The sequence below is a fragment of the Carya illinoinensis genome, chromosome 3 (assembly GCF_018687715.1).
Source record: "Carya illinoinensis cultivar Pawnee chromosome 3, C.illinoinensisPawnee_v1, whole genome shotgun sequence".
Lineage (NCBI taxonomy): Eukaryota > Viridiplantae > Streptophyta > Magnoliopsida > Fagales > Juglandaceae > Carya > Carya illinoinensis.
The window spans coordinates 40,182,392-40,254,480 of NC_056754.1; the positions used below are offsets into that span (position 1 = coordinate 40,182,392).

Genomic DNA, 72,089 nt, shown 5'->3' on the forward strand with positions numbered 1-72,089 from the left:
TTTTTTTGCACCTTATAGACAAAACAATGCTGTTTGATTTAATAACAACGGCTTCATTTAATTTGTGTGTAAATTACAAATGTAGTAGTAAAACAACGTGGAATGACGTTGTTTCATATTGATATAATTTAAAAAAAAAATAGTAGTATTACATCGGCTAGTTCAACTGTTTGAGCCGATCAAACTGCGACCGAACCTACCATAGTCAGTTTCGTTAAAAATTTGCTACCTGACGACTAGTTTCTTGGCAGTTTCAGCCGATTCCGGCCTCTGGCAGCCGGTTTGAGTCGGTCACAGCCGGTTCTACGGTTTCTTGTACACCCCTAGAAAATAGAATCATCGTGACTCTAGTTGCTAGAGCTTAATCCAGGTGTACAAAACACGACATTAGATATTTTAAATATATAATTTTAAAGTAATACTAGATAAAGTTGTGGTGTGCATAAGCACCATATATATATATGATTATTTTAAAAAGGGTGTGGTATAGTATTAAAAATTAGTTTTCTTTTTCTTCATGTGGATCCCCGTATTTGTTCATTTTTTTTAAAGTGATTGTGCGACACTTATACATTCTACGATTGCAAATATCATTTCTCATAATTTTAAAAGTGGAGAATTTCAAGATTTATTTCAATGCGATTGAAAGTATAATGGAATATTCATTTTGTGATGATACGTAAAATATTTATGTAAAATATTTATGAGAAATACTATAATTATAAAAAGATTTTTTAGATTTAATTTAAAATAAAAATAATTTTACATTTTAATAACGTTTGTTTGTAAATTTATTTTTGTATAATTTTTTTATTAAAATAATATTTAATATTTAATGTACAACAAAGCCATGTGAATTTTGTGGGCAGACGACTTATTGATGTGTTTTTATCATGCATATCGATTGTCCATTTTAGAGACAACATAAATAAATATTTGTAGCCTTTGGGCAAGGAGCCATAAAGTGTCCGAGAAAGCAGTTTAGGTGGGTGGACGAACAGAAGAAGATTTTCTCACACAGCTCGACGAAAGTTGGAAGGCGCTGCTGATGAGTTGATTATAAGGAAACAAGATCCAACGGCGCAATCTTTGCTTGTATTTATTCAACTCTCCCATGAGGATACGAGTAGAATCCGGTGGGATTTGTACGGCTTGCCGTTCAAGCCAAGTTTTCTTGCCAATCAAGCACACGGGATCAGGATGAGATACCTGAGATTTTAGCACTTAATATAATATCCATATATATAGTATATGGATATCCATATCATACTCAAAATGGGTCCATAATTAAGAGCAGAACCTTGCAATCTCTTGTCCGGATTGTGATTTAGGAAAGGGAGATTGTGGCTCTCACAGCTCCCCTCTCCTACACTCCTGTTTGGGTAAGCAATCCAGGCAGTAAATTGCAGGGATTCAAGTTTCATTAATCTAGAAAAATACAACTTTTTATATTTAATGAAAATATTAAAGTTAAATTCAATTTCTACAATTTTAATCATTTATATAAAGAAAAAGTCTTTAAAATTTCGGTTTACCATTTTAATCTTGAGTTTGAAACTTTTTTCAATCAGCTCATTCCATCTATTTTTGCTAAATGCATGCTAATTTAAAAATAACACACTAAAAAAAAATTCTGCTACGTACAGTTACTTTTACGTATTTATTATGTAATATAATAATATGATTGATCAAAATAATTATTTTATATTAAAAAAGTAATGTTAGATATAGCCATGGGTCGTACAAGGACCGCACATTCTTTTTGAAAAAGAGTCGGGTTCACGAGTCATATTAGTGGAATGCATAATGTATACGTAAAACTGACTGTAAATAAAATTTTTAAAAAAGAATATAAAAACAAATTTAAAAATGTTTTTAATTATGAAAATTTTATAAATATTTTTTTAGAAAAATTATATAAATATCATGAAAAAAAAATTGAAACAAAATAATTCGATAAAAATTGAAGTTGAATATTCTTTAAAAATAGAAGAAACAAGATTTTACAGGAGGAACATCCTACAACCAGCAACCAGCTTACTCTTGGATGACTTGAAGCCTTGGAACAACAGTACCAGGTGTGGCCGATCGCATTAAACGATGCAATTAGTGTAAATTGTGTAATTGAGTTGTAGACGAGCATTTCTATATTAATGCGCTATAATTTATTTGTTCGAGGTACCTCTTTTTTGTAAATAACCTTCAACTTGGAAAGGTTTAAGAAGGAAAGATGCATTGAGTCAAACACAACAGGGGCCATTAGAAAACCGGGTGCACCTTAACAAAACTCATAATCAATGTGTTTCCATTGTCGGCGTACAAAAACATTATACCATGAATACATATATAACATTATAAAAAGAGAAGAACAAAGAGAGGAGACGGACCATCCGGTGGATGAGGAGATGCTTATTATTTTTTTTTTATTTTTTATTTTTAAAATTAAAGTTGGGATGTAGGAAAAGCGGTTTTGTGAAAGGAACAATGAAACCACAGGAAGGTGTGGCGGTAATAATGGCTTTTTCACGGAAACATAGGTCACCATTTCAAATCTAAGCAACTGGCTTGTTTACCGTATTGATATTATGGAGGAGATCAACTCTCTCTCTCTCTCTCTCTCTCTGCTTTTTAGTATATAAGGGTGTCTAGGCTTCCCCTCCTCTTCATCCAAACCTCATCTGTTTCCTATCCTTCGTTGCTTGCCTGCGTTTATTACGTTCTGTACATCTGCGTTCATTTTCTTCCTTCATTTTTTTCCCTTCCCGGCAACTTCTTCCAAGGTAAATAGATCAGAATACTGCTAGCTGTTTCAAATCTCTGTTTCAAATCTGTGTTATTTCATGTTTGCTAGAGGATCCCTAGAGAGAAAAAAAAGGGCTCTTAATCAGGAGCACATTGGCATCTCCTCATCATCTTGTTTATTTCTCTCTTTGTTTATCAATGCTGAACAAAAAACTCGATAATTGCTAGGAGCGAAAGCTTAGGCACACATTATACATTGTCATACGTAACGAGGGTCAGCTTTTTACAGTCGCTAATGCAGAGATCCATAGGTAAGACCTAAAGTCAAGCTTGTGATCATCGCCACCCCCGCGGCCGGGTCCCATCTTTTTCTTCGTTCTGCAGCTTCTGGGTCCCTTCTTCCACCCACAGACAAATGACGTGTTTCCAACGTTCTGTCAAAATGTCAAATTTTTTGACCCTCTCTCACGTACCTTACTTCCTTCATTATCGAATGAATTGGCCTAATACTTTCCGTTTTGCCTTTAAATATTTTGATATCTTTTTTTAATGGTAGAAACATTTTCTATTCAATGTTGTTACGAAACTACCCTGCGGTTAAATCTGGATCTTGCGTGAATATCTTCCACTTTTTATATATGTAAAGATTTTACAGTGATTTTCCTGCCCTTGTCGTTTCTTCTTTCTCCTGTTTCGCGCTACTTCACTGCCTATAAAACCCCGTCCCCCATATACACTCCTCTCTCTTCCCATTCATTCTCTTTTGTTTCCCTGTTTTGCGTATTTCTCTAGGTACCGTCCTTGTTTTTTCTTTTTCTTTCTTTTCTCTCTGTGCCACTCATGTGATTATGCTGCTCTAGACACTAGTTTCTATGCCGGCTTTCATCACTTTCAAAACCATTTCTTTCTCTGTTTTTTTTCTTCAACCGGGTTTTCTCGCCGTCCTCACGGGAGAAGATTTTGACCCTCAAAATGGTTTCTTTTTTCCTGGATCATGACTCTCCTTCAACGCGGGATTTTCTGGTTCTGTTACCCCATGTCCAGAAGTTTTTTCCTGCTTTAATCGGTGTTATTGTCCCCATAAAGCCGTCATTATAATTGATCTGTGATTTATTATCACTAAACAACTCAAGGTTGAACACTTTGTGATTTAAGGATGCATAAATAAATTATTTAATGGAGTGGATTTATAGGCTCCCTCTAACCACTGGATCAGACGTACAGTCAATCATTCTCTGCACTAGCTAGGACAGCAATTTTCGTTGACAATAAATTTCTGTTAAATATTCTTCTATGTGGTTGATGTGGTTGGTGGTAGGTTTAGAAATCCTGGCCTTTCTTCTAGAATGGTATTTCATGACCCATGTTTGGATCCTTTGACTTTCTTGTGCTTATGCTCCTTTATATTGTCCTTTTTTTTTTTTTGGATAACTAAGTTTGATCTGTTAGAAACGGCTGTTTCTTGTTTGTTCCAGTTGAAGGTTCTGTGAGAAGCTTGCAATGGCGGAAGGTGTTTTGACTCGCGTGCACAGCCTCCGTGAGCGTTTGGATGAAACTCTGGTTGCTAACCGCAATGAAATTGTGGCACTCCTGTCCAGGTAATTAATTCAAGTATTTTGCATTTGATTTCTTTTTTCCGTTTTTAATAAAATCATGCTTCGATTTGTGGAGGCTGCGAGAGAGATTTTGTTCAAGTTTTGGTTATGATCACTTATGGTATCTTAAAAAAAGGTCCACAATTTTAGAGATCGCAATAGGAGAATATTGATCATATTGTCAAGGAACAGGGGGGTTTTAATGCGGCTGTAATTGAGAATGAATTCCCTGCTTGCATGTTGACTTATGAGGTGTGATGGTATTGTAGGATCGAAGCCGAGGGACAAGGTATTCTGCAACACCATCAACTTATTGCTCATGTTGAAGCAATTTCTGAGGCCAACAGACACAAACTTCAGGACGGGGCCTTTGGTGAAGTTTTGAGATCCACTCAGGTCATAGATCGCTTTCTTTGTTTTTTGTGCTCCATGCATAGGGGTTTTATACTCATTTATTGTGGACTATTTTGTTTGTCAAGTTGTCATTTTTGCTGATCTTTTTGGGTAACATTATAGGAAGCCATTGTTCTACCTCCATGGGTTGCCCTGGCTGTTCGTCCAAGGCCTGGTGTTTGGGAATACATAAGAGTGAATGTCCATGCTCTTGTGGTTGAAGAGCTGCGTGTGGCTGAGTACTTGCACTTCAAAGAGGAACTTGTGGATGGAAGGTGATTTACTACTGCTTGGATTATAGTTTCTGTATTTTTTTTACATTCCTATGCTTACATACTTGGGATCTTAATGAGATAACTCATCCAAATGTAGTACTAATGGGAACTTCGTGCTTGAGTTGGATTTTGAGCCATTTTCTGCATCGTTTCCCCGTCCCACTCTTTCGAAGTCAATTGGTAATGGTGTGGAGTTTCTGAATCGCCACCTTTCTGCAAAGCTTTTCCATGACAAGGAAAGCATGCACCCGCTGCTTGAGTTTCTCAGAGTTCACTGCTACAAGGGAAAGGTCTGTCTGCGAACATATTCTGTTTCTCTCTTTAGAAAGTGTCCCTCACCTGTTCTAGTTGGAATCTCTCTCTCCCTCTCTCTCTCTGTCTCTGTTCTTATGTTTCAGTACCTTACCATTTGATTTGCCGTTTGTCTGCAGACTATGATGCTGAATGACAGAATTCAGAACGTTAACTCCCTCCAATATGTGCTTAGGAAGGCAGAGGAGTTTCTGTCTGCACTTGCCCCTGAAACACCCTATGCTAAGTTTGAGCACAAGTTCCAGGAGATTGGTTTGGAAAGAGGGTGGGGTGACACTGCTGAGCGTGTACTAGAGATGATTCAACTTCTTTTGGATCTTCTTGAGGCTCCTGACCCGTGCACCCTTGAGAAATTTCTTGGGAAAATCCCTATGGTATTTAACGTTGTAATTATGTCTCCCCATGGCTATTTTGCCCAAGATGATGTCTTGGGATATCCTGACACTGGTGGTCAGGTTAGTTATCAATCCTAATCCATTATGCTTTGGTAGATCTGTTGAAATTTTGATTTACCGACACTGTTCACTTGATTCCTCATCCAGGTTGTTTATATCTTGGATCAAGTTCGGGCATTGGAGAGTGAGATGCTTAATCGCATCAAGCAACAAGGCTTGGATATCACTCCTCGTATCCTCATCGTAAGCTCTGTTTATGTTTTGGTGCTACTGTTTTAGCTCATACTCTTAAGTTATTTTTGTGACTTTTGTTCCTCAATTTGATGCTTAATGTTTATGTCCATAAACAGGTCACTCGACTCCTCCCTGATGCAGTTGGAACCACATGTGGTCAGCGCCTCGAGAAGGTATTTGGGACAGAGCATACCCATATTCTTCGAGTTCCCTTTAGAGACGAGAAGGGAATGGTCCGAAAATGGATCTCGAGATTTGAAGTTTGGCCCTATCTTGAGACTTACACTGAGGTAACCATATTATTGTTGCTTTTTAGCTTGTAAATCTGTTAAATTTTAGTTTTGTGGCATTTGAGTCTTTCTGGCCTTTGTTGTTGTATGTGACTGTGACATCAAACAATCTGTCTTTTATTAGGATGTTGCACATGAACTTACTAAAGAGTTACAAGGGAAGCCAGATCTGATCATTGGAAACTACAGTGATGGGAACATTGTTGCCTCATTGTTGGCACATAAATTTGGTGTTACAGAGGTTTGTCATAAGCTCTTCCTTTCTAGTTTGATTATAGCTACATTTGGTCTGCAATTTTACAATCTAAAAAACTGAATGAATTCTCATATTTTCCTGCCCATTGCAGTGCACCATAGCCCATGCGCTTGAGAAGACTAAGTATCCTGAATCTGACATCTACTGGAAAAAATTCGAGGAGAAGTATCACTTCTCTTGCCAGTTCACTGCTGATCTTATAGCCATGAATCACACCGATTTCATTATCACTTCTACTTTCCAAGAAATTGCTGGAAGGTGAATACTCTCCACTTGCCCTGTTTTATTCTTTCATATTGTTCATTGCTTTCTCCGGAGTTGCTTACATTGATTACCTTCCATGTTTTCAGCAAAGATACCGTTGGTCAATACGAGAGTCACACTGCTTTCACTCTTCCTGGGCTCTATCGCGTTGTTCACGGGATTGATGTTTTTGATCCTAAGTTCAACATCGTGTCCCCTGGAGCAGATATGAGCATCTACTTCCCCTACTTTGAGAAGGAAAAGAGGTTGACATCCTTCCACCCTGAAATCGAAGAGCTCCTATACTCCGACGTGGAGAATAAGGAACACTTGTGAGTCTCCATCTCTTTTCCCACACATTGATATTTCCCTTTCCTATGTCTATTTGAGCAAATTGATATTTATATGTTCCTTTCTGACAGGTGTGTATTGAAAGACCGAAACAAGCCCATCATATTCACAATGGCTAGGTTGGATCGTGTGAAGAACATCACAGGTCTTGTAGAGTGGTATGGAAAGAACAAACGTCTTCGGGAGTTGGTCAACCTTGTTGTCGTTGCTGGAGATCGGAGAAAGGAGTCCAAGGACTTGGAGGAGCAAGCTGAGATGAAGAAAATGTACGGTCTCATTGAAACCTACAATTTGAATGGCCAGTTTAGATGGATTTCATCCCAGATGAACCGAGTCAGGAATGGGGAGCTCTATCGTTACATTGCAGACACAAAGGGAGCCTTTGTGCAGCCTGCCGTCTATGAAGCTTTTGGCCTCACAGTTGTTGAGTCAATGACTTGTGGATTGCCAACATTTGCTACTTGTAATGGTGGCCCAGCTGAGATTATTGTGCATGGGAAATCTGGCTACCACATTGATCCCTACCATGGTGAACAAGCAGCCGAGCTTCTTGTTGATTTCTTTGAGAAGTCCAAGGCAGACCCTTCTCACTGGGACAAAATCTCCCAGGGAGGCTTGAAGCGTATCCTCGAGAAGTAAGTTAACTGCATTTTCTCCTTACACCAGGACTGATATATCTTTGTTTGGTACTTGTTTATGTTCACTTTAATCTGATTTTCTTCTTCCTTCCTTTCATAGGTACACATGGCAGATCTATTCCGAGAGGTTGTTGACCCTCACTGGGGTTTACGGGTTTTGGAAGCACGTATCCAACCTTGATCGCCGCGAGAGCCGCCGTTACATTGAGATGTTCTACGCACTCAAGTACCGTAAGTTGGTAAGTTTCTTTCTGGATTTGGTGAAGGGTTTCTTGGTTTGGTTCTTTCTGTGACATACATGCTAGGTTTGCATATCTATATTTATAAAGCAATGCAACTCGCCATTTTGTATTTTATCATTCCATTCACTCACAGCAGTTGATGTGTCACAGTTTTGAGTAGTTTCACAGCCAAGGAAAGTTACTTAAAAACTGACATGTCAGCTGTTGTTGGGGATGAAAAAATAAAAATAAAAATACAAGAATACAAAGAACAACAGCACATCTGAAATTCATATGTACGACATTGGTTCTGGTTATGATCCAATTTATTTCTCGTGTAAAATTTCAGGCTGACTCTGTTCCACTCGCTGTCGACAATTGAGATTTGAAGAGTGGATAAGAGGCGGAAGGAAAAGCATCTGAAGAGGGGATTGCTGGCTGGCTGGCTACGAGTGGAGTTTTTTTTTTTTTTTTTTTTTGGCTGAGTTTGGAGGAATAATGGCCATTGCTTTTGAGATTTGTGATTAGGCTTTAGATCAAAAGCTTTTTTTTTTTTTTTTTTTGTCCTTCGTGATTGTCGCAAATGTTTGGAACTCGGGTTTTCAGCCCCATCCATTATCAATTCAATGTCGTGCCTTTATTTTACTCACCTTCTATATTTTGCCTCTTATTTTAGCAAATCATTCTCTCTCTCTGTTATAATATGTACTATTTATTTTCTGTCTCTTTACTATTTATTTATGGGTTTTATATTTTAAAGTTAATATTTCTTTGAAACTATTTATCGTATTACATTTACATATATGATAAGTGAGATATAGTAGGTACCATATAGCATATATTTAATGTCTCTAGCATAGTCTTGATTTTGACATATTCATGATTATTGCAAGGCATGAATACCATATTTAATAATTAATACATACAATATATATATATAGTACATATTCATATATCTTCTATATGTATATATAGCATGATGTCTATACTCTTTTAGGACAATAGACAATTTAATATAGAAATCGATTATATTCTAATAATATTTTTATTTAATTTTCTTTTTTATTTGTCAAAATTCAATAAAACATCTTAACTCAAATTATTTCATTACTATTCATATATTTTTCGTCTCATCTCATTTCCTAAATAACAACAAACTTTCTATACGATTCTATTATTCACCTATCTTACTTGAATTTGTCTTGGTTAATTATTTTTGCCCCGCATCTTGGTTGTAACTTCGGCTTTGCTTGTTTTTTTGTCAATCTGTTACTTTTGCAATGGCTCTTTTTTATGTGATTGATATCTAGTGTCTGCTTAAAGAAAATGTTTTTACCTTTTTCGTGGTAGTGCCTCATTGATGGGCCCGATATCTCATTCTTTCTCCTCTGATCTTCAGCATCCTTCAGAGCAAAAAATATTCTCTAGATCTTATGTTCGTTGCGTTAACTCCTCCATCATATTTGCTGCTACTTTAAGATATGTCGTGACTTCCTTTATCCTCTTTACATCACATCTTCATGCCTGTTTCTCCCTCGTGTCATTAATAAATTCTTCGTCCTATCATTTAAAATATATTATCAAAATCTTTTTTATTCTATTTTATATATTAACTTTTACAATATACCATATATACCATCATTTAAATATTATACTTTTTAATATATTTTATTCATTTCAAATAAAGTAAAAAGTAGAAAGTAGTGAAAAAAATAAATAAAGAATAAAGAGTAAAAAGTAGAAAGAGAAATGAATTGAATATTTATACAAGTGTAAACAGTATTCTATAAATGTGGAGAAGATATTGTAGCATACTGTATATTAGAAATAAAATACATAATCTATTATGTCATTCGTCTCACGATGTTACGTCTTTTGACGAGTACTTTCTTTGCATCTCTTCTTCTAGTTTCTAAATTCATGATTTGAATTTTCTTTAACCTAATCTCTGTTTTGTTAATCTTGATTATGTGAATGAGGGCTATTTGTATTTGTTTTCAGTTTGAGTATTCGCATGTTTCAGTAATATCTAAGGATAATTAAGAAATTAAATCCCAGTGTTTTTACAGTTGTTTGATTACTTGCTGATGTAAGATGATTAGGATGCTATATCTTGGTAGCCTTAAGCTTTATTTGGTTAGATAGATGAAATGAGATAAAAATTGAATAAAATATTAATTAGATAGTAGATTAATGCATTTATTCTTTTACTCCCTAATTTTACCTTTAACAATACCTCTTACAAAGGTTTTGATTATTCCCCCACTTTTTTAATGGGAAAAAAATCAATACCAAGATATAAAGTGTTTGCAAATCAACATGACAGTTTTTTATTCTTGCAAATTTATAGTGAGTTGGGATGGGATGAGTTGAGATGAAAGTTGAATAAAAATTATTGGAATATTATTTTTTAATATTATTATTATTTTAGAATTTGTAAGAGTAAAAAACTATCATTTTGATTTGTAAACACTTTATATATAGGTATTATTATAAGGCCCGGTTTGGATACTGAGTACAAATGAGATGTTGTACCGTACTCTAGTTTTTCCTATCCAAACATACTATATTTCATATCTAAATTTTAAAAATATCAACTTAAATAAACAATAATGAACAGTACTGAGTAGTAAAATTTGAAGTTAACAGTGCCTGAATAGTAAAATCTGATAGTGAACAGTTTGTGAAGTGTGAACAGTATGAACAGTGCACAATTCGGCTGAAAATTTAAATAGAAGAACCCACACATTTTTCAAATTTCAAAAATTAAAAACTGTCTTGTCTCAACTCAACTCACTATCCAAACACATATATTTTTATAAATTATATATGGCAACTATATGTCACATCCCCCAATGAAACAATGACACTGTGGCATTAGTATCCCATTTTTAGAATTGTTACAAACTTCTACTTTTGAGCCAAAAATGTAAAGATTCCCTAAAACTAAAACGAGACATACTTTATTAAAAATTAAAATGGAGTCAAAGTTAGTAATTATTAACAATTGTTGAAGTCCCGTACTAATAAAATCAGTTATTTATGATTAAAAATATAAATTTAAAATCACCACATGGTTTAGTCCTTTGCCTCTTCTTCCTGAACCAAGTTTTGTCTTGCATTTAGGAGTGCTATTCTCTGCATTGGACGGATTGCCACCCATTTCTCCTTACACTGAGAATTTTATAAAAAAATTTTAAACATAAGTCCACACATTTATACACCACTTACACATGATTTTCCTTTTTAATCCTCATAGTTAAATACACATTTTATTCTCCCCTTATGTTGGTGCAGTTTGAGAGCACCATGCTTAACGTTACACAAAAAAATAAAAAAATTCAGGGCGACAATTCTTTACTTGTTCGAAATATAATATGGTTTAGAAAATGGAGGATAAAATCTTGAAGAGAGAACTAGAAGTTCAAAAAAATGAGGATGAACTCATAAGGATGAGGAATGATATACAAAATAAGAGTACGATGAGATTTAAAGACAACGGGTGGAAAATAGAGTGCACGGCTATGCTTGTGTACTCAATGGGGATTGGTCATTACAATCTACTTCCTCGTTTTCGTCCACTTTGGATCAAGTGGTGGCCTTATTCAAAAGGACCTTCCTCCATGATGCTTGCAAAGCAGACAATGAAAACTGCTGCTATTGTACATTTTCGGAATTTTGAGCAATTACTTAACTTTGAGATTGTAATAAAATGCTATTGTTGTACATTTCCAGAGTTTTGAGTAATTACTCAACTTTTGACATTGTAATGAAATGCTACTATTGTGAATTTCAAGTAAATTACAAAATTCTGATGTATGTCTTGCTGTGCAAAATATATACAGGTGTACTCAAATTAGCAAACCATGTGCACTTGATAATTTACGACGTCCTTCCATTCAAAACCATGGGCACACCTCTATAAATTCAATTAGTGTAATATAGAGAAGATATTGAGTATTACAGTTGACAATGTATTGTCCAACTATACTGCGATTTAATTTTATTTATTTTTTAATGAAAAGTTAAAAAGATGAGGGGAAGTTTGTGTTGGGCTTTGAGTTTTTACAATCGGTCACTAAGGGGCAGAATTTAATGAGATATATGAAATAAGTTAAAAATTACGTTTGAGAAAATATTATTTTTTCAAACGGGATTTTTGATAATGCGGAATATAATTTAAATTTTAAAAAAATTATTAATGAACAAAAATACTTATATAATTTTTAAATAATTACAACTTTTAAACTTTCAGGATATTGTCATAATATTTAAAAATTCAAATAATCGTAATTTCTACATCAAAAAATATTTTTTTAATTTGTTTAAAACCAAAAGTAACATGTTTAAAAATGTTTTAAACATATGATTATCAAATAGTAGATAACTTTTTAATAGTAAAACTTATTATTTAAGTTATATTAGTCATAAAGCTATAAGCTATATTTTCTATTGCAATCAAAATTGGAACAAGTAAGCCTTTAATTTGCGCTCAAAATTGGATAAGAAGTAAGCATATCAACCTTTAGGATTCAATTGGATTTGTGGAGAGCTAGCAAAAGAAACTAATGGAACTTGGCACCCATGGTTGCAACAACATCTTTTCAGGAGTTAGTGGTGTTGATTTTGCAGTCGTTACATTTTTCCTGCTGTGTGTGTAGCTTGATTAGCTCCACTTTAATTTAGAAACTTCCAGTCTTAATCCTATTGTCATCATTTGAAGGTATGGCAGGTCAGATTTATGATGTAACGGGTACAAGTTCAAGTTCAAGTTCAACACAAGCCTATTATATGGTATATTTATTACCATAAATAAATAAGAATACTTCATTTGGGCATAAAGGATCATATCGTTCAGATGAACATCAGTAAATAAAGAAACTAGCCTAACACGACATATGAAATCTTTTAACATTTCAAACTTTGAAAACATAAAACAAGATATGATTATCAGTATTCATATACATACATACATACATACATACATACATATATATGTAGGGAAAAACAAGAAAAAGAAAGAAAGACCAACATGGTTTATATCTATATCTTTTGAAAGAAAAGGCATACACACACATCAAATTTTCTAAATCATAAAAACTTAAAAAATACATATCTTAAGATTTCCCAAATCATCAAATTTGGAAAATTTGGGTTGTCTTTCCACTCTATCTTCGTCATTGAAAAGAAGAACAAATTGCATGTACAAGTCCACATCAAATCAAAGGCCTTTTGGACTTTCTTGTGTATTTCCAACGTTAGGTACATTGAGTTACACCTTGATTGGACATCGAGGCATATATTTTTATATTTAATTTTATCATTGTCAACAAAATTCTTAAGCTTCCAAGAGTATTAGTAGCTGAGTATTAGTAGCTGGCTGGTTAAAGTTAAATTTTGACCTAAGTCTGGCCATTTCCTCCAAAATGTAGTAAATAGTGAGCTGGATATTACATTGTTTTTTGTTCCGAGTGTTTTCTCCCTCGTTTGCTGTCCCGTTGTTCCCATTCTCTCATCTCTGTTCCATGTATTCCGTTTCATTTCATCTTTGTTTTGTGTGTTCCATTTCATTTCTTGGGCCACAATAAATTAAAGGAGATTTCCACAATTTCCAGGTGCTCTCTTTCTCTCTTGAAGAAAATAAAATAAAGAAAATGTAGCATTTTTGTAAAGTTCAGTTTCAGAAAACTTGTCGGTCGCGGATTATATATGAAATCATACAAGTTCATAAATGACAAATGGGGGTAATTCCTTCTTGCTGTTAAAGGGTTGGAAATTCATTCTTTCTCCATTTTTTTGCATTTTCTTGTTTCGGTAGTACAGATTGTAGGTGCGAGTTTGGTATTTTGCAAACTAGAGAGAGTATTTTGTGCACACGTACGAATGATTTGTTTAGAACTTGGAACTCACAGTCATGATTTTTGATGTTTTAGAGAAATTGTCAATTAAATAAGTTTTAGAGTTCCTGGGAAGGAGATAGGTCCTTCTAGGAACTTCTTGATATTTGCTTTATGTCATGTGACATTTTGATTGACAGATTAATATCAATTGATTATCTTCAAGATAATTTTCTTTTTATTCTCATTTGTTGTCCATTATGTGCTTATATTCTATTATTTTTTATGTACGTGCTTATATTGTATTAATAGGTGTTTTTATGATTTCAGCTGTACGTCATCGTGTGGGAGTGTCGCTTTGGAATTAATAATTATAGTGTGAGGTACATAACTTCTACTAGCCGTTCGACCATTCAGAGTATTCATTTTTTTATTTGTCATTTCCATTCTCATTATTAATAAATGGTTGGCTGTCTTGATTAGATTGAATATGATGTTGATGATCTGTTTGGAGGTTGACAACTAGTATCATCTTCATGTCTGTTCGAGACCTTGTGCCAATTTTATGCATTCCACTTGCCATCTCAAGATAGCCTCTATTGACCCCAAAAATTCGATTGTCCTATGGTCTAAAACTTCATCATTAGTAGTTCACCAAAACCTTAACCTCGATCCACTTGCCTACCAACTGTTTGTGTATATGATTAAAGAGGTTGAATTAGAGATTCCTCTGAAATTTTCTGCTTGTTTACTTCAAATCTCTAATAGGAATGGGTTTAAGAACTCATCAAGATACTTATTTCACAAAATTTTTAAATAATAATGACTTTTTTTTTAATTTTTAATTTTTTAATTTTTTAATTTAATTTTTTTTTTTTTGTAGAATTTACAAATGAGATAAATGAACTCCAAGTGTCTCCATTCTAAGTTAAGGTTATTGAGGTTGAACCTACTGGATGAAATTCGAGGTGTGTAGAGGAAGACTTGATACTTGTGGAGGGATAGGTTGAAGTTTCCTTAGATGTAATGCAAGAAACGGATCAAAAGCAAATGATATTATAAAAAAGAATTCATGATTATTTTGGAGAAAATAGAAAATTTGATTTGACATGTAATTACACATCTCTAATGAATTGATGGTTAGCAATTTAACAAACAGTAAATAAGTTTTGTGGTCCCTTGACACAAATTTAAAGAATGCATTAGTGGTGTTAATGAACAAGACAATTTATGTTATTATATATTTAATCAATTTCTTTGTACTATCTTCTCCAATGCTAAATAAGGTTATAATTATATTTGGAATTTGGAATTTTTTAGATTGGCAAGGTGGAGTTCATGTATTTACAATTAGAAAAGAAAACTTTCCCCTTCTATCATTGTTGGCATGTGTTAAGATTCCATCCAAAGTGGGTGGAACATATGGGAATAGTAAAGCCAAAGAAAAAGTCACAGCCAAGTTCAAATACTTCAACTCCAAATTTAAATTTAGGTGAAGATGAGGATTTGCATGCACATCTACAAAATTGGATCGACTAATAGGCCGTAAAGCTTAGAAAGATAAACAAAAGAAAAGAAAGAATGTATTTGGATTCTCTCATGATACTAAATTGGATGAAGGAAGATAGAAATAACAATATCGTGCTTATGCAAAAAGCAAGTGATCATGACAAACAAATGCTTTATCTTAGGCAAGAGGAAGAGCATATTCAGAAAGAGAAGGTTCTAGTTGATCAAGAGAAAGTATGGAATGAAGAAAAGAAAGAAGAAGAAATAATTATGACGATTAATACAAGTGCCCTGTCTCTAATACTACAAGAATATTATCTTTAACGACAAATAAAAGTTCTTGCAAGTCGTGCTAAGAGAAACTAGTATATTTTGAAATGTAGTTTGGATTAATTGTTATATATTTAGGTACTAGTTGTTTGTTGGCCTGTTTTTCTTGTGGAGTAAATTTTATTTGATGTTTAAACCATACATTTTATTCGATTTTTTAGGAGTCATTTATGTATGATAGATGGGGTTCTTAATGATAGAACAAATATATATATATATATATATATATATATAAATATAAACAAAAATTATTACATTCTTTTTCATGAGAGAAATGGTTACACATTCTTCTTAAAATGCTCCAAGGAAATTGTTGATGGCTTGTTTCATACACCTAAGGGTTGGGTTCTCAAAGGTTGGGGTCTTTAGTTTCTTGGGCCTGTGATGACAAAGAAAGGGTTGGAAAGGGTGGCCTTGGGATGGCTTGAGAAACATTCGATGCGTAAGTTAGTAATAATCCTTTAATGTTTTGTAAGGTAAGAAATATAGTAAATAAAAAATGCCCAGTTGGAAGAATTTGATCCCTTTACTTGGGCTAGGCATCCTTATATACCCAACCCTAAGGGCCAGAAGGCCACACCCTGCAACCTGGGGGGATGGGATGTCCTTTCGAAGTTCTCTCTACCTTATTGCCTTTAATGCGCGTGGCCCTATGGGTTAAATCATTTAATATGACATGATTGTCTATTGAATTCATTTAATGCGGCGTGATCTCCTGGTGTTGCTTTGGAGTCTCGTCCATTCTCTCTGGCATATTTCCTTTCCTTTCCACTGGTTTAGCTTTCCGTGCATCCTATGTAACGTCCCATCTTGATTTAGAAAGGTTTGCCCACCTTACGTGGGTTGCAGGTCCCATCCGGGTTGCTAAGGAACTCAGCAGGCCTGGGCTAGGTTTCTCAGGCCCTTTGGGGTCCGGGGGACCCTCCTGATGTCTGGTATGGGCTATTCCTCATGGACCTAAGGCCCTGGAGAAAAATCCCCACAGTAGCTACCATGCCAATTCTCATTGGACTAGGCTGATGAGAATTTCTTTGCTTCTGTCAAATAATGCCACTTGCCTCTTCTACTCCGTCAATTGAGTGAAATCGCGTGCGGGCAACTTCCTGTGCTATGAGAGTGATTCCAAATGCTGGGTGGTACACCGCTGAGTATAACGGCCTTTTCACCCGCTTACCTTGATGAGGGTCGAGTACTTAGGCAGAACTAGGCTAACCTTAACATTTGATGATGTTTGTGCATAGGGCCAACCTTGGCTAGAAACTACTTAGCAACTTAAGCCATGATTGCTCGCATTCCTTAATGGGCGTGGTGCTGAACACCAGCTATACAGTCCTACTTAGACTCCACTAATGATATCTTCACTAATGAAATCTGTACGAGTGGACCTTCTATCAACCTACCTTCCCCATGATGTCGACGGGTGGGAGAGGTATAGTCGTAAATTGCCTGAGCAGACTATCTCCATGTGGGGGTCAACAGGTGGGACTAGCCCCGGTCTAGCCTGACCTCCCTGGGGAGAAGAGCGGGACCAGCCATGAGGCTGTTGAAACAGATTACACTGTCTTGTAGCAGTGAAGAGTAGTCTTGCTTTGAAGCAATCAACTGATTACCTCCCATGGGGGGCCTAAAGGGGAGGGTGTAGTTTAAGGCATCTCTACCCCTTCCTTGGCAGAGTGCGAGTCTAGTCCTTCGACTACCTGACGCTACTCAGAGGATGACATCTCCTATGATAGATAGCACTTCAGCCAGGCAGCTTAGACAGACAAACACCTTCACTGCACATATGCTAGATAGCTCATGTTTGCCAACTTTAGTGATTATTTACACTAATTGGTTTGACTTTTACAACATTGACAATCGGCCCCTCTCGCTAAGCATGAGGGTCAATGAGGTGAGCCTAATCATACATACCACCGAACCGTCATCAGAGTATTTGGGTGAGTTCGGTCTTACATACCACTCGGTCCTCTCTCGCCGAGTGTGAGGGTCAACGAGGCGAGCTAGGCTTACTCGTTGCTCGACCTTTGTTAGAGTATTTGGGTGAGCCCGATCTTACATACTATTCAGCCCCCTCTTGCTGAACGCGAGGGTCAACGAGGTAAGCTCGATCATACATACCACTCGACATTTGTCAGAGTATTTTGGCGAGTTCGGTCTTACATACCTCTCGGTCCCCTTTCACCGAGCACGAGGGTCAACCAGGTGAGCTAGGCTTATGCACCACTTGACCTCCATCAGAGTATTTGGATGAGCTTGGTCTTACATAGTAATTGGCCCCCTCTTGCCGAGCGTGAGGGTCAACAAGGGGAGCCTTGTCATACATACCTCTTGACATTCGTCAAAGTATTTGGACGATCTTGGTTTTACATACTACTCAACCCATTTTAGCCGAGCATGAGGGTCAATGGGGTGAGCCCAGTCATACATACCACTAGAACTCTGTCAGAATATTTGGGCAAGTTCGATCTTACATACCACTTGGCCCCCTCTTGCCAACGAGGCGAGCTAGGCTTACGTGCCACTCGACCTCTGTCAGAGTATTTGGGCAAGTTCGATCTTACATACCATTCAAGCCCCTCTCACCAAGTGCAAGGGTCAATGAGGCGAGTTAGGATTATGCATCACTCGACCTTTGTTAGAGTATTTGGGCGAGCCCGGTCATACATACCGCTCAACCCCCATCTCTCGTTGAGTGTAAGGGTCAATGAGGTGAGATGGTTTAAGCTAATATGAGGAAGAAGAACAAATATGATGCTAGGGTTTTGATTTCTCCTGTAAAGGGCTTGGGCCCTATGCTTGGGCCCTAGGCTGGGCCCAGCTCGAGAGAAAGGAAAGAAAACCATATGCTTTTCTTCTAACAGGCCAGAGAGCTTAAGCCAATGGGCTCTGGCCCAGCCTGAGCGTCCCTATTCAGGCCCGGCTCAACCTTTGTAAGTTTTGAAATGGGCTGAATGGGCCACTATTGTGGCCCAACCCAATAATAGAACAAAGAAAAAAAAATGAATTTTCATTTTATTTTCTATGCATGTTATTATTATTATATACATGTATTAAATCTTATATACATGTTATTATTGTTATGTATATGTATGAAAATTTTATTAAATTTATATGCATGTTATTATTGTAAAATACATGTTATTATTATTAAATACATGTATGAATTGTTTATTTTGGCTCTTATTATCATGCCATATATATTTGTTTATCTAATATGGGGCAAATGATTTACATCAAAATTAAAGAAAAGATTGTTTGTCCAAAAGTACAAGATTTTTTTAAATTTTGGTGAAAAATAATTAAATTCCATAGTAAAGTAGATACGATAGAGTGAATAATTTTTTGTGTCAAGATCTACTCTTAAATGAGGGTTTTGATGACACTACTAGTTCATCAATTAAATTAAGGTTGGAGTGAACAATTTTGTGTGTCAAGATATACTCCCAAAGGAAAGTCTTGATGACACTACTAGTTCATCCATCAAATCAAGGTTTGAGTGAACACTTTATGTGTCAAGATCTACTCCCAAATGAGGGTTTTGATGACACTACTAGGTCATCCATCAAAGAAAGGTTGTAGGAAACAATTTGTATGTTAGAGTTTACTCCTGAAGGAGAATTTTGATAATACAGCTAGTTCATTCATAGAATTTACTTTTGGAGAGAACACTTTGTATGTCAGAGTTTACTTCCAAAAGAGAATTCTAATGATACAGCTAATTCATCCACATAATTTAAAATTAGAGGGAACATTTTGTGTGTTGGGGTTTATTCCCAAAGGAGAGACCTCAATGACATTATTAGTTCATTCATAATAGTTTAAATTCTGAACTTAAAACTGGAAGGAACATTTTGTGCGTTGGGACACACTCTTAAATGAGGGATCTTGATGACACTATTAGTTCATCCATAATGATTTAAATTATGTTATTGTTTATGAGTGTTAAACTCAAAGCATTAATGTGATTAAAATGCTTTTCTTGCAATAAGGATATGAATATTATTACAAGTTTTATGTATAGAATGAACTCTACCATAGACAAACATGAGCATGTCAAATTTACACTAAGAGTTTTAGACCGTTTATCCATTTTAAGTTTAACATCAATTATTATTGAGAATAGTGATAATAGTAAAAAAAGTACAATGTTTAAGAAGATTGAATTAATTACTACTTATTAAACTGTATAAATTTCTTAGTTTTGTAGATAATGGTTTACTTTAGAGTCTTATGTTTTTATTAAAGTAATGAGATATGAATAAGTTAGTAGCATAGTTGTTAGCTAGATACAAATTTATTTTGCTAATTTGTACAAAAAATCATTTGTGTTTTTTGGGAAAGGAATGAAATGATTGTGATGAAAATATAAGACTTGTGTCAATTGAAGTTTGAAAGAAACAATTACACATGAAGATTTAGGTACTTTAAGCATAAGACATGATTCGAAGGGAAGGTTAAACCTTTTTCTGTATAAGTTTCAAATAAGATCTTATATATGTTTATATATACCTTTTAGATTAAACTTGAGTGTAAATATTCATATTTATTTTGCCTGTATAAGTTTCAAATCAAATTTTATAAATGTTAATACTTATTTTAGCTATTGAACTCGAGCACAAATGTTCAAATTTCAATTTATTTCAAAATGCCATTTATGTTCGTTCCATTCTTCCTTCCAATAAAGTTTTATTTATCATGCCTTTTTAATAATGTTTTTGTTAATTTTTTTTTTTTTTTACTTATGAAGTATGTACTGCAATCAAAGCAAAAATAATTTATGAAAAACTTTTACAATTTATGGCATAGAATTTGAAACATAATTTGTGGCATAAAAGTTTGGAGAATATATTCAAGAAAAGTTGTAAAGGTTAGTAAATAAAAGATTTTCCGTATTTAGATTTTCTAATTTCAGAATGTGTGTTAATTTGTATTAAAGGAAAGCAACTCAAACATATCCATAAAAGATGCTACAAGAAATAGAAAGTTTCTTAAGATAATACATATAGATGCATGTCCTTAATTTTATAGATGATTTTTATGGTATGAATATATCTATCTGCTACATGAGAAGTCTCAAGTCATTAGAAATTCTTGAGGTACTTCTCATGGGGAGGAATTGCAATTAGATTGAAATGTGAAAACAATTGAATTGGATTAAAATAATGTCATGAAAAATATTAAGAGTTGGGCTATAATGATTTAGAACTTATATCGTGTTTTTAGTAATGTAGCCTTAATGATTTATTTTGAATTATGAATTGATTTAAGGCATATACATGTATGGGTAATCAAATTAAAGTAATAATTTATAATCCAAATGAAAGAAAGTTGAATCCTATAATAGTTAGTGGATACATTATCATTACTGATTACTAAGAGAGATTCAAATGATTTAGAATATATTGTATTTAAATTTGAGAAAATTGAAATGTCAAATTTGACTTTGTAGTGACCACAACAAACGGCAATGCACAAACTTGGGAAGAGAGGGAGATGGAGGTTTGGGGATGCAGGGGGTAAAAATTGGGTTGAATCGTTGATAATTTTTTTAAAATAGTAGTTGACGTGGCAATAACATTTGTCAGTCCAACGTTAGTGTATAGGAACCTTTTGTTTGTTTTATATGTAGACGGAAGATTTCCTATTTTTAAATGGGCTAGGGCTATAGAAGGTATTTAATGGACTTTAAAGAAACTCATTTGCCTATGGCCCAATAAGAGTTCTCTCTTCCAACCCTAAGAAATTGGGTTGAATCGGATTGGTTGGCTATGATGAATTATTTACATTTAATTTCAATTTGTGTTTTGTGTTTTGTGTTTAGTGTTTTGTGATCCTTTCTTATTAAAAGTGGGGTTGGTACATTGATGATCATCTTTTGCCATTCATTTTAAGGGAAAATTACTTCTTAGGTTCTTGAGGTTTGTACTTTTTCTACACTAGTATACAGGGTTTAAAAAGTTTAGAATATAAGGTTATGATTATATTTTAAAATATGGTCTCTCCATCAGTCTCCTAGCCCTAAAAACTGGCGTGACAGTTATGTGTGGAGTCATGTCATGATCAACATAAGGGGATGCGTGTTAATAATATACAATCAATATTTAAAAATCTTTTATACACACTCAAATGGGCTTTTAATGCATGCTTGATATGCTCAAAAATCTTTTTCACTGATTATCTTTTGCATAAAACCAATTAGAAGTTAAAACCTTATATTCCTATCATATGAGCAAAAGGCCCAAACACTTCCAAACATGGTAGGAAGGGGTAGTGTAGACACTGGTGTCTCCTACCAGCTTGTAAAGTTGAACATGAAAAAAAAAAAAAAGAATCCTCTCTCATGAGTAATGAGTGGTGACACAATGCAATGGAACATAGATAAAAATGCAAATAAACTTCTGGTTTGGTGTAGAAGTTTTTAAGCTCTTTTATCTGATACCATCAACACCGGTTTCTGGTTTACTCTTTTGTGGTTTGGCATGTATTAGGTCCTAAGGTGAAACTAAATATGGACTCACTTTAATTAGATTTTGGTACTAGTCACCAAATAATTAATTGGATTCTTTAGTGGGACTGAAACATAAGCTATGACTCAAACCTGAATTAATGGAGTGCTGGCAAGTCTTACTCTTTAGGCTCATTTTGTCTAGTTTCTAATAAGTAGGGTGCTATTGTTAGCACTATTCACCTGGTCTGGAATCTGCGTCTTCAAAACCGGGCTTATCAGGCCCAAATGCGGTTTTGACATCAGGGTACCAATTTTAAACCTGGTACCTAGGTTTAATGCCAAAGGTCAAAGGTGATGCCCTAGTGGGTTTACTAGAAACAAGAGCCAAAAGGTGATGCCCTAGCTACACCCCCATGCAAATCTCTCTCTCTCTCTCTCTCTCTCTCTCTCTCTCTCTCTCTCTCTCTCTCTCTCTCTCTCTCTCAAAGCATTTATAAACATGGTTTTCTATATCTGCTCCTTTTTTTTTAAACATGTTTTGTTTTTCACTACTGATCTGCTCAGATCTTGGGTTTCTTCAACCAAATATAAGATTCAACCTCTTGCTGTCTTGCTCACTCTTGAGGGAAATAGAAGAGCTTACATGATTATATCTTCTTTTATAACTGTCATCTATATTGCTCTTTTCTTTCTTTCCCCTTTTGGGTTTCTTTGATGGACTTTTGCATTAGCAATCTCAATCTCTTCATGTGCTTGATGATATAACATCACCAGCTTTATATGGACTTCATATGTGCGGGTTAATTTTATTTATTTAGATATCCATTTATAGTGCCATTTTCTTATTTAAAGTTGCTGCTCTGAAGTTCATTCTGTTATTGTAGCTCTTGGAGATTGTATTAGACAAATTTGATACAATAGTAAGTTCATGCACTAATTTAGACATAGAGTTCTCCCATATGATACAAATTACCAAATCATACAAGTTTTTGAAAAGCATTGAAGATACAGTTCCAAGAAATGGTCTTGGTATGAAAGCGAAACTCTCATGGACCAATTTACATTCGCTTCTTTATTTAGGAAGAACTACATATCATCGAATTGGTTACATATGGTTAGGTGATCTGCTTATTGAAGAAAGTAATGAAATGTTTCTCTAATATTGTCATTGATATGTAAATGTCATTTTTGCAGAGATAGTTTCTGAGAAGTCTAATTATCTACGCTTAAGATGAACCATTTGAGTCTGTGCTAGCATAATTTGATCCAACAGTGGTTAGTATTTTGATGTCCCAGATGAATTTGGACAGTGCAATTTTTATGACTTCAACCTTAATGGAACATGGTTTTGCAACAAAATAGGACTATTAGATATATAATTTTCATATATTGTAATTGTGTTTTGTAATGTAATGTATAAATACCAAATAATGTAATTAGTTAAAAAGGTAATTAGTTGTTTTATTTTATTTTTGAAAGGAAACACTTCTTATAACATTAACTACAAATATTAATTGTTTTATTTATAAAGAGATGCTTTTCAACATTTTTTCTTGAAAAAATTGAAATAGAATATAGACTTTTAGATATATATAAAAAAAAAATTAGGCTTTTCAACATTACCTTTTTCATAAAAAAAAATTTAATAAGTAAGCTTTTATGAAAAGACAAAAAAAAAAAAAAAACAGATATAGCCCGGAACCTGTCTAGGTTCTAGCCTAGCTCATAACCCAGGCTAACCCGATTCGGAACCTAGCCCGAGTTTGAAATCCGGATACTCGTTCCGGAATCTAGATGGACACTCTTAGCTACTTTAGTCATGTCTAAGTAGAGAAGCCACCTCGAGTTGCCTCTTCTTACCTTTTTTGCTCATAAAAACTGTCGAAAACTAATATGAAATACCATTTTAGAACTAAGCCGTTTCAAGCTTAAGTTTGTGTTCCGTTTCTAATTTTATTTTGCTTCATTTGACCAGATTTAGACCGCATGAAGAGGAGGTGATTCAGTGAGCAAACCCAAGGCTTACATATTGTCTCATATAAGAAATTACTCGCGCATGGGGTTTATGGCATGAGGTCGTGCAAGGAACGATGTGAATTTTTACTGTTGAGACACCGTTCCGTGTACAACCCAGTGCATATATCAACGTTCATCTTATATTTCAGCTGTTTAAGGCACACCAAGAGACTTTTGTAAATTGAAATCACCGTTTCATATCTGTGTCCTTCATGTAATGATCAATTCCTCGAACTACAATATCTCAATTATTTGCTTTTACCTATAATGAATTATCATTCAATTATAGAATATAGTATCGAGAAAACATAATTCGAACAAAATTGATCTTACATTGCCTTTTGGATTTCCAATCCGTATGCTACAATCTCAACATGGAGTGTTTCTATCTATCTGCTCACGTGATGTATACAATGAGAGTTCTCTCACAAGACGCATTCCAAAGTGAAACTTATGCAGACATACACATCGCTTTCCTGATTGAAAATTTGCCTTGTATTAACCGTTTTGTATTTACAAACTGTACACCGCAATCAATACCCTCTCGTGCAGCATCAGAAACAACCCCATGGGAATTGGGCATTAGCTTTCAATTTCTTTAGTTCTCTTCCGGTTTGCTGTTTGCATTTGTCTATCTTTTCCCTTTCTCCACGGCAGCCCACATAGGTATTAACAACATTAAGTGCAACACAACAATCTTCACCAGCACGTTTTCCCTCACTCCATACTTTTCATTTTCTCCTGCAGAGGCTGTCTTGGATAGAGAATTATTGCCAAACCTAGAGCAAATGCAAAACCAACCACTCCGCTAAATGGTTGGAATGGATGAATCCCAGTTACCCAAAGAGGAAAGTTGAGCTTGTAAGTTAGAAATCCACCCTTTTGTAAAACAAAACTTGAAGCCATTATCCCTGCACGCAACCCAATTGGAACGGAGAGACTGCCTTCACTTCTTTGATATGCACCTGCCAAACCCAAAGATAAAAGCCATAGCCCGGGTATAGCCTGTGGAGACCTGAAATCCCATCCAAACCAAGACACATTACATTTTGAATGCGTACGGTTAGCAGACTGAGAATCGTAACCCTCCAAAACGGAAAAAAACAATTTCATGCTTGCTAGGGCACTATAGCATAAACATTTGCACAAATTATTTCAGTAATATCTAGATATAGGGTGATACCACAAGAAAGGAAAGTTTCAGAAGACATGCTTTGAGCCAATATTTGTTTAGAAATTAAGATACTAAAAGCTAAACCTATGTGATTGTTGCAACCTAAACCAGACAGCTAACACAAGCAGAGGCAAATGAAAACAAAAGAAACCAAATGATAGAAGGCAGCAAGATGTCATTTGGCATATCAAGAATATACCTTTGGCATAAAGAAAATGCGAGCCCTGAGATGATAATTCCTTGATGATGTCCAAGATCCACTGCAATTTCTTTAGGCAGCCATGACCTGAAAAGCAATTCTTCCACTGTTGCAACACTGGTGGCAATAAAAAGTCCTTGACCAGCAAGCATGAGTATTTTCCCATATAATTTAAACCATCTCATGACATCAGAAGGAGATGGAGTAGGAGGCCATGAGAGATGCAAACAACCAAGTAATGCATTTACGGAATGTATTGATAGAACAAGGATGATTCCTCCAATCAAACCCTTCAAAAAGTTATGGATCTGCAAGCACGGAGCTCAATATTAGCAAATTTTGTCCTAGATACACAACACCAGACAATTTATGCCACCTCGAAGACGATAGAATTAACAGGATATTTAAGAATGAAAGAAGAAACGCAAATGCATTTGTAGCTGAATGAATCATACATAGAAAATAATGGGGAAGAATTTCAATCACAAAAAAGATTGTAGGGTTGTGCTTTTTTTGTCCACGATAGAAGAGAGAAAGGGGAGGGGGGAGGACATTAAAACTGGGTTACATGAGAAACTCGAGGTAGATAACACTCCTCCGAGGTCCACTATCTAGTTGATTGTGTTCCCTAGATCTGCACAATACTTTCTCCCTATAATATCTAGGCCTATCCAGAACTCCTCTGACAGCTCATAATGTTTTTTGACTGAAAAAATAAATCAAAACATATACCCCTCAATATAGCAAGTAAATGATACTGCATCAGGTTTTTGCCTGACAAATCTAGCCCGAACGCATACCTTTTGTGATGTCAAGTCCAGCCCATATTGTTCAAGTGGATCTTCATACCCACGTATTCTTCTGCCCCATATCATAACAAGTATCATAATGGCAGCATAAAGGCCAATAATGCAAACAAACTCAGCTATTCCAGAGTAAGTATTTGTTGTCCAGGCTTGCACCAGTGTTGGAAGTAAAGGAACAGCAACCGGTGACCATAAAACAAGAACCATGCCTACAAACCCAAGAATCCTAGGGAAAGAAACCAAGATAGTTAAGTTAACAAATAAATAATGAGCACAGGATACAAGCGCCCCCAAAAAAAGAAATGCTTGAAGGACCAAACAGCTATAAACAGATTCTAATGGAAGAAAACTGCAATTTGTGGAGCATGTACAAGACAGCTATAAAAAGATTCTAATGGAAGAAAACTGCAATTTGTGGACCAAACAGCTATAAAGAAGCTCAGAATTTTGCATCTTCAAGAAATCATGCAATCTGTTTAACATCAAACACATGCGTACATGAGCTTAAAGCAACTATTTTATATTGCCTTTGTCAGAATATAAATCCAGACTGATTTAGAACTCAAAAAAATGCCTTAGTTTTAAACTATGAGGGCACTTATTTCATTTCCTAGATTTTCCCTTCACACTAGTGTCACTACAGCAGAGACACTCGGACTGCAAAACATAAAAAGTGTAGGATCAGCGAGAAGGAACATATACTTCAGGAAGAAGTGACAAAATTAAGCAATACACCACTTACATGGGAACATATGTACCTACCTTTCCAACTTTCCAATAAAACAACCTATTATTCCATTATATTTATTCCCTGCAACAGAGCCTAACCAAATCATTAAGAGTTGGACATGTGATTACTTTTCACCATCTGGCCCATCATGCATCCTATCTTCTCTTTACAAAGAGTAATTATTAGCGACAGATCACTCAACAACCACAGTGGACCCAATAGGAAAGCACATAAGAAGAAATAAGATTAAGAAGAGTCAATTCGCATGGTCATGTTGCAGAAGCAGATAGCTGAATCAAGCTTTTAATCAGATCTCAAGAGCAAATTACTGAAGTTACACTTCTATTTAAAAAATTACCTCTCAAATATTTGACCTCCTATCTAGATCAGATAAGCACAAATTAGTTTTACTCTAGAACTTGATTATGGACAACATATCTGCTAAATGGTTTAAAAGGACAATAATACGGATTATGATCAAAACATAGCCAGGATATCTGCTGAAATTGTCAGAATCCATAATACATGTTTGATGAAAATCATCACTGGGACTGTAACCTTCCCAATGATGTAATATTTTCCAACTTAGATTCAATCCACATTCTCTGATTGAATGGAGAGATGGTCGACTTTGACATTAAAAAATTTAAATTACCTCTGAAACAAGGGTCGTTCAGCTATATGAAGAAACGAGATAAGTTTGTCAGTCAAACTCATTGCACCACGTATGCCACCCCAGAGTAAAGCTAGTTTGCCAACAAGCTTCAACAAGCCACCTTTTTGACCCAAATCTGCTAACATGGCAACAAGCCTATTTGATGTTGGAAAGAAAAGAGTCAATTAAGTGAAACTCATACAAGAGCAGATAAATCTAAACAAAGAATATTTGTCATGGGTTAAGACCTTTCTTGATCCACTCCACCATCTTTCATTGGTACCACTGGACCAGCAACTGACATAGCTTTCTCAGCAAGGCATGTGACCATGTTATCCTGGCTCTTTTCAGATACCGACCCCTCAACATTTTCAGGCTCCTGATGATGATTAGCTTTCACCTTGAAGTACTCTGATGAAGTTTCAGCAGTTTCATTGCCTTTGTACAAACCCTTTGCGTTCATACATATCAAAATACACCAATAAAAAGGTCAGCTCATTATATTCTAAAGGCAATCAAAAGTTTAAAATGAAAAAGGTAAATTAGATTTTTTAATGTCTAAGTCCATCTCTCTGTAAGATGGTTCCCCTATGTCTTATGCGGTGTATTTGGCTTAAAAGGAACGGCCGTAGTTTTAAAGATAGAGAACGCTTATTGGGAGAGATTAGAGATTTTTTCTTCCATACATTATTACTTTGCGCATCTGCTATTGTACTTAATGGGGCTTGTTTTCATGATTTCATGTGGCTTTTTCTATCTCCTAGCTTGTAATTATGTGTTCTCTCTTGTATACTTCCTGTGTACTTGGGCTATGCCAAGTACTTTGTTTCATAAAATTTCTTTTTACCTATCAAAGAAGGAAAAAAAAAAGAAAAAGAAAAAAAAAGAAACACTCAAGGAAATGAAAAGAGGAAAAAACCATCAACAAACAAATATATCAAAGTGGCTTCTCAATGTCAAACTAAAGGATGAAAACTAGGGAGAAAGTGCAAATATTATTTTTCCTTTTAAAATGCAAAGTGGATCTGCTATGCTTGAGGAAAATGTACATGTCAAAACTTCACATGCCTGGAGTACAAACTCCAAGCATGATTGATGTGACAGAGACATCACCTAGAGCTCCAAAGATTGATACAAGCATACTTTCATACAAGTTTAAAGAGCGAAGGAATAACAATATCATCAAAAGAGACATAACTCTTACCTGCTGGCTAACCAGTAAAGCAGAAGCCCCTAGTGCAGCCGTTACAGCGCCAACCATGACAGTATGATTGTTTGAGTTTTTCAATTCATCCTTTTCCACTTCTCTGTTTACTGAACTGCCCAAACTAGTTTTATGACTAGATTTAGCAAACGGCTTTTTATCAATCTCTGCGACACTAACCTTACTATGAGTTTTTACCCCCAAGTTATTGCCTTGCACATGGGTCAGAACTTCTCTCTGATTATTTTCTTTTACTGTAGCCACATTGAAAGATTTTCTTAAGGCAGCTAAGCTAGACCCTACAATAACACCAATAGGAAGCACTCTTCTCAAGTAGCTGGTGTCCCGAGCAGCAGATGAAATGGCTCTAATGATATGCTTTCCAGGAAGAGTCCCAAGCTTTCCTGAAGTACAGCGAATAGGTGTTTCTACACACCGAATATGCTCCTCATGTCCAACAACCAATGACGCAGCATTTGCCACAACTTCCAAATCTCTAGCAAGCCTGGGTTTTATTTCTTTCATGTCAATTGCGCCTAGTCTACGACCAACTTCAACTTTCAACGAATCCATAACAATATTTTTCACAAATTGCATCAACTCCACTAATTTATCATTACTAATTTCAACTTTGTTATTCGTAGGGTCTGATGTTTCATATTCCGCAACTGGTTCCTGTTGCTTTTCAGTATGAAATATGACATAGGATGGTTCAATAAAATTTTCTGAATCATTTAACTTCACAGGTGAGGGCGCGTCAAACTTATTCTCATCAACATCGCCATTGGAGATCCCAATATTTTCTGGTTGTTCCAACAGCTTCCATTGACCTTCTTCTGGAAAATAGTCAAGCAAGAGAGCAGCTGTTGAATCCAAGTCAAGTGATTTTGAATGCTTCTTTGCAACAAGATGTTTGCGCAAGTATTTGTTGTCAAAAGCTGTCCCATATGGATTTGCAGTTATGTACATTGGATTATTAGTTACACGTCTAAGCTTGTCTGTCTTATCAGCCAGAAGTTTACTACCAACTAATTGATCCTTATTTTTGGTTTTGCCCATCCTCACATGGATATTGTTCTTAATACCCTGAGATATATCCATACTTTTCCCATTAGAAGAACTGAGGTATTGCATGGTTTCCTCCTCTATGCTTCCAATTCTTGGTACATGGGGTAACTGAATGCCAACATGGTGATTATACACAGGACGATCACCCAAAGTATCAGACTGCATGCTCTGTTCACTCTCATTTTCTTCTTTCTCTTCCAACTTCGGATTGCCAGCAGCATTATCTGTCTCAGTAACAGAGTCTTCAACATCATTCCTATCCTGGACTCCATTTTCCTCATCTGAACCCTCCTCCAACTGATTTAGCATATTTTCTAGTACACCAAAAACACTGTTAACAGCCACTTGTGTGGAATCATCCATCCCTGTTAAAGTATCCAATGCTTGGGATACACTGAAGGTAGGGGGACTAGGATCACCCAAGATAACCTTAGTCTGATCCTGAACAGGCTGCATACTTTTGTTTTCCTTCTTCTGATTATCATTATCTTCCGTTTCCATGACTTGGGCCTCAGAGGAGGACCCAAGAGATAATTCTTCTACACTGGCTGATGCCACCTTACTTCGGTCAGTTGAAGAATCTGCAGTTTTCTCTTCAGTTTTATTATTATCATTTTCCTCTCTTGTCTCTAATTGAGCTGTTCCACTGTCCTTATCTTTTTGCTCATTAATTGTTTCTTCCTTGCTGCCACCTGCCTTATCAGTCTGACTGGGAAAATTAGGGTTAACACCTGTTTCTGATCCCTTCTCACCATAGTCAAGAGATGGAGCAGGATTTTCTTTGTAGAATTCAGCAGATTCATCATCATTCCCCAGTTCATTGCTGTCTTTCCTAACGGAATCAGATATATCAACTCCATCACCACCTGTTGATTGAAACTGACCCAAATTTACAGATCTTTGTGATTTCTCCTCAGAGAGATCTGATTCAGGTTCTACAGTAGGTTTTTCTGAGCCAGGTTGTGTGTAAGTTGAGCAATCTGTCACTTCATCAGCCTGCTTTATCTGGTCTGAAGAATTGTGGTCTTTTTCAATACCTTCTGCACCAGATAATCTTCTTACTTTCTCTTGGATATTTGATTTTAATCCTGATGGAACATCCGGAATCTGAACAGCATCACGGAGTCCATCAAATTTTAAGTGTGTGCCTTGGGCCTGCAAAATTCCAGTTGCAGCAGCTGTAAGCTTTCCACGAACATCTTCTGGCACAGCATCTTGCAAAGCTTGTAGAAGTGTCTCTCCTTGATTCACAGCAGTCAAGACCTGGGTATAATTACTAGGTAAGTGTAAAGTGTTATAAAAGAACTATTGCAAGCAATTGGGTGACTATTAATGCAGGCCAGAAGCGATGAATCTAATCTAGTGCTCCCTACCAACAATCACAAGAAGCCAAAGAGAACCACAAAATGATAGAAAATGAAATGCATAATATCAATGGCTTGTTTTGATTTCAACAAAAGCTTTTGGGAAATGCGTCCAGATGTATTGGTTGTGATTTATTTTTAGTTTTGATTTTTATTTGTTTCTGTTATTATATATTTTTAAAATGGTTTCAACTATGATCAACTGTCATCAATACCATCAATATACCCAATAAAATCTTGCCAACTGCACTAGATCTACACACACACACACATTAAAAAAATAAAATAAAATAAAATAAAAGGTTAAAAAAGGGACAAAATATTAAGATACCCAATAAAATCTTGCCAAGTGTCCACCTCACTAAAAATAGCCCCCAAAAATTAAAAGATATAAAAGTGCTCATGGGAAGAGGAGGTGCCCCTCCACACGGTCAGTGTAGGGCCCAGGAGTGCTGGATTTTTATTTCGCGTCCCCTCGGGGCCCTGGGGGGGGGGGGGGGGGGGGGGATTTCCCCTACACCATGCAAGGCGGTGGAACCCAACCTGAGGTGGAGGAGATCCACCCCCTCTATGTGATAGATCCCCTTTGTGCCACTCTCTCTCTCTCTCTCTCTCTCTCTCTCTCTCTCTCATGTTTGGCGAACACATTTTTTGCAAATCAAGTTTTGAAAACAGTTTCAAAACAACATACCAAACATGCACCAAGTAGCTCATAGCAAAACTTGGAAGCCAAGTAAGTTTTAATTGACTCCAATAATTTCATGTGGCTCTTGAATTACGTTGAGGCCTTATGGAAGATGATTCCAATTTGCATTATGTGATGTGTGTGGCAGAAGCGCATGAACGGAAGTTCGAGGACAAAGAGATCGATGGAGGAGCTGAAAGCTTTCTTTTTTAGAACTCTTTGTACTTGGGCCATTGCCGAAAATTTTAATGGCCAAGATTTACATGATTTCCTTATTTCTATTGCTCCTACGTAGTTAGGACATTCTTTGTACTGAACGTGGCTTTTGCCTATTCTTTTATCAATATACTTCTTACTTCTCTTAAAAAAAAAAAAAAAAACTCCCCTTCCATAGGTGTAGACAAAACCCTATTAATAATTGAGTCTAACCATGGCAATGCAGATTGGAAGTCATAGTGGTCAAAAGGCAGATTTTGGATGAGCTGTACACTACATCCTGGACTTGAGTCCACACTATGGGTTCTGCTAGATTACCTGATACAAGATATTGGCAGGTGGCGTGTATTTGGGGTTTACTCCTGAAGGGTGGGTTTGAAGGGCCCTACCTTGGTGAGGTTCCATGTCATAAAAAAGGATGGAATGCCATTTATCGAAAGACATCTAATATTCCACTATAGTTGAAAGGGCCAATGTTTTACACATATACATTAATGAGAAAGCATGGTAATGAAAAGATTGCTGATTGACATTTCAAGCAGGAAATTATCTTGTTAAAATAAAAACTATTTAAATGACAATGCGAAATGCAATATCCAAAATGCTGTAAATCCAGATTACTTGGCCATTTTTCTCTTCACACATAAGGCAAATGATACAATACCAACATCAGTTTTTTCATACAAAACTGTCACCCTCAAGCCCTTTGGGCCCATAAGTTGGGAATTTTCGAAGTTAGGCCCATGGGCCCAACTATTTTAGGTTTATGTATTTATTGTATTGCATGTTTGTGAAATTTGATTGCTGTTTTGACTTTATTAATACTGAGAGATTCTTTTTCCTATAGTAAGTCATTTAGAGCTTGGTTTCAATGAGAAAACTGGCCTAAGGCAGCCCTTAAAAGTTTCCTAATCTGTCACAGCTGCATTGACTTGACAAAAACCCAGAAAATCACACCCTTTAGAGCCTGCCGGCACATAAGAATAAATTAGGAAAGTTTATGATTTATAGTTATGGAATATTACCTAGAAAACACCTAAAGCCAGAGCTGCAATAATTAGGAAATTCCTTATTAAGAGGCTACCCAGATCTTGAGGATCAAATAGGAAGATCTTCTTTTTATGACAGGAGTTGACCAGAGTTTCCAACACGTATATTAGAACATATTGATTGCCTAATTTGATTGTTTATTCCTCTATGAACATTTCGTGTGTTTAGTCACTGTTAGAATTGCCATGATTAATTGTGGATGTGCTGTGTGCTTACTTATATGTTGATGATTGATTCTCATGCTACGTAAGTGTTAATATGCATGGAGGTTTCAAAGTACAAACCTAATTTAGTTATGTTTACAGTATTATTTGCTATTTTTTGGGTCTTCAGCTCCTTTTTTTTTTTTTTTTTTATATTTTTGACGTCCTAGATAATGATGTTGATGTTGAGCAGATGGGCCAGAATGTCTGCGTTTTACAGAATTTCGAACTTCGCTAATAAGTGTCTTTACACATAGGATTAACTCTAAGTTTCACGTCATGAGATTGTTTTAAGTTTTCAAGACTTCAAAAGTCATGCTTTATGATTTCAGTAAAAATGAGGTAATCTATTATGTTGAGTCTCTTACTTGGCACATGTTATATAGTTTAGTAACACTCCTACGCTTACAGGAAGGGGTGTTTACAAGAACATTAGTACAATCCAAGTGGAATCATGACAAAATATCAAGTAAATCACAATTCTAGGCATTACCTTCTCTTTCTTCTCTCCTGTCAAGGTACCTGGCATGGTTATATCAAGCATAGTCATAACAACTTGTGCTGTTTGTAGCACTTGACCTCTTTCACCGTCTGATGAACTGACTCCCTCCTCTATAATGAATTCTCCATCAACTGAGTTAACATGTTGCAAAGCACCATTTTCCACTTCTTGCACTCTCATGTCTTCAACTTCCAAATTTTCTTGTGAATCTCGTCGAGACCTCAAGTGGATGCTAGCGGCAGTATCACTCTCTTCTAGCATATTTTTTATTGGATCTACAGCATATCCGTTCAGAGAGTTTGATTCGGTGAGATTCAAGAGCCTGTCCATATCACCACTCTCATCAGATGCTCTAGCTTCAACAAGAGATAAGCCTTTTGAAGGGTTAATGGTAACATCCATATCTTTCAGGAGAGGATGGCGACCCTTCAGAAGTCCTAGTTCCACAGCTGTAAGCCACTGCATGTACCACACATCAGAATATCACTGAAAAGCATACAGGGTTAAGTTCAACCAAGTTTTCCAACTGGGGCTTTTTCCAGATGAAAAAAGAAAGCATTGCTATTGCCATTATCAACTAAACCTTCAGGAAAGTCAGAAGATCATATCAAGCACATTTGCTGTGATTGATAAGTTCGGAGCAGAAGAAAGTGTCAACTGTAAAAGCTTGTTCTTAATATCTAACAAATTTAACAAAATGCGTATGATTATTGTTCTTTTCTTCACAAAACTTAATATTTGGAATTTTAGAGACACTAAGCTTAGCAATTAAGGCTAAACTAAGTTTCTCGATCCCGATGAGCTTCGCCGGTGACCATTACCATTTCTAGATTTTATTCAACCATGGTCAGAGGTGTAAGTTTTTAAGGATGGGATATTCGAAGGTTGTGCTCTTTGAAACAAAAATATTTGAGATTTCAGTTGAAGGTGGTTACTATATACGCATTATAGAGAGAGGGAGGAAGTAAGGTGACTAAAGAACCATTAGTGGGCAGACCAACTGCATCATGGGTTGCAAAAACTTTAGACAATGTTTTAGGTCAAATGGCGACAAGGAGTTCATGAGAACATCCAACTCAGGCAGCAGCGCTTTAGTTGCACAGAGATCCTCCAACGCATTTGGTAGATACTTGACTATAGTTGAGTACAGAGCTGGTTGGAGAAAGAACCTTATCATCATCCCTGAAGAAGTGGAAGGCAAGGCATGGAGGAAGATGGCTATGGAATTGTGTGGGCTATGTAGCAGTGCAGGCAAAAATGTAGCAAAGGGGTATGGAGGGGCTGAAACTTCCAAAAAGCTTATGAGCAAGGGCACATGTGGGGGATTGACATCTAAAACGTATGTAGAGGTTCTCATGCTCATTGCCAGTCACCAACAATGGCATCCGAAAATTTGAGGAGAAATCACGACAAGAAGGGATGCACAACAAAAGTAAGAAGGACAGTACGGGTATTTCTATGGCTTTTTTCCAAACTTGTTGCGAAGTGATCAAATAAGATATAGTGGGGGTATTTCTTGAGTTTCATGAAAATGGTATGTTCGAAGAGGGCCTCGGTGCAACATTTATTGCTCTCATTCCAAAAAAATCTTGCGTTGTAGAAGTAAAATATTATTACCCTATTAGCTTGGTGAGCGGAGTTTACAAGATCCTTTCGAAAGTCTTGGCAAATAGATTGAGCACGATGGTTGAGAAATTAATCTCAAAATGCCTTGCCCGAGGTAGGCAAATTCTTGATTCGGTAATTGCCAATGAATGTTTGGATAGTAGACTAGAGTCAGAAGTGTCGAGGCTCTTGTGTATGCTTGACATGGAGTAAAAGGCCTATGACCGTGATTATTGGAGATTTTTTGCTCTACATGCTTGAGAGATGTGGGTTTGGTTTGAAATGGTGTTCTTGGATTAAACAGTGTATCTCTACTGTTTGTTTTTGGGTATGGTGAATGGCACACCAAAGGGCTTTTTCAAAAGCTCACGAGTATTGAGACAAGGTGACCCTCTATCTTCACTACTTTTGTTTTTGTAATGCAAGCTTTTAGCAAGATGATTCCAGCTATTGCAAAGGGTGGGTTCTTCTCCGGATTCTTAGTAGGGGAGGCAAATACTGGCTCACTTCACATATCTCACCTTTTATTTGTTGATGATACTCTCATCTTTTGTGGCACTAGTCATGATCAAATTCGATCTTTGAGGACACTCCTTTTGTGCTTTGAAGCTACTTCAGGGCTAAAGGTGAACTGAGCTAAATTAGAAGTAGTCTTACTGGAAATGTTCCAAATGTGGAGAGCATGGCTAACATTCTGGAATGCAAGATATCCTAGTTTCCAATGAAATACTTGGGCCTTTGTTTGGGTGCCCCATTCAAATCAAAATCGATTTGGGATTATGCACTAGAAAAAACTAAAGAGGAAATTGGCTATAGTTGGAATAAGGTGTCTTTATGTAGAGGTGGTAGGGTCAGTTTCTCTCACTCTTTTCAACTTCAATGGGATTACTTGTTGGCGGAGATGAATGATGAATTTAAATTCCACTTGGTAAAATGGTTCACGGTGTACTCCCTTATCCCAAAAGGAGGATTGGGTATTCGGAACTTGCAAGCTTTTAACAATGCTTTGCTTGGCAAATAGCTATCTAGATACCACAACAAACAGGGAGCATTATGGAGAGCCATCATAGCATCAAAGTATGGTGAACCATGGGGAGGATGATGTTCGAATGACATAAGTGGGCTATATGGGATGGGACTATGGAACACATAAGAAGAGGATGAGACACGTATTCAAAAAATATCTGTTTTGAGGTAGGTAATGGGTCCAAAATTAAATTTTGGTATGATGTATAGTGTGGCAATAGGACACTCAAGGAAGCTTATCTAGAATTCTATGGCATAGTAAGAATGAAAGAAGCCTCAGTTGTGTACTCTAACCGTATAATGAGGGGAGATGAAGACAAGATCTTTTGGTGCCCTTCTAAGAAAGGGAAGTTCACAGTCCACTCCTACTATCTAGCCATGATTACATATAATACAAATCCATTCCCATGAAAGAGTATTTGGAAGGCAAAAGCAACGCTGAAGGCAAATTTATTTGTATGGACGGCTTCATTAGGGAAGATCTTTACAATAGAAAACTTACGGAAACGGCACATCATAGTCTGAATTGGTGTTGTATGTGCAAAAAGAGTGGAGAGTCTGCAGATCATCTATAACTTCATTGCGAGATTGCTACAACCTTGTGGAATGACTTCTTTGCTTGGATGAGATTAGTTTGGGTGATACTGAAAAGGGTAATCGATCTCCTAGCTACTTGGCAGGACATTCGATACAACCCTCAGATTGCAACAACGTGAAAGATGGTCCTAATTTGTCTATGGTGGTGTATTTGGAGGGAGAGGAATGCAAGAAACTTTGAAGATCGAGAGCAGTCAATGGATAAGTTTAGCAGTTGATTTTTCAATACTTTACTTCATTGGTTGATTGTAATTGATTTTAATGGCATGTATTTTCATGACTTGTATCGCTAAACTAGCATGCATAGGAAACGCTCTTGTATATGTCCTGTATACTCAGGCCTTTGTCTATTTCAATCTCAATAAAAATTTGTTTCTCGATAAAAAAATATCTAATAAGGTTTAAAATCAATAGGGGCTTGAAAATTTGAAGTAAAAAGCAGGTTACATCAATTTGAAAAGGAAAACGATAGCTACCTTAATGAGCAATACTATTGAACCCAAGGTTTCAAGCATCATATAACTCTATATCTGCTTTTGAATTTTGATGATAACAAATAAGTTCAAGCATAAAAGTGTTATGATCCTGAGGGTTAAAAGCTTAACCAAATAGTATTCAACAATCCTAGAGCTTTTGGATCAATGGTTAGGCTTTAACAATTGGTATCAGAGCAGGGACCATGTCACGAGTTCAAGTCACAGGGGAGGCAACCTATAGGCTGGATTAAAATGCCTTGGTACTATGCATGTGCATGGTGTTAAGTCATTGAATACTAATAGATGAGTCAAACCACCAAAAAATGAAAGGGCTACCACAGTGTCAGTGCCAATAGAGTGGGCCGCCGTGGATATCGGATTTGGAAGCATGGTAGACTGTTATGATTCTGAGGGTTAAAAGCTTAATCAAATTAGCATCCAACAACCCTAGGGCTTTTGGATCAATTTTTGGGTCTTTAACAAAAAGAATCTCAAGTTGTCCACAAAATGAAATCAAAGTCATCAACAAATCAAGCATGAGCAAGAAAGGGAACAAGCTTACAAATGAAGCTCTTGAGTATTTTTGTACATCTCTTTCAAAACCCGAAAAAGGTTTAAGGCTAAAAAAAAACTTTTCTCATGAGACATCAACTTGCATTTTTCACATATGCAAGATATGTTAATTTGATATTTGAAAGATGATTAATTTGTTATTTTTCACATGTGCATAATATGATTGAAAGTCTATAATTTGAAAATTTGAAGGATGATTGAATGTCATTCTTCACGTGCATGATATGTTTGAAATTTGAAAATTGAAAGATGATTGATTGTCATTTTAACATGCACATGATATATTGAAAATTTAAAAAGTGATTGATACTTTTTTTGACATATGCAAAAAGTAGAAACTTTTGTTTGAAATTTTTGAAATGTGATTGATGCTCTTTTTGACATATGCAAATGGTAAAAGCTTTTGTTTGAAATTTTTGAAAAGTGAATGGTTCTCCTTTTGACATATGCAAGAAGGTAGAAACTTTTGTTTGAAAATATTGAAAAATGAATGATGTTATTTTTTACAATTACAAAATGAAAAACTTATGTTTGAAATTTTTGAAAAATGAACAATGCTCATTTTTTACATTTGAATCTTTTTAAATTTAAAAAGGAAGTCTCATATGTCTATAAATAGCTCATTTGAGATCTTCAAATTCACACAACTACAAGCTTTACAACATTCATTCATCAAAAGTTTTCAATCTCTTTTTTCTAAGTATTGAGTCTTAACACTTGTTTATTTTGAGAGATATATACTTTGCGATGTACTGTTTTTGTTTCACTCATTCAGGAGTGTACTCTGATAACCTCCCCACTATCAACTCTTACATAAATAGTAATAGGGTGTGTGTAAATCTTGTAAATGTAGTAGCATTTCTACACAGGAAATAGTTGAATCACCACTCGTAAGGTAATTGTAAATGTAGAAAATTCTTTGAAGCAATGTTGCTCAAAGGTATAATAGGTTTTTATTTCCACCTAAAGAAGGGTGAATAGTGAATTTGAGATCATCAAGGCGTAGCTTGAGGTGGGGAAGTAAGTAGTGGGGCTAAACCTCATTAAAATACTGAGTTTTCATCTATCTTACCCTCTTTATATTTACTACTACTAAGTATCCTGTTCATATTTTATATTGTATATTTGATTTATAATTGTTAACTTTTTAAAACAAACCCAATTTGCCCCCTCTTGGTTTTGTCATCTGGGCAACAAATACAAACTTTACAAGAGAAGTATCTGCCCTGATCCCATAGGCATCAATAAGAAGCATTAAGTACATGCCTCAGCCCTAGAAGTATAAAGACTAAATGAAAGTCCCATATAAAAATAGGTATTGGCATTCAATAACTTCATATGATGTCCCCACCCCCCAATCCCAACCTAAAAGAGCAGAATTTTACAATTGCATATCACACAGTGTCTAGCATGTTGATAGCAACATTCACCAATAACTAAGTTCCAGATGGAAGGTCCATAATATCGTAATACTTCTCTACTTTCCATGTACAAAAGGATCAATATTGCTTTAGATAATATCATATTAAAGATTGAAAATGGGAAGTATGATTTCCAGATTATAGTTATTGCTGTTATTACCATCAGCCAGCCCATAAATTTATGGCATTGCAAGACAAGCTGAGAAATTTAGACAGCTCAATTAGAGACAAAATCATGAGCTGACCTGGACTGAGGGACTGAGGCTTCTAAAAAAGAGGGGAAAAAAAAATGCACGAGAAATCCATTGGTTAAACAAAGAAATCTATGCTTCATTGGATATCAAATATTAGCAAAATCTGAACTTCCTTATTGCAAGACTTCACTTCAGCACAAAATCAAATGTTTATCTACGGATCAACAAGATTCAATTAATGTGAAAAACAATCGTATGTTTGGATTTCAGAAAAGTCAAGGACATGGAAATGAAACTGAACTCAATGATCAACCAATAGCAAAGAACCCAGAAAAGATCATGTACTTAATCTCAACATGCTTTGTAGGATATATGCATACACAGTAATTAAGTCAAGACAGGTAATATTTAAAAGGGAAATTATAGAAATTTTATGTTATCAATTCACTGCAAAGAGCACCCTACTTTCGGTTAAGATACAAAGAAGGATTTTTATATATAGAAGATATGATGAAAATTAACAAGATTATACCTCAATCGTAAGATGCTGGCACCAGGACAGAGCAGATTTGCTACTTGCAACAATACTAGAAGGCATAGAAGAACAAAAGAGCAGACTTGTAAATGGATTTTCCGCTATCAAATCACGGGGAATAGATAATAGTGGCACCATCCCATCATCATTCTGATAAATTGACGGAATTTGAATGAGTTAGAACTTTCTCCTGCTTGGTGAGGTGGTGGTTATGAACTAAATAAATTCTCGACATTTTTTTTAATAAGATAAAAATTCCAGACATTTCAAATGGTAGACAAGCTAGTAAATATCATATGAAATAAATATGTTTCAACATTAGACAAATTTTGGAATTTTCAAGTAGCATGACCAAGGCTGCTGCTGAGGTAAAAACCTCAAGCAAGAAAAGGGTATTCCAAGAAAAGGGTATTCAAATGAAGTGATACAAGTATCTTTGATGACTTTGCACCTGGTGAAATATTAGGAACTTGGCAACTTCTTTTCATACCTTGTTTCATTGTTTCTAACAGAAATATCATCTCCAGACTTCCTGAGTTTTATCAGAATGGTATTATAATTATTATTATTATTATTTATTTCCCTACTTTTCTGTTTAACGGGAAACTTCTGTGAATTTAGCAAAGCTTGAAATTAAATTTCAAGTATGCCAGCAAAAGCTTTGGTTGATATAAGCATAGTATCTATATAGAGATTTTAAACAGTAAGGAAATACAAGACATGACTAAACTTGTACTTATCAAAAGAAAAAAAAAAAAAAAGACGACTAGTCTTGTACAAATATTAAAGCAAGATGGAACTAGAGTTAAAGACGTTTAACCTGTATATAAAGAACAGGAATCTTCACCTTCCCAACTGCATCTCTAGTGCTAGACTGTGAATAAAAATCTTCTAATGCATCAAACCCATAAGAAACCATGGATATTGATTTTTCAAAATCACGGACAGATGTTGCCAACAGAGCCTTCTCCACATTAAACCCTTTTGCTTTGCCTTGAAATAGCTCCTAGAAAAGTAGTAGTTGTTAAGCATAATTTACTACCATAAAGAGGTAATATTATGAATTCAAAATGGCTGAAACAATCTAAAGCATACCAAAACAATCATTCTGTTTATTCAAAGTTCAACACTGCAGAATGGAAGGGAATGAAGCAAAGAAGACAGAAGGCTGAAAGCAACCTTGTTAGATCTGAGAATATCTATTAGTCCACCAGTGAGCTTCTGATCAATAGCGAGGTGATGTGAAGAGGACCTTGTGGCCTCCTCTAAGTCAAAAGGATTGTCTATGCATGTAGCAGCTGAAAGTGGCGTTTTCTCTCCAGATTCTGCCAAGTACTTTGTCAACATATTTGCACCATATCCCCAGCCCACGGCCATCAATGTCGCACATGGTCTTGCCTCATTGATGAACTGTATAGCTGTGGAGATATCATCGCTGTCAGCAGCTGAAAATAACCTACAGAAAAATAAAATAGTAAAGAAGACCCTACTATCAGCTGTTGTTGACAGAAATGATCAAAAGAAACCCGGATAAGATAATTCTGCTGCCCGTGAATCTGAGCCTGACGCTGATTCAAGTTTACCGTGCCAACAAAAAAATTCAAGTGTGAAACTCAGTTCAAGATTACCAGTTCTCTAGAAGAACAATGAAACTTATTTATTGAACAAGCACCAATAGTTCTACCCAAACTTCATTGAGATCACATTCAAGTGAGCGAGCCATGACTCCCTACTCTAATCGATTAAAATTTAAAACCCATATCGACAATTGCAATAGCTCAAAAGAGCATTCCTATGCGACAAAAGCCAAGCAATTGACTCACGTCTCTCAACCCAAAGTAAAAACAGACTAATAGAAAGAACAAAAGACAGACGCTTACCGCGCCGTGGTGAGAGGCGAACCCGCACAACCCCTGGGGTTCATGACCACAGGAAAACAACCCCTCTGGAGCGCCTCGCAGACAAAGGACCTCACGTTGGTATCCATGCTGCCCTGTGGCGTCCCCGGCACGAGCAATAAGGTGGTGTCCAATCCCTGCTCCTCATTCAAGTCCAAGTTGGCCGGCCAATCCAAGGAAATCACACCCCCATCGTCGGTACTGACACACACTCTCTGATACGCCAACCACTCCTCTTCTTCCTCGGAACTCGCAAAAAGAATCTTCATCCTCCCCTTGTTGAGACTCACGAAATGCCTGTCCTCCTTCACCAGCTTCTCGTTGACGTCCTCCAACAGCTCGCTCCCGGAGAACGATATCGACGGGCATCGAAGGAAGACAAAACGGTTAAAGGTGGTCGGACTGGCGAAAAGAATCCACTCGCCGACATCATCGTTGGAGACGACCGGAGGGGGTTTAAACCGCGAGAGACGAAGAGAAAAGGCTGAGGCGAAACCGAGGGAGAGAGGAGCGAGGAAATCGAACGAGTTGAGGGAAGGGAATTGCGAGAAAAGGTCGTGAAAAAGGTCAGGGAAATTAAATTGGGATCGGAGGGAAAGACGGGAAGGAAAGGTTTTGAGCCTTCTTCTGCGACGGATGACGCGGAACTCAAGGAGTTGGAAACGGTGTCGTTTAGAGGAAGAGAAGAGGAGAGGATGGGGATTGGAGTGAAGCGGAGGAGAGACGAGAGTCATGGAAACGGTGTCCGTTGTCTGAGAGTCAGAGGTTGCTGTCCAAAAGTCTAGTTCGTTGGTGAACTTTTTTTTGAGTTCCCTCCCGCGGCTTGCAGTTGCTGAAGTACTAGATAGATGGGGGGAGTTTATACGAACAAAATGGGGGAGTTTAGACGAACAAAATAAAATAATAATAAAGAGAGCTAGCTAGTGAAAGCTCCAGAAAAAGGGGCTGGTGTGAGAGCAAAGCGGACGGTCGAGAATTTGCACAAATAATAATAATAATTATAAAAAAAATTGGATCCAAACTCTTAAGGTATCGTTTTTTCTTCCAATATGTGGTCTATCTTTCGAGTCCGAAAACGACACGCCTTTCATATCCCCACCCAACGTCTGTATAAAGACAAGGAGGGTATGACAGTCTAGGACAAGACATGAACCGACTTTCACCTCTGAACAAGGGAAATTGGTATTGGTCTTGACATCGTAAATATCAAATTTTGGATAAAAATCGAGATTTTGGTTAAAATCAAAGATATTGAAGAAACTAGTTCACATTACACTATTAATCTCAAAATTAAAATAATAATATAATATTATATATTTTAATAATAATTTTTTAAATATTTTTTTAACATTTTATAAATACACTCAACATATTAATTAAAAATTTAATTTTTACTTTAAATTATTATTTTTTAACTATTTTTTTCTTCAACCTAATTATCCAACGTAATATTTTTAAAATAAAATAATATTTTGGAGATGAAATTATTATAGTTCAAAACTCAAGTCATAGAGTTTTAACCACTCCAGTGCAAATAATTTTTGCTCTTCTTAGCTAAAATTTGAATAGGCACTAACATTTGACTAGACCAATGCTAATACTCTTAATGTATTTAGTTATAGCGATTTGTTAGGGCTGAACATTTAATACGGGTTTGGATGCACGTATGAGATACAAACTATCTCATTTGTTCTATACGGCTTATTTCGACTAGGTATCCAAATGGTCATCCTCAGTTTTATCTCGTCTCAAAAGTATTATAAACAATTGCAGTGAAAAGTGAAAAACACTGACACTGAACAGTAAAAACACTAATGGTGAGCAATGAAAAGGTTTTTCAAAAGTATGTATCTTTCTACCATTGAACTATGAACAATAAAAAATTTTGATAGTGAACAGTCTTCCTTTACTTTCTCATCCCATTTCAAATTTTTCGACCAACAACAAAAATTGGTGGGACCTACTATAAATATATATTTTACAAGATTTAAATATGTTTATTACTATTTTTTAATTAATAATAAATATTACTTTTTTAAGGGTCGTTCTACAGCTTCCAACCAGTTCTCCCGCTTGCAGTTTCCACTTGATGTGACATGCCATGTGGTTTTTTTAATTAAAAAAAAAACAATTCAATGGCTGCCTCATTTCCTCTTCAGAATTTGAAAACCCCTAGCCCCAATAAGCCTGCCCCTCATTTCCTCTGGCTCCTCTGTTAGACCTTCGTCCGACACTGACATCTATTTCCAGTGCTGCCTTCTAGCTCTCCTCCATCCGACCTCCAATCCAAGAGGTAGATTTCTTTTCCTCTTCCTCAAATCAAATAGGGTTATATCTATAAATTTATTTTGATAAATATGTAGGATAATCCTTTTCGGTGGTCGTAGCAATGGCTATAGCTTTTGCTTTGTAAATTTAGGCAATAAAAAGCTAGCACCTTGTAATATTGTATGCCTTAATATTAAATAATACTTGCATAATCAATCAGTGTGAATGTTTGAGTTTTAAATGGTTGCCTTATGTTTATTCTTTCTAAAGTGCTCTTTCATTCCTATATTCAGAAACCAACCAAAGAAGTTGTTAGTAAGACGAAGACATACAATACAGAGTAATGCTGATGCCATTGATTGTGCTGGGTAAATTTTTATTTTATTTAATGTTGGAACAAGGGTAATCAGATGCATTTGTTTAGATTAATTTTTAAAAAATGGGGGGTTCATTTATTTATTTGTTATCTTTTGTTTTTGTTTTTGTTTTGTTTTCTTGATGCTTAGCTGGGTTTGAAGGGTAAGGTGACGAAGAAAATGATGTTCCTACCAAATTGTGTGCATGGGCCTATTGATTTGATTATTGGGTAAAGTGCACAATGAAATAGAATTTTGTTAGTTTTCTGGCATCACCTTGGTTTTTTTTTTTTTTTTTTTTTTTTCATTTGTTTTGTTTTTCAAATGGTGTAAGTTTGTCAATCTTGGTGGCTTAGGGAATCAGATCTCAAAGTTGCTTTTATATAAATTTTGGGTTACCTTCTAAAATAGTTTGTATAAAATTATTTGTGCAATTTTAAGGTATATAAATTTTGTGCAAACCTTTTGAGAAGAAATGAGATTCAATTATGTTTATATCTAGTATTACTCGTTAAATAGTGAAAGAATTAAGTAGCTATAACTCAAGATGTTAGGATTGCCCAGATCTCTATATTTGACTACCTTTTCGATTCTTTTTTCAAACTACATTATGATATTTTTTTTTCTTTTTTTGCTTGTTCTTCCATATACAATCCAACTACTTTGTTTTCAAATGTGTTGTATCTTTGTAGACAATTCGAATGTTGGATGAACAATAGATGCCGACATAGAACATTCAAATAATGAGTGTGATGAGGTAAGAATTGATAAGGAGATTGAATGTGATGAAAATATTGGAGAACTTACTGTTGGAATGAAATTTTCATCTATAGAAGAAGTTTAGTCTTACTATATGAAGTATGGTAAGCAGAAGGGGTTTAGGGTGTCTAAAAAGAATTCTAGATAGGATGACGATAGGAATGTCAGATGGTTTCACTTAGCATGTGCGTGAGAAAGCACATCAAAGAGTAAGACTGCTGATGTTATGAAACCAAGATAGGGTGTATGGCTAGGATTAACGCGATACTGAATAATGAAGGTGGATATATTCTATCTAAAGTGACCTTGGATCACACACATGTTTGTAGTCCGAGAAATGCAAGACATTTCAGATGCTTTAAGAAGGTTGATGTTTATGTGGCTAAGAGACTTGAAATAAATGAGGAGGCAGGAATAAGGCTGTCCAAAAATTTCAAGGCAGTGGTTGTTGAGACGGTAGATTACTAGAATGTGCCAATCGGGAAGGAGTATCAAAACTACATTGACAAAGCATGACAACTTTACCTTGGGGTTGGGGGTGCTGTAACTCTATGTAACTATTTTCAAGATATGCAAACAAGAAATCTGGATTTTTATTATAAGATAGACGTTGACAGTGAGATGCGGTTAAAGAATGTGTTTTGGGTAGACACACGTAGTAGAACTGCGTATGAATCATTCGGGGATTGATTACATTTGACATAACATATTTGACTAATGCGTATGGGATGACTTTTGCACCGTTTGTGGGTGTGAATTACTATGGGCAATCAATCCTATTCGGATGCAATCTTTTTGTTAAGTGCATTGCCACTTTTACAATTTTTTATGCGCCTCTTAAGACACAACTGATCAAGTATACACTACAAAGGCTCTTCGTATGGGATCGAGTGCTCCTATAATGCAGGTTGTCTCGACGTGAAATATCATATTTAGTTTTTCCATATTTTTTTTAGATGATAGTAGTGACTTTTTGTTCATTTATGTGCAATGGAGAGGATTGCATCTCTTGGACCAGAATAATTCTGAGAAATTAATTGTAAATAATGTAGTTTTGGTGATTGGAAGACGCCATGCTTTTGGAAGACAACTGGTTGATTTAGTATATTTGCTTCATTTTTCTTGTTCTTGTTTTTTAATGATGAGAGGGTCCAATGGTATATTTGCTTTATTTTTCTAATTGCTCCATATTTGTAATGAAACTATAGTTTTCTAGGAGGGACCAATGGTATATTTACTCTATTTTTATGATTGATTAATGAAGAAAGGGACCAATGTTCTAACCTCTATCACATCATCTTGTTGATTTTGTATATTTGCTCTGCTTGTTTAGACGAATTCACATGGTAATAATGGTAGCATGCAAATTAAGAAATATGCATGTTCCATGAATGAGAGGAGAGTTTAGAATGTGAGAGAAGAAAGAAAGTCAATTCTTTAACAATTGGCTTCTAGATTTTGAAACACAGTTGGCTTCTAGTCTTTGGAAGATCAACTATTCCCACTTGACTTCCAGGTTCAGTAATTGGTTGATTTGAGCCAAAATTACTTTCACCCCAAATATTAAAGCTCATTAGCAAGCAATAATAGAGACGCATGCAATGAGACATGCTACTTTGTACTCCAAAATTCATGCATTAACACGGTTCATTGGACACATCTTAATATCCTACTAACAGCATACAAAAATACAGTTCTTTATATTTATATTACAACCCTTCTTGCAGAAGCAGAGTCACCATCCAATTAGTGTAGACGAAGTTCTCAAAATACATCCTTTAATTTTTACTATTACAAAAAGTAACCAACCAACCAACCAAGCAAAGTCACCATACAAAAACATGATTCTTCATATTTATATTACAGCCCTTGTTCCAGAAGCAGAGCTTTTTACTAACTAAACATTCCTTACAATTTTACTTGTCCTCCCTTGAAAATTAAGCTAAAATGCAAAATTAAGCTAAAATATATTACATCTTATTTTCTCAAAATTTCCCAAAAAGAATGCCTAAATAAAGTATTCACGACATTGAAATTACTAAAACAACATTGAACCTCTTAAATTTTCTATTACATCTCTCAGTCTTTATTTCTAATCAATGTTAAGTTGTTTGGATATCCATCAATGTTTTGAGTTTTGTACCGTACCAGCTGGTATTTCTCGTACCAAAATAATGAATGGTATAGAAAATATATTTGTTTCGTATCAGGTCAAATACTGACCGTATCGTTATTAGCCAAAATTGGTGAATTTTTGTAATTAATGAAAAATTCTGGATTTTTTTATAATTTTCACTCCAATTCTCACATATGAAGACTATTTTCTTAACTTAAAAGTATTATTGAGTTTTATAAATATGTGTTTTAACTTTTTAAGACTTACATTGATATTATTTCGAAATATAATTTATACATATATGATTAATTTACTATATATAGACTATCTCGAAACAGTATCAGTACCGAAATATGTCTTCTAGTGCTTTAACCGAAATGGTATTCAAAACATTGATGTTCATTGCTAATTGTATCTTTTGAATTTTGGTTTTTATACTGTTGATTCTCTTATCATCATATTGTGGTATTTTCAGGTCATGCCAAGAAAAAAACCCATAAGAATACTCAACCTACAAAATCAATCAACACATGTTAGCAAAAAATGATTACCAATCACTTTTTCGCAAACAAGAGTTAAATAGCATACCTCAAAGTTTTGGCAACTAAAAAACCAGCGCTTCTCATTTTCCATTCAAGACCCCAACCAAAATCGCCCTAGGACAAGGTCATAGACATGCATGGACAACCGAGATCGGGCCACTTATGGGGTCAAGCCTAACTTTGCAGGAATTATCTAGGAGTCAAGTGCAGATCTTAGGGAGATTGAGGGAATGGCACAGATCAATGGGAAAATGGCTCACATCTTTCCATTTGACTAAGCTATGACTCAGCTCTGATAGCCCATTGACACTGTTGTTGGCATGCCCTGACAGCCCCACGGGCCTTGCCTTGACACTATCATTGACATGCCTTAATAGTCCTACGGGCCATCAGCATGTCCAGCACCATCAGCATGCCCAGCAGCCCATCAGCATGCCCAAAGGCATGCCATGGCCCCACCCATGGCACGCCCCTAACAACATCACTATCATGCCATGGCACGTGCATGATAGGCCTATACACATGCCATGGCCCTCGGGGCCATGTACTTGACAGCATCGCTAGCATGCCATGGCCTTTGCCATGACATGTTCACACTATCCAGCATACGACTTCAGCCCGTGCCTTGCAAGTAAGGCCAGTGGCATGCCCACTAGGCATGCCATCTAGTGCATGGCTCCAGCCTGTGCCTTGCAGCCCTAGTACCCAAACTATCAGCTTGGGCCATGCATGCTCATCACCCAGGCCACAAGCCAAGGACCATGCAGGACCAACGCCCAAGCCACCTGATTGGGCCCCATAGCAGTAGCACAGCACCACCCTGTGCGCATCATCAGACCTAGGCTTGGCACCATGCCATACCCACCATCAGCAGGCCACGCAGAGTGCCATGCTGTGCCCACCACCAGACCAACGCATGGCACCATGTCATGCCATGCAACCAGCCATTGGATTAGGACAGGACTAGCCCAACCGTGGGCCATGCACCACCTTAGCCCACCATGGGCCTTACATGCCATGGCCACCATAGGGCCTTTATCCATTATGATTATTTTATTTATTTATTTAATTTATTTTGCTAGGGACCTTTTAGGAGTTTCCAGGTTGTAAGCTCTATAAATAAGACTTTTAGGCGTTTCATTTGCATCTTTGATCATTTGGCATATTTTCCTTTGTGGAACGGTTTGGTGTGTTCTTGTGAACATTTTCGGTACTTTTGCACTTTGGCTCTTTTGGGTGCATTCGTGAATCTCAAGGAGAGGATCATCACCTTGCAATTCATGAATCGGTGGTGAATTATTTATAAATCTTATGAGTATTTTCCTTTATTCATTCAATTACCCATCTTGTTTATTTTCCATTCAATCTTCATATCATCAATTTATCAATCTATTGCATATTTCCATTCTCTATTCAAAAATCCAAAAATACTTTTATGTTCTTATATTTTCTAGTTGTTCATATTCTTTCTTGCATTTTCTCGCATATCAAACATATCTTAAGCCTCAATCTTTCCAAAGCCATTTCCATCTTCCAATCATAAATCCACCTAACGCATTTTCACATCTATAGATCTATAATTCTCACATGCCATAGCGGCTTAAATCTATAATTTCATATCCATTCCATACGCATTCCATACACTTTCTCACTTACCAAACACATATTTATCCTTCATAAGATCTAAGTCTATATCATATCACTTCCACAAAGCCATAGAACCCTAGATCTAGCCTAGATCTAGTTTTCCAATAAGCCTTCATCCAAATTAACCCTAGTCGAAATTCCCATAGCCTCCATCATTCCATACACATCTCTTGCCTTAGTTGGCAACCCTAGCTACCCTTCATCTATTCTCACAAACCCTAGTCGAAACCACCTAGATTCCCACAAGGTAATTCCTACATTTTAAGAATCTTCATCTCATATTCTAAATTTCATCCTATCCCTTCATCTCCATATTTGGCCAACCACTTTCCCAAATTCAAACTCAAATTCCAATCCCAACATTTTAGGAAATCCAATCCCTAAGCTCACTCAATTTCTAGAATTACTCAAGTCGACCAAGACCCTTTCCACTTGTCAAAACTGAAACCCTATCTTTTCTTGATAGATTCCTACAACTTAGGAATCCTCCCTCAATCATCTCAATCTTTTCAAATCCTACCAAAGATCCTCATCCGTTTGCCATATTCAAATCCTTTCATCTCCAAATCGCTAAACTCTAGGAACAGCTGTAGACTCATTCAAACAACATCCAACCCCATCTTTTTACCATATCCAAATCCTACATTCCTCATCTTACCTTAGTCAATCCCTAAAGTCAAGGAGCAATCTATCATACACTCCAACCCTAATCCATCACTTCCCAATTTCGTAATCCCCTTTAGCCACCACCCAAAACCCTAGCTACACTTCACCATACCCACCTTAAGCATCATCCAAGTGGCGCCAACATCAAGGGCAACCATCAAGTCGTTCCACATTGCATCAAGTATACAAATTCACTATTTAGATCACCCGAACTCATTATCATCATCACATCCATCACTAAACACCATACTTTCATTAATTTAGGAACCCTTCATTGCCATATCTTAGCCGAGACCAAGCAAGACGACGAGAAACATTCGGTCATCATAAGGCAACGTGAGACTTGTGGACCCTAATGTTTGGGGACTAGACCGAGGTCTCCAACACCTCTATATGCTTAGTTTGTCGACATGCTTCTATATCACAAAAACACATTGGGTATTCATTTTGATAAGAGTTTCTTGAGCGTGAGATATTGCTAGTGCTACTACGTGCTTCAGACATTGTGTCAATATTAATGGCCTCTATTTCTAGACTACCAAATGATTGATTAGTGGCCTCATTTGAGTAGGAGGAGTCATGAGTGGAGTTTGTTTGAATGTGAATTTAAGAACCAATTTGTCTTGACTATAAGAACCAATCTCAATTGAATTTGTGTATTGTTATCTAAAATATATTAAACAAAATTTGTTGAGATATACTAAGGTCGTTGTTGAGGATGAGGTTTTTCTTTGTGAGATTGAGTTGATGAACTAGTTTATTTTTATCTGAGAATATGAGATTCAAACTGAAAGTTTCCAAATGCGTGTTTCAATACTCTCCATGGACACAAATAGAACAACATGATTTTGTGTGTAGTTGAGTCTAATCTCTACCCCCAAGTTTCTTCAACTACTAGTTCTAAAATTGCATTTATTGCTTTAAAAGTGGCTTTCAAACTTGGGATTAGTCTAGTAAGAACATCAATCCAATCCAAAGAAGGAAAAAAGTCTCCAACACATAATGATCTTACCATTAGCCCTCTTGTTAGCTTTCCAAACTTGCTCTAACCATCTCCTCCTTCCAACATCTGTCCAAGAGTACATCTAGAGACTATGTTGGCTAAGGTTGCAATGAGCATCTCGCTTACATTAAACAAAATATATTAAAAATATATTAGATGATTTTTGCATTCATGTTTTACTCCCACATACAAGAGAGTTATGCACATACATGAGAAATACCAAAAGATTTTTTAACAGATTTTTTTCTCTTCATTTTTCATAGGAGTCAGTGCCCTCTAACCCAACGATGAAAACTCTTGAGTTTGAGAAACTAAGAAAGGGGAGAGAAAAAATATAGAAGAAAGGGAAGATAGAGAAAATAGAATGCCCTTACCTCTCTGTTGGTGTAACAATAGTGAGTGACGATGGGAAACGACGAGTGACTAGAGCTGAGCTTGTTTTTGCATTGGGCAATAGTGAGGGTTTTTGATTTTAGGCCTTGGGATGGACGCGTTAGAATGGTAAGGGGCTTCGGTGGTCTTAGGGTTTGGCCTTGGGATAGAGGGGACAAAATGGTTTGGCGTTGTTGATGGAGGCTTAAAGGTTGAGGCGTCGGAAGGGAAAGGGTAGAAAACAATGGGGAGGGTGGAGCAGATCTACTTTTTCATTATTAAAAAAGCCAAAAAAAAGTTCGGTGGTTTTAGAGTTATGTTTGGATGGAGGCGATGGAATGGTGAGGGGCTTCAATTGTCTTAGGGTTAGGCCTTGGGATAGAGGCGATGAAATGGATTTGGCATTGATGATGGAGGCTTGAAGGTGGATGCTACGAAAGGGTTAGGGTAGAAAACAATGGAGAGGGTAGAGCAAATCTACTTTTTCATTTTTGAAGAATATGAAATCTTTTAATCTATTAAGGCATGCCACATTTCCCTGCCACTTCAAGCAGGATGGTCAAGCGGGACGGGCAAGGGGTGGGAGTAACTTTTTCCTTTTTTTAATATATTCTTAACTATTATTCAATAATAATTAAATAATTTTTAATTATTGGTGGGGCCCACCAGTTTATCAAATAGTAAAAAGTAAAAGCTATCACATCTCATCTCACTATCTAAACACATATTTTTTTACAAACTATCTCATCTCATCTTAACTAAAAAATCTCACAAATATTCAAAATCTCATCTCATCTCATCTTAACTACGTAACCAAATGAGGCCTTAAACTGTCTACTCCATTGATTGACTCAACATGAAATAAATGGATCAGAAAAGAAAACTTTCGAATTAGTTTTAAGATGTATCAGATTTGGTCGGGTAATTACCTAATACCCGAAAATGATAACCAAATTGTCAAATACTTGACTTTATATGAAGTCATTTTATCGATTGAATTTGGCTTCTAGCCTTTCAAAATCTAGGTCTTCGATTCTTTACTCTTTCTCAAGTGTAGTTCCCTCCCTCTCACATCCCCCCCTCTCTCTCTCTCTCTCTCTCTCTCTCTCTCTCTCTCTCTATGACAGAAGTTAAGAATGATATGAACTGTAAGAGTATAGTTTGTATGGTGGTTGTTGGATTTGGAATTTTTTTTGTCGGTCTTAGTATTATCATTTTTGTATGGTGTTTGTTGAACAGTTGTATTTATTTGTTTTTTTTTAGTAGAGTCGCCATTCTTGTTTTCTTGTGTGTTTGGTTTATGAGTAGATATAGAAAAACAATGCGTTTTAGGTTTATTTTTGTTTGGCTTGTGAGAAAATAAAGTAAACGAGAACAAATAAGAAATTATTTTATTTGGTTTTGTTTTGTTTACATTGTTATTATTATTTAAGTTAATGGACTTATATAAATTAGGAATTTCACATTGTATAATTGCCTAATATAAAGTTTGGATAATGTTTGTAAGGCCCAATAATTGTGATCAATAAAGTGACATAACTGGATCAATACATCTCTAGAAATCCATGATTTTGGTAAGGTCATGAGCATAAGTAGTACGGGCCAAATTCATCTGTGAAGATCCATTAAGGACCTATGTAATTCCAATGTTTTATGATGGGCAAAACTGGAATTCATGGTATTATATAAGGTCATGGTCCCCACTTCAAATTCACTTTCTATTCTACACATTTCATCTTTGTAAGTTTTTATCAAAGAGTAAATATTGGATGTGAAAAATCATACTGTTGCACTCTTCTCTCCAATGGCTACATGTATGCTCTCTTTATTATATTTCTACATGGATTTGACCAGAGATCATGGTGTTTTCGGATTTTATTCAAGATTAAACAAGTGGTATCAGTGAAACTTGTTAGATTTGTGTGGAAATAAGGTTTTGTATTTGTAAAGTGCATTTTTTGTATTTTGTAAATTTTTTTCACCACTCAAGTTCATTTAGTTTCGATTTTTGGAGTTTTTGGGTAACCAAATTTTTTTTTTGAGTTTCTGTGGCTGTCTCTAGTTTTGTAACCCACTAGAACTATTAAAAACATTCAACTTTAGTTGCCAAAAGTTTTTATTTTATTTTATTTTTCTTCTTTATTTTTTATTAAAAAAGATTGCCAGAGATATGAGAAGATGTCAAAAATGTCCTTACTGGCGTCCCCTTATCCAAATCTACAGAAAAAGTGGTATGCTTAGTCGAACTGGTGGCCAGAATAGTGGTTGGAATAGTAACAAGGCCAGAGGTCTTTTCTGCTATAGTGACTCGGGTCATAGGGTTTGGTGTGAATTGGATTTGGCTTTTAAAATAAGTTTTGGGCTTGGCTTAGTTGGTCCAATTCCTAAGTTCAATCCTTTTGTGAAAACAAAGTGAATTGGGTTAAATAAAAGATTGGGTTTTGTGCGTTGGTCTGGCCATTTATTGGACCCGTCTCATAAAGCAATTATAATTAAATTTGTGGGTTGAATGGTATGACAAAACCCATATGTATGGGATGAATTACTATTTAACTTTGACACAACGAGTTAACCAACCCATTTGACTCATTCTTTGACCGCCCATTTAGACCTGCTTTGTTGGACTCGAATCTAGATCCTAAAACGGGTCCGACAGATTATAATAATATTATTTATTATTTTAATTTTAAAAAAATTAAAAATCCTAAATACCTCTACTATATATATTGTTTTATATTGTCTTATTTATATGAATAATTATTTTTTTGAGATATTTAATGTCAATTATTACATGTGGATTAGAGAAATTTGATCACAGTTATTAAAGTTTTTTCCTTAGTCATATAAAAATTTAATGAGTTGCATTAAGTTACATCTATATTGTGATGACCCGCTTTTACGTGTATTTTCATTGAAGGGTTGTTTTTAATTTAATTAATATATTGGTTTATTTATTTTAAATTAATGTATTTTAATTGGTTTTTAATTTATTTGATGTTGTGTTTTTTTTATTTAGTCATTTTACGGTTTTTAATTTCGTTTTCGGCGGATCTGTTTTGGTTTTTGAAGCGAGGACTGGACCTCATTTCTTTCCCCTCATCTTTCTTTTTCTCTTTTCTTTTTTTTCTTCTTTTTCCTTTTTCTTTTTTTTTTCTTTCTTTTTTCCCCTCCCCGGTTCTCTCTCCCACACGACTCTCTCTCTCTACCCATTTCCGTTCGTTTTCTCTCTCTGCCCAGAACCATCGCTGCCGGCCATCGTACGGCACACCACCCACCCAGTTTTCTTCCCCTCCCTCCGGTGAACCACCCCACCAAGTTTCATCCCCAACCGTGCCACCGTTTAGCTGGAAAAAGCCCATCAAGCCACATGGTTTTTGCTCCGATCTGCCGCCGTCGCTCCACCTTCGGCCACCACCTCTTCACCACTTCATCACCGACTCCTTGCCGTCCTAACCCACCCATTTCCGACCTCTAACAGTCACCGGAACAGCTCCCACGAGCTAGTTTCCAGTTTGGGCATTTCAGCCCTTTCTCCACCATTTTCGCCGCCACCCACGGCCAAACTCCACTTCCCTTAGCTTCATAAACATCCTTAGACCCTTCCCTATCAATCCCGAGTCTTGTTTTGTCCCCGTTCAAAAGTGGGTATTTTACAGCCCACGACCATAGTGAAATTTCACTGTTACGTTGCTTTTCTTCCGTCGTCTGCAACGCCGCGAGCTTTCTAAAATTACCATATAGCTCTGTAAGTATTTTTCAAACTCTACTTTTAGATTTAAATATATTTTGCTCATTCAATAATTATTTGTTGTTGGTTGGCTGATTCCGGACTGAGTCCGAGGAGTTCGGGGGTCGGATGGATGGAGGATGGAGTTGTTTGTTTTATTGATTTATGGTTGGTTGATTGTTTTGTGCATTGAAATCGCATTTACATGGTGCATGCACGTGCGTTTTATTTAATTTGAGAAAATCCTGTTTTATTGGCGTAAGTGGATTTTCGGGTGCGTGTGTATCACAACCCCAAGCCGGGATGGGGTATTATCCCGGTGGAGCTTCTCTGGTCACTCGGGAGTGTAATAAACTGAGTGACGTCCCCTGGGTTGTCGCTGTGCGATGACGGGAGCGGGGGCTAGAGGATGCTTGGCTACGAACGTGCCGGGCGCGGAACCGAGCATCGCTCTACGCACCGACTCCGTGGCCCTTCACTGGCGAGGGCTAGAGGATGCTTGGCTACGAACGCGCGGGGCGCAGAACTGGGCATCGCTCGTTTAGGTGTCACATGCGTGGTCGTCACCTGCGGTGTGGCACTGGAGCCAGGGTGTGCGGATGACCCCTAGGGGAGGTCATGGTGCATACGGATTAATGGGTTAATGGTTTGAGTTTGATATGGGCCAAATGTGACTTTTGGCGTGATCTTTGGAAAGGTTATATTTTTGGGCCAAATGAGATTTTTTGGCGTGCGTGAAAAAATATGATTTTATAGGTTTTGTGCATTGGCATCCTTTCATGCATATTGTTTGAGTTCTATATGTTTTTATCTGATGGTGTTTGGATTTTACTTACCTGCGGCACCATTTTTGATACTGTAGATTTTGGTGCAGAGATCGAGGATGAGGATGAGGAGGCTGAGCTCGAGGATGCGGCTCTGCTGGAGTGATGAAGTTTATGTTTTGTATTTGGTTTAAAACTATATTTGTGTTTTGTAATATTTATTTATGTATGTTTTGAACAGCTTTGTATTAAACAAGAAAACTTCTGGTACTTAGTCATGACTTTCGTTATCCGCTGCGTATTTCTTTTTGCACATTTGTTGTTTTTACACACACTTGACACTCGTCGATAGGATGATGACCCGTGATGTTATCATCCGGATGTCTCGATTTTTCCGTGTCCGTGCATGGGGATTTGGGGGCGTCACAGGTGGTATCAGAGCGGTTTGGCTCTGGGTAAAACCACATGTCCCGTAGGTAGTACCAGAATGTTTTTTTTTAAGGTTGTGTTTTAAAAATTATGTTAAGTAAAGTTGCTATTTGATTTGTTTTATTTGTTTGAGCTTGTTTGCTTGTTTTTATTTATTTGGTTATGTTTTTGCAAGCTGGTTTCTTTTTGTTTCTTGTTATGTGGTGTTGGTCTTTGGTTTTTGTTTTTGTTTTTGTTTGTTGTTGGTTTTATTTGTTTTGTTTTCTTAAATGGGGTCAACGGTTGTGGTGGCAGGAAAAATGGTGAGACCAAGGAAATCTACTCAGGAGCCACGGGACAATACATCAAGAGATGACTCCATAGCCCAAGCAATACGGCAGATGACTGAGTTTATGCAACAGAATTTTAGGCCACAGCAGACAGGGCCTTGGCCACAACAAGGAGGACCTTGGCCACAACAAGGGGGTCCCTGGCCACAACAAGGATGGCTTTGGTCACAACCAGGAGGTCCTTGGCCACATCAGGGAGGGCCTTGGCTATACCTAGGAGGATCTAGTAGCATGGTGCAAGCCGGATGCACTTATGAGCGCTTTCTGGCGCATAGAACTCCACACTTAACTGGAGAAGAACTTTTGAGGTGTGTGGTTGCACCGAGGCGCAACAAGTACTCTACGCCAGCTATCTGTTGCAAGGCACCGCTTCTGATTGATGGGATACCAAGAGGTTGATGCTGGAATCAGAATTGAGATCTTTCGCCGCTGTGACCTGGAAGCGCTTCAAGAAAGAGTTTAATGATCGCTTCTTTCCCGCTTCTGTAAGGAAGCAAAAGGCAAGAGAGTTCTCAAATTTGGTCCAAGGGAGCATGACAGTGGAACAGTACGCCCGAAGATTTATAGAACTTGGGCGATTTGCTCCCCATCTCATCGCCATAGAGGAAATGCGAGCTGAGCGTTTTCAGTAGGGACTATGCCCTGATATACGCTGTATGGTGGTTAGTCACCGGATATTCACTTTTCAGGACTTAGTGGATGTGGCCACCCTTATAGAGCGAGAGAATAATCTGTGTATGGGCTCCCCTCCGGGTCATAAGAGGTGGAGTTTTTTCTAGTGAAGGAAGCAGCTCGGGTTTGCCTCAGAAATTTATTCAACGAACCGGAACTCGACCTCAAGCGTCCTCAGGTGGTCGTATGGGAGGACGAGTACCAATTTGTGGAGCATGTAATAGAGCTCATGAGGGCGAGTGTCAGCTGAGTGGTAGACCGCAGTGTTACCGATACGACCAAGTGAGACATATTGCTCGTGAGTGCCCCGTCAGAGTTCAAGGAAGTCATGGAGGTAGACGCGGAGGAAGAACAAATCCAAGACAAGCAGTGCAAGCCACGGTTTATGCTGTCACACCCGGAGATGTGGATGATGAGGCGCCAGCGACCCATGATGCTGGAGTAATTACAGGTATGGATTTAATTTAATTTTATGTTGGATTTAATTTTTGGTATATTTGGTTTCTCCTTTGTTTTTGGATTTCATGGGTTAATGTGTTTGGTTCAGGAAGAGTCCGTTTATATGAGTTTTATGCTTGCACTTTGTTTGATTCCGGTGCGTCACAGTCATTTGTATCTTCCACGTTTGCGCGGATGTGTAATTTGGTCACGGAACCTTTGCCGAAGTCATTGGTAGTGGCTCTACCCAATGGTGAAATAGTGTGGTATTCCAAGGTTGCTTTGGGATGCCCGTTAAATTTTGATGGAAGTTTCTTGGATGCTGATTTGGTGGTGTTTAAGCTGTTGGATTTTGATATCATTCTCGGGATGGATTGGCTATACCGATATTCTGCGAGTATTAATTGCATAAGTCGGGTAATTACCTTTCAGCTTCCAGATGATAATTGTCTGGAATTTGCGGGGAGTAAGTTAAAAGAAAAGCCGGTAATTATATCGGCAATTCAAGCAAGAAGAGATATTGCATGGGGAGCGGATGCATTCTTAGTTCAGATAGTGTCTACGCTGTCTGAGAAGAAGCCTTTGGCAGACATTCCAGTTGTGGAAGAATTCCCCGATGTGTTTGTGGATGACTTGCCTGGACTACCTCCCGTTCGAGAAATGGAGTTTGTTATAGACTTAGAACCTGGAGCGGCTCCTGTACATAAAGCTCCTTGTCGCATGGCACCGGCTGAATTAAAAGAGTTGAAGACTCAGTTGCAAGAGCTGGTAGATAAGGGATTTATTCAGCCTAGTACTTCGCCGTGGGGTGCGCCAGTGCTGTTCGTTAAAAAGAAAGATGGAACTCTCCGTATGTGCATTGATTATCGAGAATTAAATAAGATGACCATCAAAAATAAATATCCTCTCCCCACGGATAGATGATTTATTTGATCAGTTTCAAGGAGCAGCTGTGTTCTCGAAAATTTATTTGAGGTCGGGATACTACCAGCTGAGGATCAGAGACAAGGATGTGCCCAAGACTGCTTTCAGTTCGAGATATAGGCATTATGAATTTAAGGTGATGCCGTTTGGATTAGTCAATGCCCCTGCTGCTTTCATGGATTTAATGAATCGAGTATTTCGACCTTATCTGGATTCCTTTGTGGTAGTATTCATTGATGATATTCTGATTTATTCCTGAGATGTTGAAGAGCATGTGTATCATCTTCGTCTGGTACTTGGGAAATTGAGAGAACACCAGTTGTACGCCAAGCTCAGCAAGTGTAAATTCTGGTTGGAGGAAGTCAGATTTCTTGGGCATGTGATTTCCAGAGACGGAGTGGCTGTTGATCCTAGTAAGGTGGAAGCCATTTTGTCATGGCAGCGTCCGACTACAGTGCGCGAGATCCGGAGTTTCTTAGGACTTGCCGGATATTACCGAAGATTTGTGGAGGGTTTTGCTCACCTATCCGGACCTCTCACAGCTTTGACTCGGAAGAATGCAGAATTTGTTTGGTCAGATAAGTGTGAGAGAAGCTTCCAAGAATTGAAGAACAGGTTGATGACGGCACCAGTGTTAGCGCTTCCAGAACCGCATAAGCCATTCGTAGTATTCAACGATGCGTCTAAATTTGGATTGGGTTGTGTCCTTATGCAGGAAGGACGGGTTGTTGCCTATGCATCTCGTCAGCTAAAGGACCATGAGAAGAATTATTCGAAGCACGATTTGGAATTGGCTGCGATTATTTTTGCTATCAAGATCTGGCAGCACTTTTTGTATGAGAAAGCATGTGAAGTATTGATGGCTTGCAAAATTTCATATTGCAGATTTTACAAGTTCGCTCGAGCGGAGGTTTTTAGCCGCTCGAGCGAATTCAGGCAGATTCAAACGCTCGACTGCCGCTCGACAGGGAGCTCGAGCGGGTTGCTGAAAAACGAAGATCGCTCGAGCAGAGACATTGGCCGCTCGAGCGAAATCAGGCAGAGTCGAACGCTCGATGAACGCTCGATAGGACGCTCGAGCGAAATCAGGCAGAGTCGAACGCTCGACGCGCGCTCGACACCCCGCTCGAGCGAACATCGTATTTTGACAGATTTTAGGTTTTCCGCCGTGGGACCATATAAAAGCCATTTTTCACTCTAGAGCCGCGAGTTTTGACTGGAGAATACTCTTTGGGAGAGAAAAACATAGCTAGAGGGATTCAAATCATTTGTTTTGGAGACGGAATTCCAATTTCTTGCACGTACGTTGGATTCATACACGAGCACGGACGGGAGAAAAGCGTTGAATCGTTCCCTTGAGCTTTTGATGACGAGTTGAGGCTGCAAGGAGGATTTTTCAGTGTTTATTTTCTTCTTCCCATCTTCTCAGAACAATTATGGTGAATTCGTTTATGTTGAATTCCATTTCTAGCATGAGCTAAATTTTCTTTATTCTAGGAAAACGATGTAACCTATTTCCGAACTATGCTTGTTTGTCCATGCTAATTTAATGCAATTCTCTCTTTGTTTATCTGATTTATTCTGAGTTTAATGCTTCTAATTAACTGGCCATTGATTAGATGATTATTAATCTTGTGATTTGCTATCGAAAGAGAGAATCATAGGGTAGATCTTGGATATTTCAGCATAGGTAAGTATAGAGATCGAAAGACTTGTATGAACCTGTGTAGTAATTAAATCATTGGTCTTATTGCGTTCTTGATTATTTAATTTGCATACTCTTGTGTGAATTGATAAACTAGAATCACTTCCAATTGACTATCGAAAGAGGCTTTTGGATGAATTAGAGATTTGCTAATAGACAAAAGAGGTTTAAGTTAAATTAGCTGGATGAGAAAAGCATAGTGAAGAATTATGGTGAAATCGATTTCCTAGAAGTTTTCTTCCCTATTGAATTTGATCTTTGAAAGTCAGTTTTATTTTCTTTGCTTATTTCTCTTTGAGTTGATCTAGTTTTATTTGTAACTACAAAAACCTTAGCGATTCCTCTAGATAAAATTGAGATTAGTATAATTTTGGTATTTGGCAAGAGTAAGGTACCAATCCCTGAGGACGATACTCTTCTTATCACTTTATTATAAAACTACGATACTGTGCACTTGCAGTTTTGCACCGGTCAAGTATACACTGATCACAAGAGCTTGAAGCATTTGTTTTCCCAGAAAAATTTGAACATGAGGCAGAGGCGATGACTAGAGCTAATCAGTGACTACCAGTGCGAGATCAAGTACCATCCGGGGAAGGCTAATATAGTTGCTGATGCTTTGAGTCGAAAATCGCACTTGGAAGATGAAGCCGAGCCGTCGGAATTGGATTCTTTGCTTTGTGGGATGAGAAAGCTCCTTATTGAAAGTTCACAGCAAGAAGAGATTTTATCTTCAGTTCTTAATATTCGGGTAGCTGATTTTGAAGAATTGAAGACTTTTCAAAGGAAGGATCCGAAGCTGCTGAATATCAGAAAAAGAGTCAGAAAATCTCGAGGGCCGTTGCACTATAGTATGGATAAAGATGGAATACTTCGGTTCCGAGATCGCAGAGTGGTCCCCAAAGATTCAGAATTCAAGGAGCGGATCATGACAGAAGCTCATGCGGCCCCTTATTCAGTTCATCCCGGCAATACAAAGATGTACCGAGACTTGAAGAAAAATTATTGGTGGGATGGAATGAAGAGGGATATTGCCTTGTACATTGAGAAATGCCACACATGCCGTCAAGTGAAGGCCGAGCATCACTTGAGTGGAAATGGGATGACATCACGATGGACTTTGTAGTGGGCTTGCCAAGGACGCCTAGTGGAAAAAATTCTGTCTGGGTGATTGTTGACCTGTTAACGAAGAGTGCTCATTTCTTGCTTGTTAATAACACCGATTCCTTGGGTAAGTTGACACGCTTATATGTGAAAGAGATAGTGCGGCTGCACGGCATACCAAAGAGTATAGTGTCGGATCGAGACCCAAGGTTCAAGTCGCAGTTCTGGAAGAGTTTGCAGGCAGCTTTGGGTACTAAGTTGAAGTTCAATACTGCGTATCACCCACAGACAGATGACCAATCAGAGCGCACCATTCAGACCCTTGAAGACATGTTGCGAGTATGTGTCATGGAATTTCAAGAGAGTTGGGAAAACCATTTGCCGCTCATAGAGTTTGCATATAATAATAGCTTCCATGCGACCATTCAGATGGCTCCCTATGAAGCTCTTTACGGGAGGAAGTGCAGATCGCCCTTGTGTTGGGATGAAGTCGGGGAGAGTAAGGTTATTGGACCTGAAATAATTCAAGAGATGGAAAGCCAAGTTCGGATCATCAGGGATAAAATGGCGGCAGCTCAGAGTTGCCAGAAAAGCTACGTTGATACCAGGAGGAGAGAGTTATCTTTTGAAGAAGGTGATTGGGTTTATCTCAAAGTCTCTCCCATAAGAGGAGTTAAGCGTTTTGGTAAGAAGAGGAAACTGGATCCGAGGTATGTCGGCCCTTTTCAGATTCTGGAGAAGGTAGGGTCCGTCGCCTATAGAGTTGCTTTGCCAGAATATTTTGGAGATTTTCATGACGTCTTCCACGTATCATCCCTGAAGAAGAGCTTTGGACAACAAGAGCCACGTTTTGTCGACCCAGAGGGTATTCAGTTGCAACCGGACCTTACTTATGAGGTTGTTCCGTCGCAGATCATGGATTGGAAGGAGCAACAGTTGAGGTCCAAGACGATACCTTTGGTTAAGGTGGTATGGGGAGATCCGTTAGCCCAAGATTTCTCTTGGGAGCGAGTAACGGACATGAGGGAGCAGTACCCATACTTGTTTGAGTAATGATGGTACGTTTCTTAATCTTGGTCACAGGTGGTTTATGTGATTTTTTGTGGCTTGTTTTAAGTTGGTGGTTGATCTTGCAAATTTCGAGGACGAAATTTGTTTTTAAGGGGGGGAGGATGTGATGACCGGCTTTTACGTGTATTTTCACTGAAGGGTTGTTTTTAATTTAATTAATATATTGGTTTATTTATTTTAAATTAATGTATTTTAATTGGTTTTTAATTTATTTTGATGTTGTGTTTTTTTTATTTAGTCGTTTTACGGTTTTTAATGTCGTTTTCGGCGGATCTGTTTTGGTTTCCGGAGTGAGGATTGGACCTCATTTCTTTCCCCTTATCTTTTCTTTTTCTTTTTTTTTCTTCTTTCTCTTTTTTCTTCTTTTTCCTTTTTCTTTTTTTTTTTCTTTCTTTTTTCCCCTCCCCGGTTCTCTCTCCTGCGCGACTCTCTCTCTACCCATTTCCGTTCGTTTTCTCTCTCCGCCCAGAACCACCACCGCCGACCACCCAGTTTTCTTCCCCTCCCTCCGGTGAACCACCCCACCAAGTTTCATCCCCAACTGTGCCGCCGTTTAGCCGGAAAAAGCCCATCAAGCCACACGGTTTTTGCTCCGATCTGCCGCCGTCGCTCCACCTCCGGCCACCACCTCTTCACCACTTCATCATCGACTCCTTGCCGTCCTAACCCACCCATTTTCGGCCTCTAACAGTCACCGGAACAGCTCCCACGAGCTAGTTTCCGTTTTTGGCATTTCAGCCCTTTCTCCGCCGTTTTCGCCGCCACCCACGGCCAAACTCCACTTCCCTTAGCTTCATAAACATCCTTAGACCCTTCCTTATCAATCCCGAGCCTTGGTTTGTCCCCGTTCAAAAGTGGGTATTTTACAGCCCACGACCACAGTGAAATTTTACTGTTACGTTGCTTTTCTTCCGTCGTTTGCAACACTGCAAGCTTTCTAAAATTACCATATAGCGCTGTAAGTATTTTCCAAACCCTACTTTTAGATTTAAATATATTTTGCTTATTCAATAATTATTTGTTGTTGGTTGGCTGATTCCGGATTGAGTCCGAGGAGTTCGGGGGTCGGATGGATGGAGGACATAGTTGCTTGTTTTATTGATTTATAGTTGGTTGATCATTTTGTGCATTGAAATCGCATTTACATGGTGCATACGCGTGCGTTTTATTTAATTTGAGAAAATCCTGTTTTATTGGCGTAAGTAGATTTTCGAGTGCGTGTGTATCACGACCCCAAGCCGGGATGGGGTATTATTCTGGTGGAGCTCCTCTGGTCACTCAGAAGCGTAATAAACTGAGTGACGTCCCCTGGGTTGTCGTTGGGCGACGACGGGAGTGGGGGCTAGAGGATGCTTGGCTACGAACGCGCCGGGCGTGGAACCGAGCATCGCTCTACGCACCGACTCCGTGGCCCTTCGCTGGCGAGGGCTAGAGGATGCTTGGCTATGAACGCGCGGGGCGTGGAACTGGACATCGCTCGTTTAGGTGTCACATGCGTGGTCGTCACCTGCGGTGTGGCACTGGAGCCAGGGTGTGCGGATGACCCCTAGGGGAGGTCATGGTGCATACGGATTAATGGGTTAATGGTTTGAGTTTGATATGGGCCAAATGTGACTTTTGGCGTGATCTTTGGAAATGTTATGTTTTTGGGCCAAATGGGATTTTTTGGCGTGCGTGGAAAAATTTGATTTTATGGGTTTTGTGCATTGGCATCCTTTTATGCATATTGTTTGAGTTCTATATATTTTTATCTGGTGGTGTTTAGATTTTACTTACCTGCGGCACCATTTTTTGTACCGTAGATTTTGGTGCAGAGATCGAGGATGAGGAGGAGGAGGTTGAGCCCGAGGATGCGGCTCCGCCGGGGTGCTGAAGTTTATGTTTTGTATTTGGTTTAAAACTATATTTGTGTTTTGTAATATTTATTTATGTATGTTTTGAACAGTTTTGTATTAAACAAGAAAAATTCTGGTACTTAGTCATGACTTTCGTTATCCGCTGTCTTTTTGCACATTTGTTGCTTTTACACACACTTGACACTCGTCGATAGGATGATGACCCGTGATGTCATCATCTAGATGTCTCGATTTCTGTGTCCGTGCATGGGGATTTGAGGGCGTCACATATATCCATGCGAATGACAATCGGCCCAAAGGAATGTTGTTATTTAGCCGGATCATAGATGGTATAAGGTGATTATTTGTGAATTGCATAATTTTCTCTTTTTTAAGATAAGCCTTTGCATTCAATAGTTGATCCAAATGAAGGCTATTGTTTGGCTAGGTTGTATAAATTTTTAGGGTTAGCATTATTTGCATTCAATAGTCAGCCCAAAGAAAAGCTATTATTTGGCCAGGCAAAACTCAGGCTAGTTTTGCATTATTCATGATAGCCAGCCTTATTGGGAGAGGAGAACTTCCATGTTGTAGTTACTGTCTAAAGACTTGATTGCAATGATGCACTAGGTTTCTTATATGGCCCACTTTTATAAAACCATAATTTTTGGATTTAATTTTGTCATATTGTCTAATTGATTTTATTGTTCAGTTAGATTAAGGTTTGCATGACATATAATTATGGTTTGTTTATTTATATTTCAAGATTAATGGGATGTTTATTGATTGTGATTTTCTTTTGTTTTCTTATAGTAAATGCATCCTCAATATATGCCAATTTGAATAACATTTTAGTCTTTACTGAATCAAATTTTACAAAATGAAAAGAGCGTGTTACTATTGTTCTTGGGTGTATGGATCTAGATTATATGCTTTAGGTTGGTAAGTCTCCCAAGCCTATTGATCAGAGCTCTGTTGATCAGAGGGCAGCTTATGATAAATGGGAGCACTCTAATTGCATGAGTCTTATGATAACGAAGCATTCTATACCTAATTCTACTCGAAGTGCAATGCCTGAAGAGTAAAATGTCAAAAAGTAACTGAAACAAATAGTAGACCGATTTGTTGAGTCAGAAAAGATAGAGACAAGTATGCTTCTTAGCAAACTTGTATCAATACAGCATAATGGCAAATGGAACATAAGGGAGTATATTATGGAAATGTCCAATCTTGTTACTAGATTGACAACACTAAAGTTAGCATTTTCTAATGAAATTCTTGTGTATCTCATTCTGATTTTTCTTCCTGCACAATCTAGTGCTTTCAAAATTACTCAAAAGGAAAAATATACTCTTAATGAGCTCGAGTTCATTGCTCATGGTGTACAAGAGGAAGAAAGATTGAAACAAGAAAGGATAAAAAGTGCTCACATGGCAGTTTTCCCTCATGGGAATCTGGGCATGAAGAAAAGAAAAATGAATGATAAAGTTAAAGAAACTACGGATACTTGAACTTCACAGACAATTGTGCAATAAGAACAAGATAAGGTTTCTGCCTATTACTTTTGTAAAAATGATGGTCATTTGAAGAAGAATTGTTTTCAGTATAAGAAGTGGCTTACAATGAAAGGTGATTTTTCTATCTTTGTTTGCACATAAATAAATTTGGCTATTATATTGCCTAACACTTGGTAGATAGATTCAGGAGTAACCATTCACATAAGTATTACTATGCAGGGTTACCTAAAGCGCTGAAAACTACGTGATGAGAAAAACTTTATTTACTTGGGGGATGGCAATAAAGTTAGTGTTGAGGTAATTTGAGTCTACAGATTGAAATTAGAGTCTGGTTTTTATTTGGATTTGGACGAGACTTTCGATGTTTCGTCATTTTTCTATTTCTTGTTTGGACAAATCTGTTTTTTCTCGTCTATTTAGAATTGAGAAAATTTTCTGAGATTCAAATGTTTTTGGTATTGGCTCTTTGATTGATAATCTTTATTTATTGTACTCGGATGTAATACCCGAATCTTACTACAAAGGTCCTTACGTCATTTTATTTTATTAATTCTTTAAATTAATTATTTTAAGATAAAGATTGTTTTTATTATCTTATTATTTTATTATTTTATTTTAAGATGGATGTTCTTTTATTTTTATGTGGGTTATTAAAATAAATTAAGTACATGATTTTTAGGCCTTATAGTATTTTATCTTAAAGCTCTCAAATTTGATTAATTATGAAAGAGCCCAAATGATTCCCACCATTGGATTTGGTAGTTGAAGTAATTATCTTTCTACAATAAATCCTAGCCATCCATTTCACCGAGCTTCTTAGGTAAGCTTTGACTAAGTTTTAAAGCGATTCTACTTCCCCTTTCCATTGGTTACTTTAAGCAAAGAGGAATAAAAGCTTCTTCCTTCCTCCAAGTCTACACCTAAAGCAATAAAAGAAGGGAAAAAGACAAAAGACAAATTCTTCAAGTCTTCTCCTTATCTGTTGATCATCCTTACAAGTTTGTGAGATAAATTTTGACCAAGTGACTTAATACTTCAATTCTTGTTGAATCCCTAGATCCATTTTACTAAAAGTAGTTTGTGCCTTTAATTTATCTTAAACCGTTGGTCTACATTCCAACCTTGTGAGACAAGTTTTGACCAAGACTAACTTTTCTTCTTAAATTTGATTGGTTCTTCTTTATGTTTATGAGATAAGTTTGGACTAAATATTAAAGTAAATTCTCTTCCCCTTTACGTTGGCTACCTTATAGCTTATGAGGTAAGTTTAATTGAATAGCCCAAGTCTTTATTTCCCTTCCAAACCATCGGCTACTTCAATAAGGAAGGAAATCTCTTCTTCTCTTCTTCCTCCAAAGCCAATGCCACTTTCCTCTTTTCTTCTCCTCTTCAAGAAATCAAACTTATCTCATTTTCTTCAAGTTTTGTACCTCCACTTTATCTCTTGAAAGAATCTAGGAGCTTAAGGTAAAAATCATATTTTAACTCCTTTGATTTTAATGTGATTTTAGAAACTAACTAAATTGTTTAGCTTATATTTTGATGTTGTGTTTCGTATACACACACACACACACACACATATATATATGGCCTGTTTTGAGTGACCGAATATGTATGGGCTGTTTTATTGTGCTGACTTTCATATATATATATATATATATATCTATTTATCGACTGTTTTAAGTAACCAAATATATAAGGAGATTGTGTTGGTGTTGCGCTTTTATGTATATTTGAAATAAAAGCGGGTTTTTAAAATCTTAATTGATTCTTGGAATAAACTTGGCATGAGTATTTGTGTAGAGAGTTTATTTTGAAAGTGGTGTTGTGTTTTCTTCCTTAGGAGGCTAGAAGTATTAGACTATTTTGGCTCTATGTAATCTTATAAACTTGTTTTAAAAAAGGGGTGTTAAATGATTTAATTATAAACTTTAATGCTAAGGATTTTGAATTACTTAATGGGCTATTCTAGTTATTTTCTATGTTATGATTTAACTAAATAATATGTGTTAACCAGGTTAATTATTTTCTTATATTACTATTATAAAGGTTAGACGTGAGGTTAGTTAATTAAGATAACGTTAAGGGTAGAAATGATGTTAGATTTTAATATCGTGGCTTTCTCTTTTAAATGGAGGGCTAAAGAAATATTGTATAAGTATTAATGTGCTTATGTTATTTATTGGTATAGGATTTATATTGACAATTGGAAGTATCGAGGAGCATAGAGGTAAGTAGCTATGACCATGCTTCTTATACACAAAGTTCTCTTATGAAAGAATGTCTCTCTCTCTTCAAATGTTCTTGTAAAGAAATTGTAAATGTACATACTATGTACAAGCCATTTCTTGGTAGCCCTTGTTAAGTACCCTATCGATTATAATTGTTTGTATGTGCATAAGGTAATGCATGCACGTAGATGCTAAGTTATGAGATTTTCATATATGCTTTCTCAAAGTATTAATGCTCTACTTATATGTAAGCATGACATGAAATGTTCTTTTTTCCAAATTAAATACATATGCATCGCACTAAGAAAAGATAATGAAAATATTTAACTGCAAAGAAAGAAAAGAAATGAAAAGAATGTTAAGGCATGAAAATACATAACTGCATGAAAAATGATGTTTAAGCTTATTCTTTTAAATGACGTTTTTCCATGAATGAATTGTTAAATGAAAAGAACTGAAAAGTAAAGAACTGCATGAAAGAAAGAATGACTTAAAGGAAATGAATGTTTTAATGTATAAAATTATGTAATGGCCATGACTGATAAATGAATGATGGTACCAAAGGCTTGGACAGATTGCAATGCCGGGTAAGTAGTACTAGTGGTGCACCTAGTGCTACAACCTGACGAAAATGGATTCCTAACTCATGGCCACAGGCAGAATCAAGTCTAAAAGACTTCTAACCTTAACACACGGGGCGTAATAATGTGTACCAGCCAAATGAAAGTGAAAGATGAAAGTAAAGGTATGCATGAAAGTATGATGTAAATGTATGCATGAAAGTATGATTAAACGTATGCATGAAAGTATGATGTAAATGTATGCATGAAAGTATGAGTTAAACGTATGCATGAAAGTATGATGTATATGTACGCATGAAAGTATGGTTTAAACGTACGCACGAAAGTATGAAGTAAGCATATGCATGAAAGCATGACTAAACTATTACCTGTTATGCATGAAAGTACTGTTTAAATGTTTATATATGAAAGTATTGTTTAAATGTTATGCATGAAAGTACTGTTTAAATGTTTATGTATGCATGTTTTCAAAAGAAAAAGAATAGATGATTAGTACATTAACAACATGGTGTAATGCTTATTAAGTATTAGACTCATTTTGTGTTTATGTTTTAAACATTCAGGTAATGAAGAAAAGGCTAGGGAGTAGGGCATTACAGCAAAGAGAGAGGCAGACGTTTAGTGTCTTCCCTATTAGTTCGATTTTACATGAATGATGGGTTATGTTTATAGATGTTATGTTTTTATGTTGGGATGAGTGCCTTGTTGGGTTTGACTTTAAACCATGTATCTTTTGGTATGGTATAACAGTTATGGTGGGGTGATGGTAAACCCTCTTATATTGACTGAGTGCCTTATTGTACGTATGATAAAGATGGAGTCTCTTCCTAGTTAGAACAATTATGTTTTTATGAAAGTATGATAGACTCTGAAAGCCTGTCTATGGAGGAGTGTTCAATAGAATGTCTATCAGGTGTTTCCTTTATTAAATTAAAAATTTAGAGTACACGTGTGTCATGTTTATGTTGATCGCATATTACTGGAAAAAAAATTAGAGAAGAGAGAGAAAGAAAAGAAATAAAGAATGATAGGTATGTACGTAGCGATTCCACCCTTCCCAGGGCAGGGTTGTTACATCGGATGCCTCTCACTTAAAGAGAAACCAAACCTTGCACGTAAATAGTTGTGGTACAAAAAGGAGATTGATAAATGAAAATTTCTTTGTATTGTGGCACAAGCGGTTGGGAAATATCTCGAAAGAGAGAATTAAAAGGCTTGTGTCAACTGGAATTTTGTCTTCTTGATTTTTCAAAATTTAAAATTTGTTTTGAATGCAGAAAAGGAAAGCAAATAAATATAAGGAAAATAGGTTCCAATAGAAGTTCAGGCGTCTTAGAAGTGATACATACTAACATTTGTAGTCCATTCTCTATGATATCTTGGAATGGCCAACGGTATTTTATCATTTTTATAGATGATTATTCTCGTTATGGTTATCTATTTTTAATACATGAAAAATCACAAGCGCTTGACATTTTTAAGTCTTATAAATCTAAAGTTGAAAATAAGCTTGATAAGAAAATTAAGGCCGTCAAATATGAAATTGGTGGTGAATACTATGGTAGATATGATAGATCAGGTGATCAACACCCTAGGCCTTTTGCAAGGTACTTAGAAGAATGCAGCATCATTCCTCAATACACCATGCCAGGGACTCCACGTCAAAATGGTGTAGCTGAGAGATGAAATCAAACCCTAAAAGACATGGTTAGAAGTATGATATGTCATTCTTCTTTACTAGAATAACTATGGGGAGAGGCCTTAAAGACTGCAGTTTAAATTCTCAATCAAGTACCTAATAAAGCAGTAACTAAAATCTCATATAAGTTATGGACTAGAAAGAGATCTAGTATTAGACATTTACATGTCTGGAGTTACCTAGCTGGGGCTAGGCCCCATGAGCCAAATAAAAGGAAACTATACTCAAGAACAATAATTTACTTCTTTATTGGATATTCTGAGAGATTGAGAGGTTTCAAGTTTTATTGCCTTTCAAATAATACCATTATTGAGACTAGTAATGCCAAATTCATTGAGGGCATTTAGGATAGTGGGAGTACACAACCTAGAGATATTGTATTTGAAGAGGAACATATTGAAATACCTCTGACAAATATTGAGGGTGATGAGATGGTCACACTTGTCATAGTACAGGATGCGGATGCAGATCATCAAATCATTTCTGAGTCACCTATAACTAATACAGAAGAACCTGAGCAGCCTCAACAAGAAGTGCTATTAAAGAGATCAAATAGGAAGAGGAGATTGATAATTCTAGATTATTATATTTTTATTTTATCTCCAAGAGCATGAGTTTGATATGGGATTGGAAGATGATCCAATATCTTACAATCAAGTCAAACAAATTGCTAACTCCCAAAAGTGGATAGATGCAATGCTAGATGAGCTAAAGTCTATGAAAGACAATGTTGTTTGGGACCTTGTCGAATTGCTTGACGGTATTAAATCAATTGGTTGTAATGGGTCTTCAAAACCAAGCGAGACTCTAAAGGCAATGTCGAAAGATATAAAGCATGTCTAGTTGCAAAAGGTTTTACTCAAAAGGAAGGCATTGAATATAAACAGACTTTCTCTCTAGTTTCATTGAAAGACTCTTTTAGAATTATGATGACACTTCTAGCTCATTATAATTTAGAGTTTTATCAGATGGATGTAAAGACTGCTTTTCTCAATGGTGACATTGAGGAAACAATATATATGATGCAACTAGAGGGCTTTGAGACTGAGAATCGAGTTATTTGGTTTG

General features: G+C 36.8%; 2 protein-coding genes across 8 annotated transcripts; one reads left to right on the forward strand and one right to left on the reverse strand.

Moving 5' to 3' along the window:
* Nucleotides 1-2,622: 2,622 nt before the first annotated feature.
* LOC122304228 (sucrose synthase-like) lies at nucleotides 2,623-8,594 on the forward strand. Of its 3 annotated transcripts, none has more exons than XM_043116358.1 (14): nucleotides 2,623-2,780; nucleotides 4,218-4,340; nucleotides 4,607-4,733; nucleotides 4,854-5,005; nucleotides 5,103-5,295; nucleotides 5,437-5,772; nucleotides 5,860-5,955; nucleotides 6,063-6,236; nucleotides 6,361-6,477; nucleotides 6,584-6,750; nucleotides 6,843-7,067; nucleotides 7,158-7,721; nucleotides 7,825-7,963; nucleotides 8,295-8,594. In XM_043116358.1, exons 2-14 carry the CDS (start codon nucleotides 4,243-4,245, stop codon nucleotides 8,325-8,327), a joined length of 2,421 nt encoding a protein of 806 aa, XP_042972292.1. In that variant the 5' UTR covers nucleotides 2,623-2,780; nucleotides 4,218-4,242; the 3' UTR covers nucleotides 8,328-8,594. The 3 variants fall into 3 exon arrangements, with proteins under 3 accessions (XP_042972292.1, XP_042972291.1, XP_042972293.1); XM_043116357.1 differs by lacking the exon at nucleotides 2,623-2,780 and adding an exon at nucleotides 3,384-3,534; XM_043116359.1 differs by lacking the exon at nucleotides 2,623-2,780 and adding an exon at nucleotides 3,574-3,875.
* Nucleotides 8,595-24,397: 15,803 nt separating this feature from the next.
* On the reverse strand, nucleotides 24,398-43,147 carry LOC122304229. 5 transcript variants are annotated; one of them, XM_043116361.1, is made up of 11 exons: nucleotides 42,249-43,143; nucleotides 41,548-41,824; nucleotides 41,189-41,374; nucleotides 40,366-40,518; nucleotides 33,933-34,400; nucleotides 28,854-31,184; nucleotides 27,898-28,100; nucleotides 27,650-27,805; nucleotides 26,259-26,490; nucleotides 25,459-25,766; nucleotides 24,398-25,100 (listed from the first exon to the last, which is right to left on the reverse strand). In XM_043116361.1, the coding sequence occupies exons 1-11, from the start codon at nucleotides 42,998-43,000 to the stop codon at nucleotides 24,803-24,805; spliced, it is 5,364 nt and encodes a 1,787-aa protein (XP_042972295.1). In that variant the 5' UTR covers nucleotides 43,001-43,143; the 3' UTR covers nucleotides 24,398-24,802. The 5 variants fall into 5 exon arrangements, with proteins under 5 accessions (XP_042972295.1, XP_042972297.1, XP_042972296.1 ...); XM_043116363.1 differs by having other exon boundaries at nucleotides 41,548-41,786; nucleotides 42,249-42,386; XM_043116362.1 differs by lacking the exon at nucleotides 33,933-34,400.
* Nucleotides 43,148-72,089: the final 28,942 nt, after the last annotated feature.

Coding starts and splice junctions, on each gene's coding strand:
- LOC122304229 (XM_043116361.1), bottom strand. CDS start 43,000: ATGACTCTCGTCTCTCCTCCGCTTCACTCCAATCCCCATCCTCTCCTC. Junction 41,375..41,547: donor ATATTCTCAGATCTAACAAG/GTTGCTTTCAGC, acceptor CTACTTTTCTAG/GAGCTATTTCAAGGCAAAGC. Junction 25,767..26,258: donor TGGACTTGACATCACAAAAG/GTATGCGTTCGG, acceptor CCGTGCTTGCAG/ATCCATAACTTTTTGAAGGG.
- LOC122304228 (XM_043116358.1), top strand. CDS start 4,243: ATGGCGGAAGGTGTTTTGACTCGCGTGCACAGCCTCCGTGAGCGTTTG. Junction 5,956..6,062: donor TCACTCCTCGTATCCTCATC/GTAAGCTCTGTT, acceptor GTCCATAAACAG/GTCACTCGACTCCTCCCTGA. Junction 6,478..6,583: donor ATAAATTTGGTGTTACAGAG/GTTTGTCATAAG, acceptor TGCCCATTGCAG/TGCACCATAGCCCATGCGCT.